Here is a 72,089-nt window from a genome sequence, read left to right on the forward strand (position 1 = left end):
ACCACCTTGAGACAGTACTCAGCACTGTAACAACGATGACCACCTTGAGACAGTACTCAGCACTGTAACAACGATGACCACCTTGAGACAGTACTCAGCACTGTAACAACGATGACCACCTTGAGGTAGTACTCAGCACTGTAACAACGATGACCACCTTGAGACAGTACTCAGCACTGTAACAACGATGACCACCTTGAGACAGTACTCAGCACTGTAACAACGATGACCACCTTGAGACAGTACTCAGCACTGTAACAACGATGACCACCTTGAGACAGTACTCAGCACTGTAACAACGATGACCACCTTGAGGTAGTACTCAGCACTGTAACAGCAATGACCACCTTGAGACAGAACTCAGCACTGTAACAACGATGACCACCTTGAGACAGAACTCAGCACTGTAACAACGATGACCACCTTGAGACAGTACTCAGCACTGTAACAACGATGACCACCTTGAGACAGTACTCAGCACTGTAACAGCTATGACCACCTTGAGGCAGTACTCAGCACTGTAACAACGATGACCACCTTGAGGCAGTACTCAGCACTGTAACAGCTATGACCACCTTGAGACAGTACTCAGCACTGTAACAGCTATGACCACCTTGAGACAGTACTCAGCACTGTAACAACGATGACCACCTTGAGGCAGTACTCAGCACTGTAACAACGATGACCACCTTGAGACAGTACTCAGCACTGTAACAACGATGACCACCTTGAGACAGTACTCAGCACTGTAACAACGATGACCACCTTGAGACAGTACTCAGCACTGTAACAACGATGACCACCTTGAGGCAGTACTCAGCACTGTAACAACGATGACCACCTTGAGACAGTACTCAGCACTGTAACAGCTATGACCACCTTGAGGCAGTACTCAGCACTGTAACAACGATGACCACCTTGAGGCAGTACTCAGCACTGTAACAACGATGACCACCTTGAGACAGTACTCAGCACTGTAACAGCTATGACCACCTTGAGACAGTACTCAGCACTGTAACAACGATGACCACCTTGAGACAGTACTCAGCACTGTAACAACGATGACCACCTTGAGGCAGTACTCAGCACTGTAACAACGATGACCACCTTGAGACAGTACTCAGCACTGTAACAACGATGACCACCTTGAGACAGTACTCAGCACTGTAACAACGATGACCACCTTGAGGCAGTACTCAGCACTGTAACAACGATGACCACCTTGAGACAGTACTCAGCACTGTAACAGCTATGACCACCTTGAGGCAGTACTCAGCACTGTAACAACGATGACCACCTTGAGGCAGTACTCAGCACTGTAACAACGATGACCACCTTGAGACAGTACTCAGCACTGTAACAACGATGACCACCTTGAGACAGTACTCAGCACTGTAACAACGATGACCACCTTGAGACAGTACTCAGCACTGTAACAGCTATGACCACCTTGAGACAGTACTCAGCACTGTAACAACGATGACCACCTTGAGACAGTACTCAGCACTGTAACAACGATGACCACCTTGAGACAGTACTCAGCACTGTAACAACGATGACCACCTTGAGACAGTACTCAGCACTGTAACAACGATGACCACCTTGAGACAGTACTCAGCACTGTAACAACGATGACCACCTTGAGACAGTACTCAGCACTGTAACAACGATGACCACCTTGAGACAGTACTCAGCACTGTAACAGCTATGACCACCTTGAGACAGTACTCAGCACTGTAACAACGATGACCACCTTGAGACAGTACTCAGCACTGTAACAACGATGACCACCTTGAGACAGTACTCAGCACTGTAACAGCTATGACCACCTTGAGACAGTACTCAGCACTGTAACAGCAATGACCACCTTGAGACAGTACTCAGCACTGTAACAGCGATGACCACCTTGAGACAGTGCTCAGCACTGTAACAACGATGACCACCTTGAGACAGTACTCAGCACTGTAACAGCTATGACCACCTTGAGGCAGTACTCAGCACTGTAACAGCTATGACCACCTTGAGACAGTACTCAGCACTGTAACAACGATGACCACCTTGACGCAGTACTCAGCACTGTAACATCTGACACAACACCAGAATTCAGCAGTCTGGTCAACGCACATCAGCAATGTCATTCTTCTCGCTCAGATTCTCACGTTATCATCAACATTTTGAATGACTCGTGAGAAATATAATAAACAATACCAGACTAATTGTTATTTTTCATTGAACTACAGTTTATTTATTTTAATTTAACTTATTTATTTTGGCATATCAATGCTTCCATTCTTGACTCGCGAAATCGTAATAAGACGACTGCGAACAAATCACGGAACAGGTGGGGTTTGAACCCACGGCAGTTAAATCACTGGCCTTTGGGTTTTAAGACCGTTGCCATGGTTCATTTCTAACCCGTTCCCTGATTTGTTGCATTCTTTGCATAAAGTGAATATTTCGTATTTTCATTAACAGGAAAAGGTATGTGTAGCAAGAGTCTGCTCGATGACTTGAAATGGAGAAAAGTCTTGGAATATATATAAGGCTAAGCTGGGAGTGTTGCCCTTCAGGCAAATTTATTGCTGCACAACTCTAGTCTCTGTAGTAGTTACTGTGCTACCGATGTTGATTACTGTAGAATGAGGGATACCTTGTTGACTGTAGTTACTGTTAGTAGTACATACCACGTTGACTGTGGTCACTGTTAGTAGTATATACCGCTTTGACTGTGGTCACTGTTAGTTGTATATACTACGTTGACTGTGGTCACTGTTAGTAGTATATACTATGCTGACTGTGGTCACTGTTAGTAGTTTATACCGCTTTGACTGTGGTCACTATTAGAAGTATATACTATGTTAACTGTGGTCACTGTTAGTGGTATATACTACGTTGACTGTGGTCACTGTTAGTAGTATATACCGCTTTGACTGTGGTCACTGTTAGTAGTATATACTATGTTGACTAGTCACTGTTAGTGGTATATACTTCCTGACAATGTTGTCCTTGGCTCTGGAGCGTATGCACCTGACTTTGGCACCATGGATGGCTGTTTAATGTCTCATATCTGTTCTGTAATCGAAAAAAACCTTCTTATGTCTGAAAACGTTGTATCAGTAAAGACCTTCACTACAATTAGTGTCTTTATTACCACTTGTCGCCATTACTCCTCCAGTTTGTATCACTTAATTCCTAATGATTAGTCGAATAATCATGTTTTCGTTATGAGATTTGTCCGTGATGATTTGAAAAATGTGAGTTCTCAACTAACATTCTGTCTAGGAGAAACCAGTGTTTTCTTCCATGTATGTGTGAGAAGCTAAGTAATGTGGAGGACTGATTATACACTGTTGTATAACCAGTAATACTCCAGCTGTTATATCCTCTAGGACTAGGTTACCCATTAAACTTTAACCTTCGGCTTGTAAGTGTATGTTTTGCTGTTGAATAGGGAAATAGCCGGGGGATATACTATGGCAAGGTCGAGATACCTTCCTGATCATACCTCCCAAATGATACCTCCCTAACGATACCTCCCCAACAATACCTTCCTAACAACTCCAAACGATACCTTCCTAACAGCTCTCAAATAATACCTTCCTAACAACTCCAAACAATACCTCCCTAACATCTGCCCAACGATACCTTCCTGACTACGCCTCCCAAATGATACCTTCCTGATTACGTCTCCCAACGATACCTTCCTGACTACGCCTCCCAAATGATACCTTCCTGACTACGCCTCCCAACGATACCTTCCTGACTACGCCTCCCAAATGATACCTTCCTGACTACGCCTCCCAACGATACCTTCCTGACTACGCCTCCCAAATGATACCTTCCTGACTACGCCTCCCAAACGATACCTTCCTGACCACATCTCCCAAACGATACCTTCCTGACTACGCCTCCCAAATGATACCTTCCTGATTACGTCTCCCAACGATACCTTCCTGACTACGCCTCCCAAATGATACCTTCCTGACTACGCCTCCCAACGATACCTTCCTGACTACGCCTCCCAAATGATACCTTCCTGACTACGCCTCCCAACGATACCTTCCTGACTACGCCTCCCAAATGATACCTTCCTGACTACGTCTCCCAACGATACCTTCCTGACTACGCCTCCCAAATGATACCTTCCTGACTACGCCTCCCAACGATACCTTCCTGACCACATCTCCCAAACGATACCTTCCTGACTACGCCTCCCAACGATACCTTCCTGACCACATCTCCCAAACGATACCTTCCTGACTACGCCTCCCAACGATACCTTCCTGGCCACGTCTCCCAAACTATACCTTCCTGACAACTTCCAAATGCCTTCCTAAGAACTCCCAAACGATACCTACCTAACGACAACTCCCAAACAATACCTCCCGCCGAGAAGCCGGAGAAAGTATTTCGGACACAGGCTTTGTGATGCCTTGTTGTTCTGTCTTAATATAGTTCATTTAAATGCATATATATATATATATATATATATATATATATATATATATATATATATATATATATATATATATATATATATATATATAATCTAAAATTTTACCCTGCATCATTTGAATGTAATAATTTGTATAACGTAATATTCGGTATAGTGTGAAGAGTATTCCGTCTTCGTTGCTATCATTAGCGTTCCTCACTCGACTGCCCAAGCGATACGTTGTTACAACGCAGTAAGTAGCGCATTAACTGGGTTATTAAAGCCGAGAGCTTCAGTAGCTCCTGGCCTTGCAGCCGCCACCATGCAATTTGCAAATATTTTCCAAATTATGTATAATGTATCCGCGAAGGTCACGAACAGGGAACGGCTAGTTGTTTTCACAGGTAGTGTGTGAAAGTTCACTTTGTAGAAATAGGAGGAAGGGTGAGAGAGAGAGAGAGAGAGAGAGAGAAAGCTTATAGCGACGTTTCGGTCCATCTTGGACCATTGACAAATGGTAATAATGTTGGAGAGCGAAACGTTGCCACAATAAAATGTCACATTAGTTGCATTTGTGTCCTTTTACCTAATATATTGTCCGTAATTCTACCATTATTGCCATTTGTCAATGGTCCAAGTCGGACCAAAATGTCGTCGTCATCTTCTATGTGCGGGTTATCTGTGTATTGTTCCAGTCACGGTATTATGCCTTGTTCTTTAAATATTTTCTGTTTACGGCACTAGAGTCGGAGAAATATTTCTCCGTCAACCTATAAATAAACCACAAGTAGTTAAAGATTTACCCGCTACGAGGCGCTGTGACCCTGTTTTTTAAACGCTCAGTTAGTGACTAAAATATATCTGAATCCTGTAAATATTATGGTTGTGAAGTTATTACAACCCAGGAGTCCCAAAGCCCTGTTATCCTGGGTGTAAAGGGAACAAAATAAACACAGCAGAAAAACTTTTGACTTATATTATCCTTCACCAAGTAAGAACAGAAGTATGTACACTATATACACTATGTACAACAATAAGTATTAGTGCACTCCACGGTAAGCAAGGCAGAATAGAAGGCACTAGAGAGCAGACCGTGCTTCAACCAGCTCTAGAATGGGAATGACAAGGGCAGACAGGTGTGTGGCACCCACAACACCTCTGCGATTGCCAGAACCATCTTCTCATTGGCTGGAACCTGGGTACTGGTTGAACGACGAGGCCCCATCGTCAACCCTTAGTCCTTGGTTCGCTGGTTGGGGGAGATAGCCTTTCAATGAGGGTGTGTACATGTGCCGAATAAAGGTTACGTACTCTTTGCATGCCACAGAAGTAAAGAAAGGAACCTTTTTTGGCGAGGCTTGGTCTCAGACCGAGCCACGGGGGCGTTGACCCCCGAAACCCTCTCCAGGTATACTCCAGGTATTCGGGGGTATTAGTAACGTTTAGTGGAGTGTGAAGCCAAGATTCATGGCGAGCACTGTAAAACCCTGAAAAAAATTCTTTCCCTCAGAATTATAACATATATTTTAGTTAAATATGTTTAATTGTATTTGTCATTCCGTTGGTTTGCTGTTTGCATTTTTGTGACTTTATTCCTGGTGTTAAAGGAATCCAGACTCTTGAAACAGGTTAGCCTGGCTGAACGGAGAGTCACAGGAAAAAAGCTGGTTAGGTTGGGCTAGATTAAGTTAGGTTATACCAAGTTGGTTAGGTTAGGTTAAGTTAGGTTAGGCTAAGTTAGGGTATCACTTTCCTTCCACTTATTGCTTTAAAACGATGTTATACTGCCAGGTTAAGTAAGGTTCGTCAGGAAACATGACAAAACATGATGCGGGTCTTAGTCATATGATGACCCACCACTGCAGCTTTAGCTCATCTGACAGAGGCCTTCCACTAGCTTACCAGCCCACCCTTTTAAAAATTAAAATTAATTTAAACTGCCAGACATGAGATAAAATTTAAATTACACCAACCAATTCATTCTTTCCCAAAATCTATTACGCAGATCTATCCGATATATTGTGAAAATTATCCTGTTGCTAGAGTTGCCCTCTCATTAACATTTCTTGTCATCAGTAACAAGAAATCTCGTTCCTAGCGATCTAGACAGTAAAAGCAGAGAGTCCTTCTGGTTATCCCTTCCTACACGGGTGTCCACCTCGTTCTTGCTACCCAGTACAGGGCGCTGTCAGAAATACTTTAGAAATAATCACGGTATGGGTTGAGTTAGAACTCATGGCAAGTGAGTCGTTAAACTCCAGGCCAGTGCGTAATTCACTGGGCCAGCTGGCTACAATAAGATTTAGCCAGGTGGTCCAGTGGCTTACGCACTGGCCTGGAGTTTAACTACTCACTTGCCGTAAGTTCTAACCTCATCAGTACCGTGGTTTGTTTGCAGTCGTGTTATTAAAATTTCGTGAGTCATAATACTGCAGAAATATGATACGAAATTTGTACCAGGTTTCCATATCCGTAAATCTGGATTTGTTAAGATTCCTAAATCTTCCACACTCTCCATTATTATTATGTGAGTTCAGGCCAGAATTTCCAGAGCTGATCTTTATTTCTTCAAGTACATGTACAAGGTATACAGTCCTAGCTGACATCAGTGATATACTACTATATAGAAAGACCCTTGTTATGCTGAGTGTTTCTGGCAAATTAGGTCAGTTTTGTCCCAGGATGCGACCCACACCAGTCGACTAACACCCAGGTACCCATTTTACTGATGGGTGAACATGGACAACTGGTGTAAGGAAACACGCACAATATTTCTACTGTTGATTGGAATCGAACCCGGAGAATCACCATGTGAAGCGAGAGCTTTCCCCACCAGGCCACGGGCCACCAGGGTCAAGAAAGATTGCAGAGCTTCGCCCTTTTCTCATCTGAAAAGTAATATTTACAAAATCTCTGGAGCAATCCAGAAGTTATTTTTTGACAACAGGACAATAATAAGATAAGATTTGTTAGGATTTTTAACTCGGAGTTGTCCACCCAGGTTAACCCAAGAAAGTCAGTGCGCCATCGAGGACTGTCTTATTCCCGCTGTGGTCCTTCAATCTTGTGTACCCAAGATGCCACCCACACCAATCGACTAACACCCAGGTACCTACTTACTCCTAGATGAACAGGGACAGCAGGTGTAAGGAGACATGGCCAACGTTTCCACCCGCACCTGGGATTGAACCACGGACCCTCAGTGTGTACTCACCTATTTGTACTCACCTATTTGTGGTTGCAGGGGTCGAGTCATAGCTCCTGGCCCCGCCTCTTCACTGATTGCTACTAGGTCCTCTCTCTCCCTGCTCCATGAGCTTTGTCATACCTCGCCTTAAAACTATGTATGGTTCCCGCCTCCACTACTTCACTTTCTAGACTATTCCACGACTTGACTACTCTATGACTGAAGAAATACTTCCTAACATCCCTTTGATTCATCTGAGTCTTCAACTTCCAATTGTGACCTCTTGTGTATGTGTCCCATCTCTGGAACATCCTGTCTTTGTCCACCGTGTCTATTCTGTGCAGTATTTTATATGTCGTTATCATGTCTCCCCTGACCCTCCTGGCCTCCAGTGTCGTCAGGCCGATTTCCCTCAACCTTTCTTCGTACGACAATCCCCGTAGCTCTGGGACTAGTCTTGTTGCAAACCTTTGCACTTTCTCTAATTTCTTGACGTGCTTGACTAGGTGTGGATTCCAAACTGGTGCTGCATACTCCAGTATGGGCCTGACGTAAATGGTATACAGTGTCTTGAACGACTCCTTATTGAGGTATCGGAACGCTATCCGTAGGTTTGCCAGGCGCCCGTATGCTGCAGCAGTTATCTGATTTATGTGCGCCTCAGGGGATATGCTCGGTGTTATACTCACCCCCAGATCTTTTTCCTTGAGTGAGGTTTGCAGTCTTTGGCCATCTAAACTATATTGTGTCTGCGGTCTTCTTTGCCCTTCCCCAATCTTCATGACTTTGCATTTGGCAGGGTTAAACTCAAGGAGCCAGTTTCTGGACCAGGCTTGTAGCCTGTCCAGGTCTCTTTGTAGTCCTGCCTGATCCTCATCCGATTTGATTCTTCTCATTAACTTCACATCATCTGCAAACAAGGACACTTCTGAGTCTATCCCTTCCGTTATGTCGTTCACATATACCAAGAACAGCACAGGTCCTAGGACTGACCCCTGTGGAACCCCGCTTGTCACAAGCGCCCACTCTGACACCTCGTCACGTACCATGACTCGTTGTTGCCTCCCTGTCAGGTATTCTCTGATCCATTGCAGTGCCTTTCCTGTTATGTGTGCCTGATCTAAGGATCTAAGGAGTCGTGTGTGAGGCGAGAGCGTTGCCAACCGAGCCATGGGACAGGAGAACACAAGTCAAGCAGTGTGTTTTATTTCTTTTGGAATCCTATTTTCAAGGCCGCTCATAAAATGCAACCACAGCCAACTAACTCATAGCTGGGTATGTGGATATTGATTTGCAATTTATAGTATCTCACGTTATACGAACGGAGGATTGAGTTTTCACACTATGAACGTTTTGGCATCCAGTTGTTTTATCAATACAGTACATGTATACAATCTGAAGACTGTAGAAATATATACAACAGACAGTAGAAGACGAGGTAATCAATCCCTCAGCCTAAAAACAAGTGATGAGAACCGTAGTCTTGAAGAATCTGAAGAACAGGGAGGAAGATTGGTGTTTATATATTGGAGTCAGATGAGGGACGTGTAGCAGACGAGAGCATTGTCACTGGTAGCACCAGACGGGAAACTAAACGAAGACTTACTCTCGGGTATCTGTGTACTGCTAGGTGAATAGGAGCACCAGGTGTTAGTGGGAGGTGTGGGTCAAGTCTACAGAGGTTGAGTGAAATCAGATGACTACCCTGACCCTTGTTCTGAAATGACGAGGTACAGTGGTCTCTGCTTTATTGCTGCCTTTATTAGTCCACTGATGATGACAACTGTTCATAATCACCAGCTGACACTATCCTTTGCAGCTAGTTAGTTAAAACGACAGTTTCAAGACTAGCTGACACTAACGTTTCCTGCTAGTTAAAACGACAGTTTCAAGATTAGCTGATACTAACGTTTCCAGCTAGTTAAAACGACAGTTTCAAGACTAGCTGACACTAACGTTTCCAGCTAGTTAAAACGACAGTTTCAAGACTAGCTGACACTAACGTTTCCTGCTAGTTAAAACGACAGTTTCAAGACTAGCTGACCCTAACGTTTCCAGCTAGTTAAAACGACAGTTTCAAGACTAGCTGACACTAACGTTTCCAGCTAGTTAAAACGACAGTTTCAAGACTAGCTGACACTAACGTTTCCTGCTAGTTAAAACGACAGTTTCGTCATTTATTTTGTATTTTGTTGAAGCAAATTCATTTATTTTGGCTGTTATTTTTGTTGCTGTTGTCACTGTTGCTGTTGTCACTGTTGTTGTTGTCACTGTTGTTGTTGCTTTATCCATCTTGGATGCTTTTGTTATACTGATGCGTGTTTCCTTACACCTGCTGCCTCTCTTCACCTTGCAATAAGTAGGTACCTGGGTAAGTAGGTACCTGGGCAAGTAGGTACCTGGGTAAGTAGGTACCTGGGTAAGTAGGTACGTGGGTAAGTAGGTACCTGGGTAAGTAGGTACGTGGGTAAGTAGGTACCTGGGCAAGTAGGTACCTGGGTAAGTAGGTACCTGGGTAAGTAGGTACCTGGGTAAGTAGGTACGTGGGTAAGTAGGTACGTGGGTAAGTAGGTACCTGGGTAAGTAGGTACGTGGGTAAGTAGGTACCTGGGTAAGTAGGTACCTGGGTAAGTAGGTACCTGGGTAAGTAGGTACCTGGGTGTTAATCGTCTGTCATGGGTCGCATCCTGGGGAACAAAATTAACGTAACTTGTCCGAAATGCTCTGTAGTGTATTATGTGCTTGTAGAAATAATAATAATAATAATAATAATAATAATAATAATAATAATAATAATAATAATTAATTTTTTTGTAGTATACATGTGACGTAGTTTACATGTATTTCAGGCAGATTAATTATGGTGTTTAAAGACTACTGAAGAATTATATATATGGGTTAATATTTAGATGTTTTTTAATGTACAAAAATATCTACTGGTGTCCAAGGAACGATAAACTTGTATGTTATTACTTGCTGCTGACTGACACAACCCCATCCCCCACTGACACTCCCACTGACACAACCCCCCACTGACACAACCCCCCACTGACACAACCCCCCCACTGACACTCCCACTGACACAACCCCCCACTGACACAACCCCCCCCCACTGACACTCCCACTGACACAACCCCCCACTGACACAACCCCCCACTGACACAACCCTCCCCCACTGACACTCCCACTGACACAACCCCATCCCCCACTGACACAACCCCATCCCCCACTGACACATACTCCCACTGACACAACCCCATCCCCACTGACACATACTCCCACTGACACAACCCCATCCCCCACTGACACATACTCCCACTGACACAACCCCATCCCCCACTGACACATACTCCCACTGACACAACCCCATCCCCCACTGACACATACTCCCACTGACACAACCCCATCCCCCACTGACACATACTCCCACTGACACAACCCCATCCCCCACTGACACAACCCCCCATTGACACAACCCCATCCCCCACTGACACATACTCCCACTGACACAACCCCATCCCCCACTGACACATACTCCCACTGACACAACCCCATCCCCCACTGACACAACCCCCCACTGACACAACCCTCCCCCACTGACACATACTCCCACTGACACAACCCCATCCCCCACTGACATACTCTCACTGACACAACCCTCCCCACTGACAACCCCACTGACACAACCCTCCCCCACTGACACTCCCACTGACACAACCCTCCCCCACTGACACTCCCACTGACACAACCCTCCCCCACTGACACTCCCACTGACACAACCCTCCCCCACTGACACTCCCACTGACACAACCCTCCCCCACTGACACTCCCACTGACACAACCCTCCCCCACTGACACTCCCACTGACACTCCCACTGACACAACCCTCCCCACTGACACTCCCACTGACACAACCCTCCCCCACTGACACTCCCACTGACACAACCCCCCACTGACACACACTCTCACTGACACAACAACCACTGACACACACTCCCACTGACACAACCCCCCCACTGACACTCCCAATGACACAACCCTCCCCACTGACACACACTCTCACTGACACAACCCTCCCCCACTGACACACACTCCCACTGACACAACCCTCCCCCACTGACACACACTCCCACTGACACAACCCTCCCCCACTGACACACACTCCCACTGACACTCCCACTGACACACTCCCACTGACACTCCCACTGACACACACACTCCCACTGACACAACCCCTCCACCACTAACACAACCCCCCCACTGACACACTCCCACTAACACAACACCTCCCCCACCGACACGCAACACTCCCCACTGACACTCCCCACTGACACCCCCCACTGACACAACCCCTTCCCCACTAACACAACCCCTCCCCCACCGACACATAACACTCCCCACTGAGACACACACCCACTGACACAACCCCTGCCTCACTGACACTACACCCCCACAGACACAACCCCTCCCCCACTGACACACAACACCCCCACTGACAACCCCTGCCCCACTGACACAACACCCCCACTGACACAACACCCCCACTGACACAACCCCTCCCTCACTGACACAACCCACCCTGACACGACTCCTCCCCCTGACACAACCCCCCACTGACACAACCCCAACTGACACAACCCCTACTGACACAACCCCCCACTGACACAGCCCCCACTTACACAACCCCCCTGACACAACCCCCCACTGACACAACCCCCCTACCGACACAACCCCCACTGACGCAAAACCCCCACTTGCTCAACAACCACCACCACCAACACCCCATGACACAACTATCACCAACACCACCACCCTCTAACACAACCACCACCACCAACACCACCCTCTGACACAACCACAACTACATCCACTACCCACTGACGCAACAACCATCACAAACAGTCACTGCCTCCTAACAACCACTACCACCAAACCTGTAACACAACCGCCGTCACACTGGTACAACCACTACCACCTCCTGACACAACCACCATCACACTCGTACAACCGCTACCACCTCCTGACACAACCACCATCAGACTGGTACAACCACCTCCCCATCTTAACACAACTACCATTACACTGGTACAACCACCATCACTCTGCTACAACCACCTCCCCCTCTTAACACAACTACCATCACTCTGGTACAACCGCCTCCCCCCTTAAGGGGGGAGGTGGTTGTACCAGAGTGATGGTAGTTGTGTTAAGATGGGGAGGTGGTTGTACCAGTGTAATGGTGCATGTCTTAAGACATGCACCATTACACTGGTACAACCACCTCCCCATCTGAACACAACTACCATCACACTGGTACAACCACCACCCCCTCCTAACACAACCACCATTACACTGGTACAACCACCACCACCACCACCTGACACAACCACCATCACACTGGTACGACCACCATCACACTGGTACAACCACCATCACACTGGTACAACCACCATCACACTGGTACAACCACCATCCCCTTCTGACACAACCACTATAACACTGGTACAACCACCACCCCCTCATGACACCACTACCATAACACTGGTACGACCACCACCCCCTCCTGACACAACCACCATCCCCTCCTGACACAACCACCATCACACTGGTACAACCACCTCCCTGTCCTGACACAACCACCCCTGACACAACCACTCCTGACACAACCACTCCTGACACAACCACTCCTGACACAACCACTCCTGACACAACCACTCCTGACACAACCACTCCTGACACAACCACTCCTGACAACCACTCCTGACACAACCACTCCTACACAACCACTCCTGACACAACCACTCCTGACACAACCACTCCTGACACAACCACTCCTGACACAACCACTCCTGACACAACCACTCCTGACACAACCACTCCTGACACAACCACTCCTGACACCACTCCTGACACAACCACTCCTGACACAACCACTCCTGACACAACCACTCCTGACACAACCACTCCTGACACAACCACTCCTGACACAACCACTCCTGACAACCACTCCTGACACAACCACTCCTGACACAACCACTCCTGACACAACCACTCCTGACACAACCACTCCTGACACAACCACCCCTGACACAACCACTCCTGACAACCACTCCTGACACAACCACTCCTGACACAACCACTCCTGACACAACCACTCCTGACACAACCACCCCTGACACAACCACTCCTGACACAACCATTCCTGACACAACCACTCCTGACACAACCACCCCTGACACAACCACTCCTGACACAACCACTCCTGACACAACCACTCCTGACACAACCACTCCTGACACAACCACTCCTGACACAACCACCCCTGACACAACCACTCCTGACACAACCACTCCTGACACAACCACCCCTGACACAACCACTCCTGACAACCACTCCTGACACAACCACTCCTGACACAACCACTCCTGACACAACCACTCCTGACACAACCACTCCTGACACAACCACTCCTGACACAACCACTCCTGACACAACCACCCCTGACACAACCACCCCTGACACAACCACTCCTGACACAACCACTCCTGACACAACCACCCCTGACAACCCACCTCGTGATCCTGGACGAGGTGTTTGCTTCATGTTCTTCCCATTATACACACTAAAGAAATAAGCGATACTTTGTGGCGGCTCAACCCTGTGACCTATTTGTGGTAAGTCCATCTCTTCTCCTCCACCTCCTTCCTCTCCTCCTCCTCCTCCTTTTCCGCCCCTCTTCCGTTATTTCCGCGGTAATGTTGATGGTTGCTAAACACACATACTCACAGCGAGCAGTGAAAAGGCGGGACCAGGAGCTATGACTCCACCCCAGCAACCACAATTAGGTGAGTACAAAAAATGCAAAAAGAAGGGCAAAGGTGTCTGGAAACAGCGTACAGGCTCGAGGGAACTGAGCCGCTGCAAACATCCCTGGAAGAGAACTTTGGGGTGAACATAATCCCAAGTATTTCTCCTCAGGCACACACATAAACTGTGAATAACTGCTGCAACAAACACGAGACTGGTTAATTTAAGGGTAGTTTTCAGAAACATCAACAACGAGGCATTCACAACCTTATACCCAACATATGTCAGGCCTGTCTTTGAGTATGCAGCGCCAATATGGAACTCACAACTGATAAAGCATGCAGTGAGACTGAAACAAAGTCCCATAGCTAAAGGGTATGAGCTATGAGAAGCTAGAAGAGCTAAAACCTGACGACACTAGACAAGAGAAGGACCAGGAGTGACATGATCAACTTAGAGAAAATAATGAGAGGAACTGGCAGGGTCTGTTAAGAGGCGCTTCACAGGTACACGAGAGAACAACTGGAAGTTCAAAACACCGATAAGGCTCTTTCTGACTACCAAGAGTGGTAAGGACATGTAATGACCTAGAGAGCAGAATCCATACATAGCTTTAAGAGTAGGTATGATAGTGTTCACACAGCCATGAGTTAACCCAGTAGTGGCAGCAGAGAAGGGGGAGCTAGGACCTGAAACTCGAAACTTGCAACCACAATTAGGTGAGTACACACACAATGTAAATAAATATATGTGAATATGAATATATATATATATATATATATATATATATATATATATATATATATATATATATATATATATATATATGTCGTGCCGAATAGGCAGAACTTGCGATCTTGGCTTAAATAGCAACGTTCATCTTGCCATATAGGACAAGTGAAAATTTGTGTATGCAATAATTTCGCCAAAATCATTCTGAACCTAACAAAAAAAATATATTTCACTGTGTTTGTTTAGTATTAAATTATTGTAAACAAATCTAAAATATATTTAGTTGGGTTAGGCTAAGATAAATTGCGCTTGTTATAATAAGGTTAGGTAAGTTTTTTAAGATTCTTTTGGAGCAAAATTAAAGTTTTTTACATTAACATTAATGAAAAAATATATCTTTAAAAGTATAAGAGAAAATTTTAGAAAGGTCTTAATTTAAATGAGTTCTTGCTAATTAACCAGTTTTACATATTCGGCACGATATATATATATATATATATATATATATATATATATATATATATATATATATATATATATATATATATATATATATATATATGCAAAACAACCACTCTGAAAGAATAGAGAAATTCCAAGCGCTTTCGTGACTACTCACATTATCAAGGAACTATGAAAGTAAAGCATCCAAGGAAGCTATATAAGGGGTCTGGCCGGCACCTCACTATCAGATCCCACAACGGTTAAACACCTGACGCGCACCGGCCCAACTGGACAGGTCCTTTGCACAACCACCAACAAACTATTCTACCCAAGAAAATTTTTAAAATTATTATTTGTCCAGTGTATTATTAAATTCTTCCCAAATTCTGTTTATTATAAATGGATCTAATTTATATAAACCAAAGGAAATATTCATATTATTGTCAAAACTGCTTTTTATGAAACAAGATTCAATTATATTCCTGTCGACCATGGACTTGCTTGATACTACTTTCTCAACTTTTTGAAAATAAATTGGATGGTTAAAATCTCTTACATGAATAAATAGAGCATTGGAATCTTGTCCAGTTCTAATGCTATATTTATGTTGTTTTAATCTTAGTTCGAGATTTTTACCAATTTGACCGTAATAAACTTTATCGCAAATTTTACAAGGAATCTTATAGACACATCCATCAGCATTTTGGGGGAATTCTTTATCAAAAGTTTTTTTTACTGTATCAAGATTTTTGAATACAACTTTAATATTAAAAGTCTTAAGAAGAGAAGGCATATCAACCAAGTTTTCATGGTAAGGGAGAATCAACATATTTTTAGTTGAATAAGGCTGGTTGTCCCTTTTTGGATTGTAAAAAGTATTTCTAGCAACTTTAAAAGATTTATCAATTACATTTCTTGGGTATTTTAAATCATTACCTATTTCATAAATTTTGGATATTTCCTCATCTATGAACTCAGGACTACAAATTCGTAAAGCTCTCAAAAACATTGATGAGAAAACAGAGTTTGACACTATTATGCGAGGAATAATAGTGGACATAGGAACAGTTATTTGTAGGTTTTTTGTAAATTTTAAATTTTATTTCATTATTACCCTTAATAATTAAAACATCTAGAAAAGGTAATGAGTTATTTTCTTCAAACTCAACAGTAAAGTTTATGGAATGGGCTAAGCTATTTAATTTGCCAAGGAAATGGTGTATATATACATTTTTGGGCATAAGACACAAAATATCATCAACATATCTGAACCATTTAGCTCTATTAGGGAGGATTGTGCTAAGCAATCTTGTTTCAAAAAATTCCATGTATAGGTTACTAAGAACAGGTGAAAGAGGATTTCCCATTGCCATACCAAAGGACCTGTCCAGTTGGGCCGGCGCGCGTCAGGTGTTTAACCGTTGTGGGATCTGATAGTGAGGTGCTGGCCAGACCCCCTTGTATACCTTCCTTGGATGCTTTACTTTCATAGTTCCTTGATAATGTGAGTAGTCACGAAAGCGCTTGGAATTTCTCTATTCTTTCAGAGTTTTTGTTTTGCATATTCTGAAATCACCTGTTTACTGTGATCTTATTGCATATATATATATAGATATATATATATATATATATATATATATATATATATATATATATATATATACTAGAGATGTCACCTGACATGTACAGACAGTGGTGTTTATTATCTCACTGAGCATGACCTGGAGGTGTACTGCGGTGCATCAATGTTCTCAATTTTTTATTCAGGTAAAGACTTTCTCAACTTTTTAGTCAGGCGAGCTAAAGCGACATATCTAGTAAAGGTGAATGTGTCACCATAACTTACATTCCTCACCAATTTATGAATTATGGATGAATCTAGTTTATACAGTCTTGGACATCTATTCAAATTGTAATCAGTTTTGTATGTAGCTTAATTCTATTTTGTTCAACCATGTTACAACTTTCTTAGTTTTAAACCAGTCAACTGGATGATTAATATCTCTCGCGTGAATAAACAAATTACTAGACTGTTTCTACTGTTATATTGATCCTCTTCTTATCTGAGTTCAAAACTTTTTTCAGTTTTTCAAAAATAAATTTTACTACATTTCGTATAAGGAATCTTGTGGAAACAGCCATCAGCATTTCGGAAAATTTTTAAACAAAAGGTTTTTATTTTATCAGGATTTTTAAATACAGCTTTGACAGGAATTCTTAAGGGGCTTCAAGCAAGTTATCATGATACTGATGAAGCAACATATTCCTGATTTAGTGCTGTTCCTTCTCCTTTTTAGGATTATAAGATGTGTATCTATAAGCCGAGAGAGTGTGAGAGTGGGTTAATTATCCGAAAATGTGCGAGAATATTTATATTATAAGAGGATGTGTAAAATTGTGTGTACTAAACGGGACAGAATACAAGCATCGGTAAAGATGGTGTGTGTGAGAGCATCTATGAGTGCGCATGGGAATGTGTTTATTAGAGGAGAATATATGTAAGAAAAAGCTTGCAATTGATGTCGATCATGATATAAATATAGAAACAAAACAGTTGAGATACCGGTAAATAATGCGTGGAAACTGAGAGCTTAATGGTGTCAAGGAACTTAGAGGTGCTGAAGACGCGGGTTATAATGGCTCCCACTGACCAAGTCTTGCTCACATGTATCATTACAAATGTAATTTGGGTTATTTAAGCATGATTTATTGCGGAGAATCACAGTTATTTACACTAGAGAAAATTAATATAACATAACTTAAAATATTATTTTCTCAAAGATAATCACAAGATATTTTCTCTAGTCTTGTATGATTTTTAGCCAGAGATTATATTGTTTTGTGTGTGCAAGATAGTTAAGTGAGGCTTCTAGGTTAGTCAGTCATCAATAATTAAACCAAGTAAGGGGATCAAGAACACCATAATTTGTGTTGTCGTTGTTATTGTTGCTGTTATCGCTGTTGCTGCTGCTCCTGTTGCTCTTCCTGTTGTTGTTGCTGTTGTTGTTGGTGCTGTTGCTGATATTGCTGTTATTGCTGTTACTGTTGTTGCTGCTGTTGCTGCTCGGCTGCTGTTGTTGTTGTTGGTACTGTTGCTGTTGTTATTGTTGTTACTGTTGCTGCTATTATGTGGCAGATGTTGTAAATGTATAGAATAAGTAGTAAGTAATATGGGATATGTTGTATATTGTATGGAATGGGCAGTATAGTGTATGATACAAGGGATGCGCTGCATAGAATTAGTAATACGATATACAGAACTTGCAACACGTTAATAAAAGCATTAAATTCTTTTATGGGGAGAATGAAATTCAATATATGGTATGAAGCTGAGAAAGGGACTATTTTCCCGTAAAAATAGACTAAAGACAGGGATGTGATGTACAGTGAGACCGTGACAGTTTATTATATTTGTAGATGAGGCTGTGTGTAAAAAGTAAATGCTAGAGTGTTGGGGTTAAAACATACAAGTAACACGAGGAGAGAGTTGTCACAGTTGGTTTTTGCTGATGACACAGTTCTTCTGGTAGATTGTGAGGGAAGGTAGAAAGGTTGGTGTGCAAGTTTGTGAACGTATGTTAAAGAAGGAAATAAATATTGAACACAGGAAAGAGCAAAGTGACGAGGGTAATAAAAATATACGCAAAGAACATGGGGATATAATATTAGAACGAGGGAGTAAGGAGAAAGTGAATTTAATTAGATATTTGGGACTGGATGTGTCGACAGACGGGTCTTTGAAAGACGAGGTGAACCAAAGAATAGATGAAGGGGTGCAAAGTAGGTGTAGTATTAAGGGGTCTATGTAAAGAAAGAAATTTCCCTATGGAGGCAAAGGAATGTACTAGACTACAATGATACCAATACTTATATGTAAGCATGGGACTTAAGAGTTACAGTCAGGAGGAGGCTGGAAAGATGTATTAATTCTACTACAACTACTACTACTACTACCACTGTCTACCACTACTTCTGCAATTACACTACTACTACTACCTCCTCTCTTTCTACCTCCCTTCCCCCGCCCCCTCTAGTATATGTTCTGGCTCCCTTCCCTCCGCGCTTCTGTGTGACTAATTAATGGTCCAAGTCAGACCATAACGTCGTCATAAGTGTCATTCTCCTATGTGCGGGTTATTTGGGCCTTTTTGACACCTGTGTGTGGAGTGAATATTATACAAAGAATTTGAAGCATGAAAGTTAAAAGATGGTGTGGGGGTTATACAAGACAGTAGAAGATGGAGTGAAGAGGGTGGAAGGAAGGAAGGAAGGAGGGGGTAAAGTTCATTCCATGAAAGACTGGAAGGAGGTTGTTTCTGGAAGCTTTAAGTGATAGTTGCTTGAGGATTCGGTAGATGTATGAGTGCGTTAATCGAGGTGAGTGGAGACAAGTGGTTTTATGGTATTTGATGTGCTGTTAGAGCGTGAGCATGGTAATATTTACGAAGGGATTCGGAAACTGGTTAGCTGGACATGACTCCTGGAGATGGGAAATGCGGTGTCTATACTTTAATTAAAGGTGGAATGAGGAAATTACATATTGTTGGGTCATTTGAACTACTGACAAGACAGCTATTGAGAGAATGATGACAAATTTTTCCTTGTGAAAAACTATTATTATTAATGTAACTATTACTACTACTATACTACTGCTGCTATTACTACTACTATTACTACTACTATTACTACTACTATTACTAATACTACTACTACCACAGCTACTGCCACCACTGCTACCAGTACTGCTACTACTATTACTACGGCTACTTATTAAACTACTGTTGTTTTTACAAGGGGAAAAGTAGGTATTGTCCTTTATTCACTCCGACGTACACACGGTTGGTACCGCCACACCAGATCCTAGTTCAAGTTTAGCCACGGTGAGGGTCGAGACAAGGGGTAAGTTATGCCTCAGGCGGACTGAGAGGAGGAAATCACAGCTTGGTATGCCTATGTCACCCCTCAGGAGGCTTACAGATGTCATTGCGGTTTACGTGTCAATAGGGCCATGACTAATGCTTGTGATGGGAGGGATGACAAAGTCTTCAGACAGGATTACATTCAGTAGGTTACCTGCATCATCGTATCCCAGTATACTTGTGTTTCTCTGGCTTAACATTGCATTTTAATTCTGGCGTGACTAATTTTATCAGTTCATATGGATTCGAACATAAAAAACGTTATGTTAAGTAAGATCAGAAGAGATCAAGGTCCCACGACCGAAACGTTTTCTAATTAATATGTCATAGTGTTTGCTCACGTGTCCTTTTCAACCAATTTGTCGGTATCAATTACCAAGGTTTATACCAAGGTTGGTCAAGAAACAGGACAAGTGTTTCCTGACACGGGTTTTAGTCATATGATGACCCACCGCTGGAGCTTTTGGTCATCTGACCGAGGCCTTCCAGGCCTTCCAGGCTTACCAGTCCACTCCTTTTAAAATTAAGGTTATAATCACCACTAAAAACTCTACTGTGGACATGGATGTTGCTGCTGCTGCCGAGGCTGGGGCAGAGAGTGGAAGGGAAGACTTATTTATTTTTCTATGTGAAGAGGCATTCTCTGAATTCTCTCCCTCATCTGTGGGCCACATCATGCTGACAGGATACCAGAGACTCTTGCCCAATTGCACATTCCCTCCTGTACAATAATAGGGATACATAATTTTCAGTTGTATAATATATGTACAGTACATACTACTACTACTACTACTACTACTACTACTAATAATAATAATAATAATAATAATAATAATAATAATATATTTGTTTACTATAAGTACGTGTACATGGTATACAGTCCTAGTTGACATCAATGACATACTACTATATACAAAGCCTCTTGTTATGCTGAGCATTTCGGGCAAATTAGGTCAGATTTCTCCCAGGATACAACCCTCACCAGTCGACTAACACCCAGGTACCCATTTTTATACTGATAGGTGAACAGGGACAGCAGGTGTCTTATGGAAACACGTCCTTAATGTTTTCAAGCCATACCGGAGGAGATTCAAACTCCAGACCTCAGTGTGTGAGCTGAGTGAGCTACGGGACTGAGATTACCACGGTCTTGAGTGTAAACTTGACATCTGCACTGATTACATCTGTACATAAGAAAAATAGATATGTATTTGAATACTTGACAACATAGCAATTATTTACACTGATTCTGAGAAGCGCAGATGATTGTATTGATAAGAAAGCTTGTAAACATTAACACTTAACTCAGCAAGCAAACAATTTGTATACTCTGCATACAAGTCAAGGGTTCCAGGAAGGAGTACACGTATCATATTCATGAACTACTACTGCACTGGAGCAAAGAATATAAGGCTGTCAGACAGGTAGACTGGTGTCTGTCACAGCATCAGAAGACGAAGTAGTAAGACTGTCATGAGCGTCTGCCATCATTAATACGGAGTCTCAGTGCTTGGTCCTCTAGGTCAGGGGTCTCCAGACTCTTCAGCTTATCGACCCCTTCATGAAATTTCAGATTGTTTATCAACCCCAAACATTTATTATATGATAGTACTTTAACTGATAGTACTGTGAACAATAATAATAAAAGATAATAATATTTATGGCTCCATAAAATTGGGTAATATTTATATTACGAAAAATATAAGATTTAACATACCCTTTTTTTACTGAAACTGTTGATATCATTAATGGAAAGGATGCATCTGATGAGTGTCAACAAGGGCGATGGAGAGATGAGAGAGACAAGGAGGAGGATGTTAGAGGATGTTAGGCCACAGATACAAACACAAAGCACGCCCCCATACATTTACTGACTCCCTTTTGACCCCAGCCATTTAATGGCCCCTTCGATAGTCCCATCGACCCTTAGGGGATGATATTGACCACTATGGGGAGCCCAGCTCTAGTTCAGCCTCTGCTTGCTCGTTGTCAAATTTCATGTTATCCAAGGTGTCTTCCTTCACAGTCCCGTTAGTAGTATCTCAGACTTGGACTTGATTCCCTCGTTACTTTCTGGGAACTTGATACAGGATTACTCTCTTGTACTGACTCATGTCAATACACCTGTCAAAGTTCGAAGACCAGCTTGTTCCTTCCTCGGCTTTACCATAACAGCAGTTGTCAGACCGAGCGTCCGTAGGTTAACATCCTAGCGAGAAATAATGTTTCATACACCTCAGAGTATTGCACTAACCAGTGGTACGGCCTGAGAGTCTCCCAGTAACTTGCATCAGAGGAGCATCATTGAGAATCATCGAGGCAATATGTGCTAGACCTGGGTTTATTTTACTCGGACTTGTCTATTGCGGCTGCATCCAAAACAAGTAACGTCATGGAGGAACTTTCCTCTGAGATTAGGCATCGTGTGTCTAGACACACGATGCCTGTCATGCAACACCGACAACCTTTACTCTAGACTCCAGAGTACCGGTTGTCTGTGTTGCATGACTTACTGGCTCCTTCATGAGTGCTCGCTTCGCAGTCTGTTGATCTGGCTGAGCAGGTTTGAGCAGAAGCTCCTTCACTGTAGTCCATCTACAATTTCACGGTGAGAGTTCTCGCGTAATGCCTGTTTCTGAGGCGCAGTAGCAAGCAAAACACGAACAAAAACATTAAAGCAAGAAGACAAACTTCTGTTTTTACTTTGGGAGATGCTGGACTTAAGAGCTGAGACTTGTAAAATTTGCATGAACCATTAAAGTCACTGTGATGGAACATCAACAATATGTTAAATGAGAAAGACTGACCAACTGAAGCTTGCCTAGTGTTGTTGTGATGACGGCTTCACTCAGACACCAGAAAATATCTGCCTGATCCGAGGTCACAGAATAAACAAAATCACGTGTAACTGTTAAAAAATTTAGAATTGTTGGATTCTATACCATAGCAGAAGAATACCTCTTTTGGTTGGCTTCAGATTTTCAACATAAGTGTGTGTTACATGGAGGAAAATTTAATTCAAATAGGCTTTGTAACATCTAATTCTCCTTTGAGTTGGTCTGCAATACTAAGAAATTAGGCTATCAACTATAAAAAAGGAATTAGGCTGTGGAAAATAATTTCCCAAAATTATGCTGTGTAAATAAACCTGATTAAAAGTATATTTTAAAGAATGGAGCCGACAGGGAGGCTCTGCGCCTGCGCTGACGAGCAGGAGGGAGTCTCCATTGTTTTTTTAATGCGTTACAGGCACTCTAATGTAATGTGCTTAATTTTCGTCGCTCTAGGGGTTATATTGGGCTTAAAACCTTTCAAATAGGAGCCGAAATTGTTGGATGTGCATTCCTGCATAACTTGAGCATTAAACAGATGTACAAGACAGCTCCAGGAACCTCAGATAAGCTAGCTAAATTATGTTTGTAATTCTGGCCAGTATTATCATCATAAATTTGGGTAGAGGGGGGTTCTGTACATGACACACAGTAATCTCCAGACTAATTGGTGAGTGTTATGATTATAAATTCCCCTTCTCTTATATAAATGTGTATATGTAATCATTTATTAATGTTAATATACAGTCCACAAATTTATATTAAATTTTACCAGAGTTCCTGGTGATGTACATTTCATTTGCAATTAATATAGGTTTAGAGCAACTTGTGGAGAGATAGATGGTAGGTATCGAAGGGGGACATTTTTTTGCGACCTAGGTGTCCTAAAAATTCCTACTTGTCTCTGTAACTTTGATAAATAATAATTATCTTCGTTATCATTTACTTGTATGTATCTAATGAGATTCATCCAGGTAAATATAATTTCCCACATAGGCCTTTAAAACATTTTAAGCCTATACCGTGTAATTTTTTAACGCAATTACATTAGGAGTTTGGGAAATATTATTTTTCCATAACATCCAACAATTTTTTTAAGATCAGCCAGAATATACAATCTAGATTTTTCACAATGTTATGATTCGCTGTGTATCCTTTCACAGGACAATAACCTTTGTGATTTTCATTAAGAAGAGTCTATTGGTTTCCCTAATATAAACGGGTAAATAACTTCCCAAAAGCAAACATTTACAACACTTGTTTATAAATTACACAACTCTGTTGTAAAGGTCATCTAACTCAGATTACCTTATCTTATTACAGTGTCTGAATCGTCTCAAATTTAGCTTATTGTTTTTTATGTTCAAATATACATATGCAGATAAATACTTTCACACATGTCCATGTAGACTTGTATACATGCGTACAACCATGTATTTATGATATTATTGATCAATACCACTCGTTCGTGGCCACAATAATATATATATATATATATATATATATATATATATATATATATATATATATATATATATATATATATATATATATATATATACATATATATATAACAACACTGCGACTAGCCGAGGATTCGAACCCATGTTGTTTTAGCCCGCCTCATGGTGAGCAAAAAGTCCACGACGCTCTAACTCACGGGACCATACAATCCTACAAGAACCATGTACCCAGCAGAGATAGGTGTTGTACCATGATCCGAGGACATACGATGGTCTGGGTGCTTTACAGCTAATTTCATTCTCCTCCCCGTTTGGTGTACTAGCCTCCATGAGCAGTATATGTATATATATATATATGTATGTATATATATGTATATATATATATATATGTATGTATATATATGTATATATATATATATATGTATATATATGTATATCTAGGTAGTAGGTTGGTAGACAGCAACCGCCCAGGGAGGTACTACCGTCCTGCCAAGTGAGTGTAAAACGAAAGCCTGTAATTGTTTTACATGATGGTAGGATTGCTGGTGTCCTTTTTTCTGTCTCATGAACATGCAAGATTTCAGGTATGTCTTGCTACTTCTACTTACACTTAGGTCACACTACACATACATGTACAAGCATATGTATACACACCCCTCTGGGTTTTCTTCTATTTTCTTACTAGCTCTTGTTCTTGTTTATTTCCTCTTATCTCCATGGGGAAGTGGAACAGAATTCTTCCTCCGTAAGCTATGCGTGTTGTAAGAGGCGACTAAAATGCCAGGAGCAAGGGGCTAGTAACCCCTTCTCCTGTATATATTACTAAATGTGAAAGGAGAAGCTTTTGTTTTTCCTTTTGGGCCACCCCACCTCGGTGGGATGCGGCTGGTGTGTTGAAAGAAAGAAAGAATATATATATATATCATTGTAACCACGAGCAAGCAGTTTTTTATCCATAACAACACTGCGACTAGCCGAGGATTCGAACCAGTGTTGTTTTAGCCCGCCTCATGTCATGGTGAGCTCGTGGAAGCTAGTACACCAAACGGGGAAGAGGATGAAATTAGCTCTGAAGCACCCACACCATCGTACGCCCTCGGATCACGGTACAACACCTATCTCTGCTGGGCGCGTGATTCTTGTAGGATTGTATGGTTCCGTGGATTAGAGCGTCGTGGAATTTTCTCTCACTATGAGGCGGGTTAGATTACGTAAGGTTTATCAGGAAACAGGTCAAGTGTTTCCTGACGCAGGTTTTAGTTATGTGATGACCCGCACGTGGAGCTTTTGGTTATTTGAGTGAGACTTTCCACTGGCTTACCCGTCAACCACTTTAAAAATTATAGTAATGATTATAATCATTAGATATTCCAGTGGCGTGCATTGAGGCACAGAGGACGAAGATTTTGCTATACTAACATACCCTCTGATCGCACAGTGTATTTGAAGAAGCTTATTTTGGGGGCGAAACGTTTTTGGAATAGATACCAAATATAGTCGATAGGCTTTAAACCCCATTAACCAAACAAACAACCACATTTTTGTTTTGTGCTGGTAGTTAGACTGATATCAGATGACTCGGAATACCTACGTAAACTGCAGTTTTCTTGAAACAGTAGCCTGGCTCTGCCTCACATCATGATGTTGGAATGTGTCGAGCTGAAGGGAGTTCGGGGGGTCAGCACCCCCATGGCCTGGTCCATGACCAGCCTCGCTGTGGATCAGAATCTGCTCAACCAGGCTCTTACTGCTGGCCGCAGGCAAACCAACGTATGAACCACAGACCGGTTGGTCAGGTACACAATGTGCACAAACAAGCATTGTTGCTATCTACAGGTATTTTTATGTATTCCAGTAAGCTACGAGTAAATTCTGAGTAATTTCACCCATGTAAACTTGTTTACAACCACTACACAGGATGCTGTAGACTCCTACATCAGTTTATCTTGTGTAGAACGTCGAGATAATGTCTCGGGGTGTTGGTGGTCACCACAACGATCTTAATATTGGATTTACTTAGTAAATCCAACATTAGCTGTGGTGGATTATTGTTATTATAATCAAGGGAGAAGCGCTAAACCCGGAGGATTATACAGCGCCTGGGGGGGGGATGTGGAAGGCATTCAGGCTTAATTCGGGGAACTGGAGCAGATCCAATTCCCTAAATCAAGAGCCCCTCACCAACATCAAGGAACCTTCCTTGAGGGGTTTAATTAAGATAATTTTTTTTTTTTTTTTTTTTTTTTTTTTTTTTTTTTTTTTTTTTTTTTTTTTTTTTTTTTTTTTTTTTTTTTTTTTTTTTTTTTGTTTAAGACCATATTTATATCATTAATTGTATAAAATATCTTGTTAAGACTAGGATAATGTAAATATTGTCCGAATCCATTCATTCTGCTCTATCATCAATTTATCTCCCATTGTGCTCTCATTGCTAATAAATTTACTAGTAGATATGTTCTATTTGGTTTAAATATTATTTTCTTAATGGAAATTAGATAGATCACTTAGGAGCTGAAAGTTTTGTAATTAAATTAAATTAATCAAAGCCTTGAGCAAGGCTTGGGACGCAGTTTCATACACTCGAGGAGGGAACGTGGCGGGTTGAGATATTTTTTAACTCTCGTGTCTATTCTGATTCTTTATTGGGATTTTAATTGTCCCGACAACGCTTCCCGCATTGTTTAGTGTTTAAATGTTATGTGGATAAATATCAGGACCCGAAGGAAAGCTGAAAAGACTGGTACTGGAGTTTCACAATATTTTCCACCACAACCACTGGGATTCAGTATTTGGAACTACAGAAAAGTATATTTTATTCTCCCAGGGAAGTACCAAACTCGTTTCCATTATATTGTACTGAAGCTGCAAGACCTTGCTAGGGTTTGTGTAAGTGAGAGGGGAACCTAGGAGTCTTACCTAAGCCGGACATCGCCTGGATATAAGGTACACCTAGTGAAGTGTTTATGTTCCTGTCTTAACCGTTTTAATCTATAAATCTTTAACCTCTAATTTAGCATTGTTATTCTATATTTATTGTATAATAGAACATTAAATTATGTATGAACTGATCTCCAGTGGATGCTATTGAAATGATCTTTCATATTTCTACGGATATTATTCCTGCTCACTGAGTACTGAGGTGTTTTTAATACACTAGAGGATTGACAATCCTCATATTAATTATCAGTCCATTGATGATGTGGGGAAGTGTCCACATCATGGCAGCGAGGGTTATAGCTGAGATCCCCTCAAGGAAGGTTCCTTGATGTTGGTGAGGGGCTCTTGATTTAAGGAATTGGATCTGTGCTCCAGTTCCCCGAATTAAGCCTGAATGCCTTCCACATCCCCCCCCCCAGGCGCTGTATAATCCTCCGGGTTTAGTGCTTCCCCCTTGATTATAATAATAATATAGCTGGGATGACCAACTATAAGTTAGACCTTACAGGACAGGGTATAACCAGTGCTTGTACTCTCCTATAAATGCTCAGTGTTCCTTCGCCCCTCAGGGAAGGTTCCTTGATGTTGGTGAGGTGCTCTTGATTTAGAGAATTGGATCTGTGCTCCACTTCCCCGAATTAAGCCTGAATGCCTTCCACATCCCCCCCCCCCGGGCGCTGTATAATCCTACGGGTTTAGCGCTTCCCCTTGATTATAATAATAATAATAATAATCCGTGTTCCTTCAGTGTTCCTGTTCCTGCCGCTCGTGTGTATCGTGCTTAAACGTTTCCACTAAGTGATCATGTGGAGAGAGAATATGATGTTTAGGAAAGTGTTTTCTGTGTGATCTTGTTCACACCTAACCCCCCCCCCCCAGATACTCTATATATATAGACTTATATTCGATGCAACCATTTGTGGGTGAAACGTGCCGGTGAAGACTTCGCTGCGGTATCTGCTTACCTGTGAATAAAGTATATGTACTGGGTTATACTTATACCTTAAGATTTGATTGTGGTCCGATCTATCTTCTGTTTTCACTCACAATATCATTAATATGGTGCCATTATCTCGCCTCTTTCTAATAGTTTCTCAGCACTCAAATTATTATTATAGTCAAGGGGAAGCGTTAAACCCGTAGGATTATACAGCGCCTGGGGGGGATATGGAAGGCATTCAGGCTTAATTCGGGGAACTGGAGCACAGATCCAATTCCCTAAATCAAGAGCCCCTCACCAACATCAAGGAACCTTCCCTGAGGGGCCAGCACTCAGTGTCTTGAAATTTAATTGGCAACCTGCTGCTTCTAGCAGCATGGTAGGTCTACAGGGCATCAATAAGTAAAGCATATGCTTCGATTCTTATCCTTTTGGCTCTTGCTGAGAGCTGGACACCTCAGCTTCGGCTCGAAAGTTTCTTGCAAACTGATGCAACGGGACCAATCCATCGCAGAAATGGGATCTAAACAAGACATTTGAAGTACCCAAAAGGCAACAATCAAATAAAAGAACATGGATAAGATAATCATCCAAAGAAACATTTTAGCCCGGGAGACTTCCATTGTTCCTTGGACGCCCCCCTTACCGCCCTTTTTAATCTGGAAGGGAGATATCAGTGAAACGTCACGTGGGACCATAACCAAGGGCGGAATAAAAACTTGTTTCAGCATTTTTTTATACAACTTCATTTATAACCATAGATAAGCGGTCAATTACTGAAAACCAAAAATGGGGAAAATGAGGTGTATCTCAGGATGGCCGCCCTACACCAAAAATTGTTATACATAATATTCAGTCCTTTTTCATTTTGACTCCATATCCATGGAAGTTTTCATCACGGAAATCAAGCAAGTTACAAAGAAGATATGACTTTATTCATCTTTCAACCCCCAGAGGAGGGATGTGAGATGAGCGTCACTTCCATCACCCTCTTAGATCGATGTTGTGGGTCACGAAGAACAACAGAAACACCTTAGTTAAACTTTTACAAGTGTAAATGTTACTAGTAATAAATATATACATTTCCGTTCTAATTTCTCATGAATTCATAAAGTTGAAGAAACAATCGAGTTATTATTTGCGCTTTGATTCACTGGGGTACATTTACCCTCGACTTGTGTTTACCATCAAATACTCTTGCTCTCTGGAACAGAAGAAACAATGTAGCAGCATATATGCAAAGTAAAATAATGCATTTTTTTAGAAAGTAGACAGTAGAGGATTGTCATTAGAACGCCCGCAAAGTCTGGATAATTAGTCCTGAGTTAGCCACGACACTTTCACCGTGGTTAACAAGTGTTTAACGAGTTGGTTAGCATACCTGTGAAGGTGAAGGATTCTGTAGGTGAGCTTCGTTTGCTTGCATTTTATCATTCTCTCATATTTTCTCTCTCGTAATAATTTTTCATGGTGCCTTTACACTATGCTCTTTACTACTCGAAATTCGTGTTGCATATCAATTTACATCCAACAAAGTGCACTGGATGTTTTAATTAAAAATTCAGGTTCACTTCATGATAGATGAATGGAAGCTTCAAGACAAACTAATAGTGAATTAAGACAGATGTACTGCAGTCTCATCACAAATTGAGGGAACTTAATGGGCAGACTGAGCATGATATTATCACTAAGGATTTGAGTTTCAAAATACAAGGTGTTGTAAGGAGTGTATTGAGAATGATTTCTCGACAGATTATGTGACTGTTTCATGATAGACTTCATTTGTTTTTTTAATACATGAAATCTAGTTTCAGGACAGCCTATGGGTGTTTTCAGAACACATGCATAGCAGTTCGAAACAAAGTTTCCCACATATTTACATGTACGTTATTTTGGCCATGAGCTGTTTCTGTCTCTGGGATTTTTCCTGCTGCACATCACTGCTTCCTCAGCTTATTCCAAGATGTTCAGAAAGGCTAATACAATTCAGATATATCATATTTTAGTCTGTCTCTCTTTCAAAAATAATATATTCTTACGAATATCAACTTTTTCTTTTACATTTCAATCTCCTTCACACAACCGGTGGTTTCTTCATAAAGTCTGGCACTGAGAAGGATGTGGTTGAGTTGCATCAGCCTTCTGAGGCAACCACACGGCCGGCACAAAGCAAGATGGTAAAGAGGCCGAGGTCTGTAATGATACTTGGGAAAATGAAAGAGGAACCAGCAGATATATAATGGGTGTAGCTCAAGCCAGCAGTACAGTCCATAACTGACATCACTGCAGCATGTTCTCGGTAAGGCCTCCTCATGGTCTTAGTCATATAATGCCTAAACATAATCTATGAAGTGTTTCAGTCAGATTCAGGTGATTTTTTTAAATATATTTGTGGAACAGGTGGTTGAAGGGAAAGTTTATACATCTTCTGGAAGGGAGTTCCAAGTTTTAGATCCTTTTATTTGCATGGAGTTTCTATATAGATTGAATCTAACACAGAGTATTGTGTCTGTGTTGTGTTGCAGCTCTCCAGGAAGAGTCGGAGCCGTGAGTCCAAGTTCTAAGTGTCCTGTATACATATAAGTGGGGATGTGTTTGTGTATTTAGTAAGCTGAAATTTTTTATTATGGCTATTATATTTTACTTGTTTTAAGGGGGATCGAAGTCACGACCGAGCGATGAAACCAGCGCCAGGAAATACTTACCCTTGTGGGGGGGGGGGAAATACCATCAATATTACCACCTCCTCCACCACCAGTAATAATAACCGCCACCACCACCAACACAAACCCACCACTAACAATAACAAAACCACCACCACCACCAACAACAAAATCACCACCACCACCAACAAAATCACCACCGCCACCAACAAAACCACCACCACCAACAAAACCACCACCACCACCACCAAGACCAGCAACAGCAATACCAACGACAACACCAACAGCAACACCAACGACAACACCACCAACAACAACACCACCACCACCACCACCGCCAATAAGAACAACAAAAGCACCACCACTATCAACAACAACAACAACAAGAAAACCACCACCACTAACAACAAGAAAACCACCACCAACACCACCACCACCTCCTCCATTACCACCATCACCGCTAACACGACAAGCACTGACCACATTATGCAAATTACGTTAACTGTTCATATGAGACGCAGCATTCACTGTGAATATTATTAATACGTAATAAACATTTACATTCTCTTTGATGTTCCCATCATTTATACTTTATTCTTAAAGATAAATTAGAGTTACATGAATCACTTCTACACCAGTAATAAAGTCGTTGCTCACTTGTTTCGTTCGGCGTGCCATCAGATAAACACAAGATTCCAGGATGAGACAAGAACGAAACGAGACTGATCCCAGGGTGAGCCACGAAGTTTGGAGAACTCGCCTTTGCTACCTATGTTCACTGTGTGTTAAATGGGTAGCCATTTGTTAGTCATCGGTTGTGGGTCATCACCTCCTTCAGGAAATGTGTCAAATTACTTAAGTTTTGTAGATTACCTTGAGTTAATAATCCTCTCTGGTTTGTAGTTATATGAAACTCATCATCTTTATCTTCCTCTTCTTCTTCTGCCTCCTCCTCCTCCTTTTATCATCATCTTCATCTTTCCTCTTTTCATTATCAACACAAGATACGTGTGCAGTAATAAATATTACTGTAAGATAAGATAAGATTTCGTTCGGATTTTTAACCCCGGAGGGTTAGCCACCCAGGATAACCCAAGAAAGTCAGTGCGTCATCGAGGACTGTCTAACTTATTTCCATTGGGATCCTCAATCTTGTTCCCCAGGATGCGACCCACACCAGTCGAGTAACACCCAGGTACCTATTTTCTGCTAGGTGAACAGGACAATAGTGTAAGGAAACGTCGAAATGTTTCCACCCGCCGGGAATCAAACCCGGGCCCTCCGTGTGTGAAGCGGGAGCTTTAGCCACCAGGCCACCGGGCCACTATATACTATATTCATTCTTCAAGGTGGCAGCATCAGACATCCTTCAAACTCTTACTCAGTCTACTCCTTTTAATACAATGTTACTCATAAGTGGATATAACTTTTCTGTTGCTCGACCGTCGTGACGCCTGTGATTATATCTTGGAATTGGTGGCAGGATGAATACAGTTATAGAGAGCACTGCTGTGTGGTGTGGTAGTTAAGGGCTATGGTTGGAGGGTCGCCACGTAAAGAATAACAATGTGAGTGGTTCTATTTTTGTGTAACGAATTCTTTTATATTTCTATCACGGTGGTTTACATGTGAATTTTCAGACGTTGGTCCTGTGTGCCATAATGAGCGTAGTGGCTGGGGTACCCCAAGGGTACGGGTCGTCGCCTCCCCCGTCTTACGGCACCACTTCAGGTCCTGTAGTTCCCATCCTGAAGGATGAACGTCAGGGACCTGACCAGGCCGGCAACTATAACTTCAACTTCGAAACAGGTGACGGCATCAGTCGTCAGGAGCAGGGCGCCCCCCAGGGCCCAGCTGGTGCCGTGGCAGCGCAGGGAGGATGGTCGTGAGTGTCCGTGTTTGCATTAATAACGCCAACTGTTGAGTTAGGAGAGTGTGTTCTACTTTAGCATATCTGACAACAGTCAAACCAATATGATTGAAGGGCAAACAACAGTCAAACCAGTATTCACTGAATGGGTAACTGTTCTGATACCCATCTGTCACTACTGATACAGAAGGTCCTGACGACTAAGGTATTTTCCAGGTTCACCTTCCCCGACGGTACTCCTGGGGAGTTAAAATTCGTGGCTGATAATGAAGGCTACCGCCCGGAGTCTCCCTTGCTGCCCACGCCCCATCCTCTCCCAGCCCACGCCGTCGCCCAGATCGAGTTTGCCCGTCAGCAAGAAGGTGCCGGTCCCAGACCCACGTACGGTACTCCTATTAAACCAGGATACAACTAAACGATGGCCATCTCAACACTTCCCTATCCAACCCGCTATCAAGCTCTCTGCACATAAGTTTTCTGCTAGCTGTCGCTTTTAACTGTTACGTTGAAATCTGTACAGTATATCAACCATGATCAGTGACGACCTCCTGGTCTCTACACACTACACTGCAACACATCTACCATACGACCCTGTATTGTAGATAATTATTTCACAATTACGCTAACGTAATAAATTATTTAAATAATGCATTGAAGTCGAACATGGTTTAGCTTTCTGGCGTTCCATATCCGGCCCTCTGAATCACGCTTTTTCTCCAAATTATTCCTTGGCTATTTTAACACGCATGAGACAAGCAAGGTGTCTGGTGGATACTTCTGTCCTCCCTCAGGTAAAACTACACGAGAAGACTGGAAGGTTAGGACTGGAAAGGTGGAAGCCTGAAAGGGGAATAAAGCTGAGTAACTTAATACTCTTGACCAAGATCAATACCTGAACAAATATTTATCCTTTGAGAGGATCCACTGATGTTGGTAATCCTGGGCATCTTTGGGCATCTATTCATTCTTGGTGGGTAACTGTTCTTCCTCCGTGAGCAACTTTTTTTTTCCATGGTCACCACCTCTTTCTTTGTGGGCATCTCTTCCTCCGTGCTCACTTTCTCTTCCTCAGCAAATGCTTCCTCTTCCTCAGTTGGCATCTCATCTTCATGCGTGGACATCTCTTCCTTCGCGTTCATGTCCTCTTCCTCCTTGGGCTCCTTTTCATCTGTGTGCACCTCATCTTCCTCTACCCCTGACCAGCATAACTGAAGGCTCACTATCTTCATCATCTCCAGTCTTCCCTGTCACCGCAGCTTCCAGTATATCTTAATTTGTGTATATTGTTTGTTCCTTTAAACATGTTCATTAAATAAAACTTTTGTGTTCTTACAATTTCTAATTCTTCCTCTGAGGATCTCGACCAGGGTTTAAGGCGGTAGTGTAACTCTTTTTTTTTTAACACATTGACCGCTTCCCACCGAGGCAGGGTGACCCGAAAAAGAAGAAACACTTTCATCATCACTCACTACATCACTGTCTTGCCAGAGTCGTGCCGATACTACAGTTCAAAAACTGCAACATTCTCCCCCCTTCCTTCAGAGCACAAGCACTGTACTACCCACCTGGTGTAACTGTTGACACTAAATATGTGTGATCCTATCAAATCTTAGTATCTTGTATATCGTGATCAAGTTATCTTTGGATGAATAAGTAACGTGTACAACACTTCGGTATCTTTATTGCCGAAAATTGTCACCTGAGCATTTGGATTCTTTAGTCGAATACTGGAAATGTAACAGTGGAGACTGTAGATGTGTTGAGGTGGTCAGTCCCTCAGCCTCTGCTTCATACTAAGGGACTGGGCCACCTCCAGTGTTATAGTCACCTGTATTTGACTCGAGAGGTCTGCTGCGCATGCGATACGTTTCGGCAATAAACATACCCAAGTGTTGCACATGTGTCTTATTTATCAACTGGTCGTTATAGTAGACCATCCGTAATATATGTTTTCCTTTGCTATTCATTCGTCTAGAGGAGTTAGGATTAGCTCTTCCTCTCATTATCTTGCTCTACTCTCATTATCCTACTCTACTCTCATTATCCTGCTCTCCACTCTGCTGAGCTTCTGAACGTACTACATCTGTGAGCACCATCACACCTGCTGATGTGCACCATCACACCTCTTCTGTGAGGCACCATCTCACCTGCTGTTGTGCACCATCACACCTCTTCTGTGAGGCACCATCTCACCTGCTGTTGTGCACCATCACACCTCTTCTGTGAGGCACCATCTCACCTGCTGTTGTGCACCATCACACCTCTTCTGTGAGGCACCATCTCACCTGCTGTTGTGCACCATCACACCTCTTCTGTGAGGTACCATCTCACCTGCTGTTGTACACCATCACACCTCTTCTGTGAGGTACCATCTCACCTGCTGTTGTGCACCATCACACCTCTTCTGTGAGGCACCATCTCACCTGCTGTTGTGCACCATCACACCTCTTCTGTGAGGTACCATCTCACCTGCTGTTGTGCACCATCACACCTCTTCTGTGAGGTACCATCTCACCTGCTGTTGTGCACCATCACACCTCTTCTGTGAGGTACCATCTCACCTGCTGTTGTGTACCATCTCACCTGCTGTCGAGCACTATCACAGCTGTAATCACCGTCTGCGAGAAACTATTAAGCAAGACCAGCAGGTTAAGAGATATGACAGGAAGATAATTTAATAACTAGTAATCTAACACAGGCAGAACGTTGATTTATTTTTCTCCTGCAGACTGTTGATATATTTTGGGTTGGGGAAATATTTTTTGGGTTGGGCAAATGTTTTTTTGGGTTGGGCAAATATTTTGTTAGTGGGAAGGATTGTAAAGGACATAAGAACATAAGAACATAAGAAATGAGGAACACTGCAGGAAGCCTGTTGGCCCATACTAGGCAGGTCCTTTACAATTCATCCCACTAACAAAACATTTGCCCAACCCAATTTTCAATGCCACCCAAGAAATAAGCTCTGATGTGAAAGTCCCACTCAAATCCAACCTCTCCCACTCATGTACTTATCCAACCTAAATTTGAAACTACCCAAAGTCCCAGCCTCAATAACCCAACTAGGTCTATAGACTGTTCCACTCATCAACTACCCTATTTCCAAACCAATACTTTCCTATGTCCTTCCTAAATCTAAACTTATCTAATTTAAATCCATTACTGCGGGTTCTCTCTTGGAGAGACATCCTCAAGACCTTATTAATATCCCCTTTATTAATACCTATCTTCCACTTATACACTTCGATCAGGTCTCCCCTCATTTTTCGTCTAACAAGTGAATGTAACTTAAGATCAAGAAGACGAATGGAAAGCCAGAAACGATGAAGAAGAAAGAGACTGCTGTGGAAACTCCCGTGGAAACCTCCAACGCATTCTCGGTGCTACCCGACGAATGTGAGTCTACTACTGGGATCGTCACGACGAACGACAACAAGGAAGGTAAGAATATTGTTGTTGTTGGGGATAGCCAGGTTAGATACATGGATAGGGCATTCTGCTTGAAGGACAGGAGTAGGAGACAAAGGATATGCTTTCCTGGGGCTGGGATGGAGGACATTGTTAGCCGGCTTGACAACATCATGAACGGTAATGGGATCAATCCTATTATTTGCCTCAGTGCTGGAGGCAATGATGTTGGCAAGCGTAGAAGTGAGGATTTAGTTAGAAAGTTCAGGACAGCTATAGACATGATTAGGAAGAAGGGGGGGCGCCCTGTTATATGTGGCATTTTGCCAAGAAGAGGTGTTGGTAATGAATGGTTGTCCAGAGCAATTGGTATTAATTGTTGGCTGGATAAATACTGTAAGGATAATGCAGTACCATTCATTGACAACTGGGACAACTTCTATGGCCGAAATGACATGTATGCCAGGGATGGGGTTCACTTATCCAGGGCAGGTGTGGGTTTTCTAGCTAACTCAGTTGAGGGGGTTGTTAGGACTTTAAACTAGGATTAGTTAGAGGTATGGGTTTTTGCAGGAAAACTGTGAAGTCGCAGGGTAGTAATATGAGTACTAGGAGAACTAGTAATAGGCAAAATGAGGTGGATATTGGAAAGCCAGTGGCACTAATTGACAAGGACAGTAATAGGTTTAGTGGAATAATGGAAAAAAGCAGGAAGGGTAAAGAGAGAGGAGGGTCATTAAAAGTTTATTACACAAATAGTCGCAGTGCTAGGAATAAGATGGGCGAGTTGAGACTAGTTGCTAGTGCAGGTAACATAGATGTATTTGCCATTACTGAGACGTGGTTTAATTCAAAAAGTCGGGACATGCCTGCAGAATGTCACATTCAGGGTTTTAAATTGTTCCAAGTAGATAGAAGTATCGGGAAGGGGGGTGGGGTGGCATTGTATGTCCGAGATCGCTTGAACTGTTGCATAAAAACGGGTATTAAGTCTGAAGTAACACATACAGAGTCTGTTTGGATAGAATTTTCAGAGGGGCATGAAAAATTAATTTTAGGTGTGATATACCGTCCCCCAAATTTAGATAGGGACCAAGGGAGACTACTATGGGAGGAAATTGTAAGGGCCACAAGGCACGATAATGTAGTAATTCTAGGAGACTTTAACTTTAGTCATATTGATTGGAATTTCTTGACTGGGAATTTAGAATCATACGATTTCTTAGAAGTAGTTCAGGATTGTTTTTTGAAGCAGTTTGTGACAGAACCTACAAGGGGAAATAACCTGCTTGACTTAGTTCTGGCAAACAATGAATCCCTTGTTAATAATTTAGAAGTTTCAGAGGAACTGGGTGCTAGCGACCACAAATCAATTACATTTAGAATTGAATGGAAGTATGATAGTAGGGATAACTCAGTAACAGTCCCAGATTTTCGCTTAGCAGATTACGATGGGCTTAGAGAACACTTATCATCTGTTGACTGGGGTAACGAAGAGAGCTATCAATATGACAGTTTTCTGAACACAATACATGCTGCTCAAAGAACGTTTATCCCTTATAAGGAAATTAGATCAAATAGAAATGACCCTAAATGGATGAATAATAGGCTGAAATATCTACTAGGGCATAAGAAAGGAATTTATAGGCGTATCAAAAGAGGCGAGGGTCATCTTATGAATCAGTATATTGACATTAAGAGGGACATTAAAAAGGGGATAAGAAAAGCTAAAAGGGACTATGAAATTAAAGTTGCTAGGGATTCTAAAACTAATCCAAAAAGTTTTTTCCAGGTATATAGAACAAAAGTCAGAGATAAGATAGGTCCCCTTAAAAATAACTATGGGCATCTTACTGACAAAGAGAATGAAATGTGCTCGATTTTAAATAATTATTTTCTCTCGGTTTTTACACAGGAAGACACTAATAATATTCCGGTAATTAATTTTTATAGTGGATCAGAAGAAGATAAATTATGTAACATCACAGTCACTAGTGAAATGGTTGTGAAGCAGATAGACCGACTGAAGCAAAACAAGTCACCGGGTCCTGATGAGGTTTTTTCAAGGGTTCTTAAGGAATGCAAAATGGAAGTCTGTGAACCATTAACTAATATTTTTAATTTATCTCTTCAAACAGGTGTAGTGTCTGATATGTGGAAGATGGCTAATGTAATTCCTATTTTTAAAACAGGGGACAAGTCGTTACCGTCAAATTACCGCCCAATAAGCCTGACGTCAATTGTAGGCAAATTACTAGAGTCAATTATAGCTGAGATTATAAGAAGCCATCTCGATAAGCATAGCTTGATTAATGATACTCAGCATGGATTCACAAGAGGCCGGTCTTGTCTAACTAATTTATTGACTTTCTTCAGTAAAGCTTTTGAGGCTGTTGACCACGATAAAGAATTTGATATTATTTACTTAGATTTTAGTAAGGCATTTGATAGAGTTCCGCACCAAAGACTGTTGAAGAAAGTAGCAGCTCATGGCATTGGGGGAAGGGTGCTCTCGTGGATCGAATCATGGCTCACAGACAGGAAGCAAAGAGTGTCCATAAATGGGGTTAAATCCGAGTGGGGATCAGTAACAAGTGGCGTTCCACAGGGATCAGTCTTGGGCCCGTTGTTGTTTATAATATATATCAATGATCTTGATGAAGGAATTACTAGTGATATGAGCAAATTCGCCGATGACACGAAGATAGGTAGGATAATTGATTCAAACGTAGATGTTAGGGAACTTCAGGAGGATTTAGACAAACTCTACTCTTGGTCAGAAAAGTGGCAGATGCAGTTCAATGTAGATAAATGCAAGGTTCTGAAGCTCGGGAGTGTCCATAACCCTAGCACTTATAAGTTAAATAATGTAGAACTTAACCATACAGATTGCGAAAAGGACTTGGGGGTTATGGTAAGCAGCAACCTTAAACCAAGACAGCAATGCCTAAGCGTACGTAATAAGGCAAATAGATTACTGGGATTTATATCAAGAAGTGTAAGCAACAGAAGTCCAGAGGTCATACTGCAGCTTTATACATCATTAGTAAGGCCTCACCTAGATTATGCAGCTCAATTCTGGTCGCCATATTACAGAATGGACATAAATTCGTTAGAAAACATTCAGCGTAGGATGACTAAATTAATACATAGCATTAGAAATCTTCCTTATGAAGAAAGATTGAAGACTCTTAAGTTACATTCACTTGTTAGACGAAGAATGAGGGGAGACCTGATCGAAGTGTATAAGTGGAAGATAGGTATTAATAAAGGGGATATTAACAAGGTCTTGAGGATATCTCTCCAAGAGAGAACCCGCAGTAATGGATTTAAATTAGATAAGTTTAGATTTAGAAAGGACATAGGAAAGTATTGGTTTGGAAATAGGGTAGTAGATGAGTGGAACAGTCTACCTAGTTGGGTTATTGAGGCTAGGACTTTGGGTAGTTTCAAATTTAGGTTGGATAAATACATGAGTGGGATGGGTTGGATTTGAGTGGGACTTGCACATCAGAGCTTATTTCTTGGGTAGCATTGAAAATTGGGTAGGTCAAATGTTTGTTAGTGGGATGAATTGTAAAGGACCTGCCTAGTATGGGCCAACAGGCCTGCTGCAGTGTTCCTCCTTTCTTATGTTCTTATGTTCTTAAGAGTCTTCAATCTTTCTTCATAAGGAAGATTTCTAATGCTATGTATTAATTTAGTCATCCTACGCTGAATGTTTTCTAACGAATTTATGTCCATTCTGTAATACGGAGACCAGAACTGAGCTGCATAATTTAGGTGAGGCCTTACTAATGATGTATAAAGCTGCAGTATGACCTCTGGACTTCTGTTGCTTACACTTCTTGATATAAATCCCAGTAATCTATTTGCCTTATTACGTACGCTTAGGCATTGCTGTCTTGGTTTAAGGTTGCTGTTCACCATAACCCCCAAGTCCTTTTCGCAATAAGAACATAAGAACATAAGAAAGGAGGAACACTGCAGCAGGCCAGTTGGCCCATACTAGGCAGGTCCTTTACAATTCATCCCACTAACAAACATTTGACCTACCCAATTTTCAATGCTACCCAAGAAATAAGCTCTGATGTGCAAGTCCCACTCAAATCCAACCCATCCCACTCATGAATTTATCCAACCTAAATTTGAAACTACCCAAAGTCCTAGCCTCAATAACCCAACTAGGTAGACTGTTCCACTCATCTACTACCCTATTTCCAAACCAATACTTTCCTATGTCCTTTCTAAATGGTTGCGAAGCAGATAGACCGACTGAAGCAAAATAAGTCACCGGGTCCTGATGAGGTTTTTTTCAAGGGTTCTTAAGGAATGCAAAATGGAAGTCTGTGAACCATTAACTAATATTTTTAATTTATCTCTTCAAACAGGTGTAGTGTCTGATATGTGGAAGATGGCTAATGTAATTCCTATTTTTAAAACAGGGGACAAGTCGTTACCGTCAAATTTCCGCCCAATAAGCCTGACCTCAATTGTAGGCAAGTTGCTAGAGTCAATTATAGCTGAGATTATAAGAAGCCATCTCGATAAGCATAGCTTGATTAATGATACTCAGCATGGATTCACAAGAGGCCGGTCTTGTCTAACTAATTTATTAACTTTCTTCAGTAAAGCTTTTGAGGCTGTTGACCACGATAAAGAATTTGATATTGTTTACTTAGATTTTAGTAAGGCATTTGATAGAGTTCCGCACCAAAGACTGTTGAAGAAAGTAGCAGCTCATGGCATTGGGGGGAGGGTGCTCTCGTGGATCGAGTCATGGCTCACAGACAGGAAGCAGAGAGTGTCCATAAATGGGGTTAAATCCGAGTGGGGATCAGTAACAAGTGGCGTTCCACAGGGATCAGTCTTGGGCCCGTTGTTGTTTATAATATATATCAATGATCTTGATGAAGGAATTGCTAGTGATATGAGCAAATTCGCCGATGACACGAAGATAGGTAGGATAATTGATTCAAACGTAGATGTTAGGGAACTTCAGGAGGATTTAGACAAACTCTACTCTTGGTCAGAAAAGTGGCAGATGCAGTTCAATGTGGATAAATGCAAGGTTCTGAAGCTCGGGAGTGTCTATAACCCTAGCACTTATAAGTTAAATAATGTAGAACTTAGCCATACAGATTGCGAAAAGGACTTAGGGGTTATGGTAAGCAGCAACCTTAAACCAAGACAGCAATGCCTAAGCGTACGTAATAAGGCAAATAGATTACTGGGATTTATATCAAGAAGTGTAAGCAACAGAAGTCCAGAGGTCATACTGCAGCTTTATACATCATTAGTAAGGCCTCACCTAGATTATGCAGCTCAATTCTGGTCTCCATATTACAGAATGGACATAAATTCGTTAGAAAACATTCAGCGTAGGATGACTAAACTAATACATAGCATTAGAAATCTTCCTTATGAAGAAAGATTGAAGACTCTTAAGTTACATTCACTTGTTAGACGAAGAATGAGGGGAGACCTGATCGAAGTGTATAAGTGGAAGATAGGTATTAATAAAGGGGATATTAACAAGGTCTTGAGGATATCTCTCCAAGAGAGAACCCGCAGTAATGGATTTAAATTAGATAAGTTTAGATTTAGAAAGGACATAGGAAAGTATTGGTTTGGAAATAGGGTAGTTGATGAGTGGAACAGTCTACCTAGTTGGGTTATTGAGGCTAGGACTTTGTGTAGTTTCAAATTTAGGTTGGATAAATACATGAGTGGGAAGGGTTGGATTTGAGAGGGACTTGCACATCAGAGCTTATTTCTTGGGTAGCATTGAAAATTGGGTTGGTCAAATGTTTGTTAGTGGGATGAATTCTAAAGGACCTGCCTAGTATGGGCCAACAGGCCTGCTGCAGTGTTCCTCCTTTCTTATGTTCTTATGTTCTTATCTAATTTAAATCCATTACTGCGGGTTCTCTCTTGGAGAGATATCCTCAAGACCTTGTTAATATTCCCTTTATTAATACCTATCTTCCACTTATACACTTCGATCAGGTCTCCCCTCATTCTTCGTCTAACAAGTGAATGTAACTTAAGAGTCTTCAATCTTTCTTCATAAGGAAGATTTCTAATGCTATGTATTAATTTAGTCATCCTACGCTGAATGTTTTCTAACGAATTTATGTCCATTCTGTAATATGGAGACCAGAATTGAGCTGCATAATCTAGGTGAGGCCTTACTAATGATGTATAAAGCTGCAGTATGACCTCTGGACTTCTGTTGCTTACACTTCTTGATATAAATCCCAGTAATCTATTTGCCTTATTACGTACGCTTAGGCATTGCTGTCTTGGTTTAAGGTTGCTGCTTACCATAACCCCCAAGTCCTTTTCGCAATCTGTATGGTTAAGTTCTACATCATTTAACTTATAAGTACTAGGGTTATGGGCACTCCCAAGCTTCAGAACCTTGCATTTATCTACGTTGAACTGCATCTGCCACTTTTCTGACCAAGAATAGAGTTTGTTTAAATCCTCCTGAAGTTCCATAACATCTACGTTTGAATCAATTATCCTACCTATCTTTGTGTCATCGGCGAATTTGCTCATATCACTAGTAATTCCCTCATCAAGATCATTGATATATACTATAAACAACAACGGGCCCAAGACTGATCCCTGTGGAACGCCACTTGTTACAGATCCCCACTCGGATTTAACCCCATTTATGGACACTCTCTGCTTCCTGTCAGTGAGCCATGACTCGATCCACGAGAGCACTTTTCCCCCAATGCCATGAGCTGCCACTTTCTTTAACAGTATGGTGCGGAACTCTATCAAAAGCCTTACTAAAATCTAAGTAAATAATATCAAATTCTTTATCGTGGTCAACAGCCTCAAAAGCTTTACTGAAGAAAGTTAATAAATTAGTTAGACAAGACCGGCCTCTTGTGAGTCCATGCTGAGTATCATTAATCAAGCTATGCTTATCGAGATGGCTTCTTATAATCTCAGCTATAATTGACTCTAGTAATTTGCCTACAATTGAGGTCAGGCTTATTGGGCGGTAATTTGACGGTAACGACTTGTCCCCTGTTTTAAAAATAGGAATTACATTAGCCATCTTCCACATATCAGACACTACACCTGTTTGAAGAGATAAATTAAAAATATTAGTTAATGGTTCACAGAGTTCCATTTTGCATTCCTTAAGAACCCTTGAAAAAACCTCATCAGGACCCGGCGACTTATTTTGCTTCAGTCTGTCTATCTGCTTCACAACCATTTCACTAGTGACTGTGATGTTACATAATTTATCTTCTTCTAGCCCACTATAAAAATTAATTACTGGAATATTGTTAGTGTCTTCCTGTGTAAAAACTGAGAGAAAATAATTATTAAAAATCGAGCACATTTCATTCTCTTTGTCAGTAAGGTGCCCATAGTTATTTTTAAGGGGACCTATCTTATCTCTAACTTTTGTTCTATAGACCTGGAAAAAAATTTGGGTTAGTTTTAGAATCCCTAGCAACTTTAATTGCATAGTCCCTTTTAGCTTTTCTTATCCCCTTTTTAATGTCCCTCTTAATGTCAATATACTGATTCATAAGATGACCCTCACCTCTTTTGATACGCCTATAAATTCCTTTCTTATGCCCTAGTAGATATTTGAGCCTATTATTCATCCATTTTGGGTCATTGCTATTTGATCTAATTTCTTTATATGGGATAAACGTTCTTCGAGCAGCATGTATAGTGTTCAGAAAACTGTCATATTGATAGCTCACTTCGTTACCCCAGTCAACAGATAAGTGTTCTCTAAGCCCATCGTAATCTGCTAAGCAAAAATCTGGGACTGTTACTGAGTTATCGCTACTATCGTACTTCCATTCAATGCTAAATGTAATTGATTTGTGGTCGCTAGCACCCAGTTCCTCTGAAATTTCTAAATTATTAACAAGTGATTCATTGTTTGCCATAACTAAGTCAAGCAGGTTATTTCCCCTTGTAGGTTCTGTCACAAACTGCTTCAAAAAACAATCCTGAACTACTTCTAAGAAGTCGTATGATTCTAAATTCCCAGTCAAAAAATTCCAATCAATATGACTAAAGTTAAAGTCTCCTAGAATTACTACATTATCGTTCCTTGTGGCCTTAACAATTTCCTCATAGTAGTCTCCCTTGGTCCCTATCTAAGTTTGGGGGACGGTATATCACTCCTAAAATCAGTTTTTCGTGCCCCTCTGAAAATTCTATCCAAACAGACTCTAATACCCGTTTTTATGCAACAGTTCAAGCGATCTCGGACATACAATGCCACCCCACCCCCCTTCCCGATACTTCTATGTACTTGGAACAATTTAAAACCCTGAATATGACATTCCGCAGGCATGTCCCGACTTTTTGAATTAAACCACGTCTCAGTTAAGGCAAATACATCAATGTTACCTGCACTAGCAACTAATCTCAACTCGTCCATCTTATTCCTAGCACTACGGCAATTAGCATAATAAACATTGAAAGACTCTCCTTTCTCTTTACCCTTCGTGCTCATTTCTGTTTTTCTACTAAACCTATTACTGTCCTTAGCACCCGAAGTCCCTGGCTTTTCAATATGTACCTCGTTCTGCTTATTACTAGTTCCCCTAGAACTCGTAATATTACTACACTGGGACTTCACTGTTTTCCTGCCAAAACCCATACCACTAACTATTCCTAGTTTAAAGTCCTAACTGCTCCCTCCACTGCAGTTGCCAGTGCTACCACCCCAGACCTAGATAAGTGAACCCCATCCCTGGCATACATGTCATTTCTGCCATAGAAGAGGTCCCAGTTGTCAATGAATGTTACCGCATTTTCCTTACAGTATTTGTCCAGCCAGCAATTGACAATATTGTTTCAGACAACGGAACAATGCTCTTATCCAGACTGAGGGACTGACCACCTCAAAACTTTAAGGGTGATGGACTGATTACATCGTCTTCAAGTATCTTCTGCTTCTATCAACTTTTCTGTACTCGACTGAAGAAGCCTACTGTGTAGGCGAAACGTTTCGAAATAAAGATACCTAACTGTTGCATATGTGTCTTACCTAACAATCTGTCGGTATTTTATACCATTTCAATGTTCAAATTTATTATCGTTCTTAACTAGGGAGGTGGCAACAAGAGCAGATGCAGCCCTGCCAGAAGACACCTGTTTAGATCTATCAGTGTTTATAACTTGTGATAACTCATTACTGCCAGCTAGGCGAGAAATTTCTTCTTGAGCAGTTGCTTTAACATGTGATTTAAGGAAGGGATTACTAGCAATGAGTTTCTTGGGAGGGACTTGCAGGTATGTGATATTAAATGAACACGTCTTCCATGGAGGGGTGAAATGCTCTTGTTGTCTACAGTGATACAGTTCATGCAGGTTATAAAACTTAATATAACTGCATGTTTTCACAATCCATTTAGATCTGTGTGTATTTACTTATAGAAATTTAGTGAGTCATAGTGACAGTGTCTGGTTCATTTCTTAACATTCTAATACCGAGTACAGTGTTAATTTCAATAATCCTATCACTGATACTAGAAATACCCAGCTCCTTTCTCATATTAAGAACCTTTGTAGATTTGGGACAGCCAAGAATAATTCTGAGAGCTTCATTTTACATTAACTCCAAGGATCGGAGAGAAGTTTTTCTAGCTAATGTCAACATGGGAGCAGCATAATCAATTAAGGACCTAACACAGGCTATGTACATCATTCTCAGGATTCTCACATTAGCACCATAGCTGGGGTTGTAGCCAGCAACATTAGCACCATAGTTGGGGTTGTAGCCAGCAACATTAGCACCATAGCTGGGGTTGTAGCCAGCAACATTAGCACCATAGTTGGGGTTGTAGCCAGCAACATTAGCACCATAGCTGGGGTTGTAGCCAGCAACATTAGCACCATAGTTGGGGTTGTAGCCAGCAACATTAGCACCATAGTAGGGGTTGTAGCCAGCAACATTAGCACCATAGTTGGGGTTGTAGCCAGCAACATTAGCACCATAGTTGGGGTTGTAGCCAGCAACATTAGCACCATAGTTGGGGTTGTAGCCAGCAACATTAGCACCATAGTTGGGGTTGTAGCCAGCAACATTAGCACCATAGTAGGGGTTGTAGCCAGCAACATTAGCACCATAGTAGGGGTTGTAGCCAGCTACATTAGCACCATAGTAGGGGTTGTAGCCAGCAACATTAGCACCATAGCTGGGGTTGTAGCCAGCAACATTAGCACCATAGCTGTGGTTGTAGCCAGCAACATTAGCACCATAGTTGGGGTTCTAGCCAGCAACATTAGCACCATAGCTGGGGTTGTAGCCATCAACATTAGCACCATAGTTGGGGTTGTAGCCAGCAACATTAGCACCATAGTTGGGGTTGTAGCCAGCAACATTAGCACCATAGTAGGGATTGTAGCCAGCAACATTAGCACCATAGCTGGGGTTGTAGCCAGCAACATTAGCACCATAGTTGGGGGTGTAGCCAGCAACATTAACACCATAGTTGGGGTTGTAGCCAGTAACATTAGCACCATAGTTGGGGTTGTAGCCACAAACATTAGCACCATAGTTGGGGTTGTAGCCAGTAACATTAGCACCATAGTTGGGGTTGTAGCCAGTAACATTAGCACCATAGTTGGGGTTGTAGCCAGTAACATTAGCACCATAGTTGGGGTTGTAGCCAGTAACATTAGCACCATAGTAGAGGTTGTAGCCAGTAACATTAGCACCATAGTAGGGGTTGTAGCCAGTAACATTAGCACCATAGTTGGGGTTGTAGCCAGCAACATTAACACCATAGTTGGGGTTGTAGCCAGTAACATTAGCACCATAGTTGGGGTTGTAGCCAGTAACATCAGCACCATAGTAGGGGTTGTAGCCAGTAACATCAGCACCATAGTTGGGGTTGTAGCCAGTAACATTAGCACCATAGTTGGGGTTGTAGCCAGTAACATCAGCACCATAGTAGGGGTTGTAGCCAGTAACATCAGCACCATAGTAGGGGTTGTAGCCAGTAACATTAGCACCATAGTTGGGGTTGTAGCCAGTAACATTAGCACCATAGTAGAGGTTGTAGCCAGTAACATTAGCACCATAGTAGGGGTTATAGCCAGTAACATTAGCACCATAGTAGAGGTTGTAGCCAGTAACATTAGCACCATAGTAGAGGTTGTAGCCAGTAACATTAGCACCATAGTAGGGGTTGTAGCCAGCTACAACTTTGAGAGCATTTAGCCTATCTTTGCATTTCTTATTTAGTTGTGGTATGGTGGATAAAGTAACGTGAAGAGTTAAAAAAAAGAATTCTGATAATTGCATTATATATAAAAAAAACTGAACGAAGAAAAATTATGCAGATAAGTGGTAATTTATTACTCGATTTTGCGCGCGGAAAAACAGGAAAATAAGGAGGCATTTGTTATGCAGATCAGAGACGGAGGAAGAGGGTGTCCACGGAGGAAGAGGGTGCCACGGAGGAAGAGGGTGTCCACGGAGGAAGAGGGTGCCACGGAGGAAGAGGGTGTCCACGGAGGAAGAGGGTGTCCACGGAGGAAGAGGGTGCCACGGAGGAAGAGGGTGTCCACGGAGGAAGAGGGTGTCCACGGAGGAAGAGGGTGCCACGGAGGAAGAGGGTGTCCACGGAGGAAGAGGGTGTCCACGGAGGAAGAGGGTGTCCACGGAGGAAGAGGGTGCCACGGAGGAAGAGGGTGCCACGGAGGAAGAGGGTGTCCACGGAGGAAGAGGGTGCCACGGAGGAAGAGGGTGCCACGGAGGAAGAGGGTGTCCACGGAGGAAGAGGGTGTCCACGGAGGAAGAGGGTGTCCACGGAGGAAGAGGGTGCCACGGAGGAAGAGGGTGTCCACGGAGGAAGAGGGTGCCACGGAGGAAGAGGGTGTCCACGGAGGAAGAGGGTGTCCACGGAGGAAGAGGGTGCCACGGAGGAAGAGGGTGTCCACGGAGGAAGAGGGTGTCCACGGAGGAAGAGGGTGCCACGGAGGAAGAGGGTGTCCACGGAGGAAGAGGGTGTCCACGGAGGAAGAGGGTGTCCACGGAGGAAGAGGGTGTCCACGGAGGAAGAGGGTGTCCACGGAGGAAGAGGGTGCCACGGAGGAAGAGGGTGCCACGGAGGAAGAGGGTGTCCACGGAGGAAGAGGGTGCCACGGAGGAAGAGGGTGCCACGGAGGAAGAGGGTGTCCACGGAGGAAGAGGGTGTCCACGGAGGAAGAGGGTGTCCACGGAGGAAGAGGGTGCCACGGAGGAAGAGGGTGCCACGGAGGAAGAGGGTGTCCACGGAGGAAGAGGGTGTCCACGGAGGAAGAGGGTGTCCACGGAGGAAGAGGGTGCCACGGAGGAAGAGGGTGCCACGGAGGAAGAGGGTGTCCACGGAGGAAGAGGGTGTCCACGGAGGAAGAGGGTGTCCACGGAGGAAGAGGGTGTCCACGGAGGAAGAGGGTGTCCACGGAGGAAGAGGGTGTCCACGGAGGAAGAGGGTGTCCACGGAGGAAGAGGGTGCCACGGAGGAAGAGGGTGCCACGGAGGAAGAGGGTGCCACGGAGGAAGAGGGTGCCACGGAGGAAGAGGGTGCCACGGAGGAAGAGGGTTCCACGGAGGAAGAGGGTGCCACGGAGGAAGAGGAGCTACCCACAGAAAGAGATGTATTAGAGATAAGTTATGTTAAAGTGGACAGTAACTAACGAGCCCATGCTCACAGGTGATATACAGTACTGTACACAGGGCAAAGAAACTGAAATCAGGGCCGGCGTTAAAAGTTGAAAGCGACAACTAAGAACGTATATGTAGGTTAGATAGTGGATACGGAAAGGGAGTGGAGATCGGTCGTTGTTTGTATCCTGGCGTCGTAGGAGGAGCACCCTACGTGGGGCCAAGACCAGAGGTTTTCTCCCGATAGACGAACTCGATCTGAGCGATAGGGCCGGTGGAGGCGATAGGGGTATGGGCAGCAAAGCTGACTTCGAGTAATTGGCTTCATTTTTCGGCCACGAAGTACTGAACTCTCCGGTTACTACCGTCACGAAAGTTGAACAGGGAAAAATGTGTGAGTGTAGTGTTATGATTACCTTCAGGGAAAGACACGGTGTCTTGAGGTTGGTGAAGGGCTCTTGATCCAAGGAATTAGAGCTGTGATTTTCTTCCTTGGATTAAATATCGCTGTAAGGCCTTTTCCCTTAGTGTTTCCCATGTATATACTACTACTACTAATAATAATAATAATTGTATTACTACTACTGCTGCTGCTACTATTACTGCTGCTACCACTATTACTAACAGTAATAATAATTATAATGTTACTACTACTACTACTACTACTTTTACTACTATTACTACTACCACAATTAATAACAACAGCAAGGAGTTACTGGATCTATGGTAAGAGATGTGTTGGGTGTCAAGAAGTTAATCCTACATTGAACGCGGGTTTGGCTGTTGACAGTTGCATTAAATTAGATCTTATCTTTCCCACTTCATAATATAATAACCATTACTGACTACAGTTGAAGTTATTAATGTAAGCACTGAAAATCACAACCATCCTTCCTGTCCTGCCACGGCACCAGCTGGGCCCTGGGGGGCGCCCTGCTCCTGACGTAGTTTTAGTTGCGTGCCTGGTCAGATCCCTGACGATCATCCTCTGGAATAGGGACTACAGGACTTACGACTGTGTTGGTGACGATCCGTACCTCCTGGGACGCCGCGGTCCAGAGATACGTAAATGCCTCAATACTTAAATATCATAATTTCCGGCATATAAGTCGCGCCTTTTTCCCATAAAAAGAATGGAGAATTACCCCGCGTCTTATATGCTCAAAGTCAGGGTTACGCTTTAGCAGTTTATTAACGTTACATGACAACTGCTTAGAGACGTCGTCTTGTATGTCTTATATGCTCGTGCGCCTTACATGCCGGAAAATACGGTACATAAACTATAATAATAAAGTAATGGAAATCAATTGGTCGTATAAAACTAATTAATCAGATCTACTTATTAGCATTTAAGACACACCCTTGTAAACTAATTAGCAATAGCTGTAGAGTTTGCTGCCAGATAATTTGTTACTTGCTAGCACTGCATTCGTGCTTTTGGTAATTATTATAACCATAATTTTTAAAAGGGTGGACTGTTAAGCCAGCGGAAGGCCTCGGTCAGATGGCCAAAAGCTCCGGCTGTGGGTCATCATATGACCAAGACCCGCTTCAGGAAACACTTACATTGTTTCCTGACAAGCCTTACCTACCCTAACTGCACCCGTGCAAGATCCCGCTCATTATCGTCTGGTAAAACAAGTTATTTTAATCAGAAGTAAGCAACGAAGTGGTTACTTAAAAACGGCCTTTTTGTCCGCATATAAGCGCCATTCTGAGAGACGCTTGATGCTGGAGGCACAAGCAAGAATTAATGTAAAGTCAGAGCAATATTTCTTGGTACACTGCACGTCCTTTGCATTCATGTCATCTAGCATTGAAAGTCAAATGACTCATGTCAAATATGGCAACATTACTGTATCTAGGAATATGTAAGTGACGTGGGACGTTGAAGATGATGCAGCGCTTCATTATCTCCAGATATTATTCATGGTAATGGAAGCGTCTCATTTAAATAACATTAATTTACATAATGTGTTCAGCGTGTGATGTGTAAGTAATGAGGGGGATACTCACTCATCTGTGAGTTTGTTTCCTGACGTGAAGTTGTAAACGTTATAAGTCCTCAGGTGTTCACATCTAAATACCTAAAACTTACAATTATTTTTATTATAATCAACTGAGTTCTTCATAAAAATATTCCAGTGCTTTTTGCGCTGTTCAACTAAAACAAATAAAAAATAGCATCACGAGAGGAAGAGGGATTAAGAGAGACAGAGAGAGAGAGAGAGAGAGAAAGAGAGAGAGAGACAGAGAGAGAGAGAGAATGTGTGTTAGAGTGCGTTAGTTATTCTATCAACTCTTGTATTAACTTTTTACATAGTTCATTTTCTTATCGTCCAGCTAGGAATCTTATTATTCCAGCGTGGACTCTAGTTCTTAAGTCTGGCTTCTTGTTAGGTACAGTTCTCATTCATTCAGTTTTACAGTTCCACAGCTAAAATTTTTCACTGTGTGATCCTTAATTCCTAAACAAACTTCGTAATTTATTTCTCCACTAATAGAATAATTCAAGGGAGACTATCAAGTGAAGCGTAGCTGGTTCATTTCACTTTTTGTAAACTTGCGAATAAAATACAACTAAATAGCTGGAACTGTACTGTTCAGATTAGGCTTCATCCTATCAACGTAAAGTGACTTAGAAATGGCGACAAGGTCCAGTCTCTTCTTTGCTGCTGCCAGAACTGTGAAATAATCGGATGTGAGATGATGACTCACGAAATCGTAATAACGAGATTGCTATGTTGAAGGTTGACATAGCATCTCATATTTGAATAGAGTATTACGCAATATTGGTGGCCTGAATCCCCTCTAAGAAGGTTCAATAATAATAATAATAATAATAATGGTGGCCTGAATCTTCTTGAGCTGCAGTAAGTCATAAGACACGGTACTGCATGGAAGACTGGTCCAAAAACTGGAAACGTTCAAAAGACTGTGATGATACGAGAGAAAGTACGAGGATGAAAACGTGTGTTTAGTAGGACTCCCTAAAGGCCAACATTTCGACCAGTACTTTTTCTGGTACTAGTAAGCGAAATGCTAGAAAAAAAAAATGCCAGGGATCCCTATTCGAAGATAATATGAAATTAAAGTAGATGCTAAAGCTGTAAGTGACTGGAAAAGGTTTCAATGTGACCTAGACAATTTGTAAGGACGGTCTGAGAAATAACTATCAAGGGGGAGGCCTGGTCAAGGACTGGGTCGCGGGGGCGTTGACCTTTGGAATACCCTGCAGTTAGACTCCAGGTAGGGAACCCAAGCAGTCACACGTATTGAGCACTGGACGGCCTTCTCGGGTTTTGCACCTCTTTTCTTGATTATAATGACAATACTTTTATGAAAATGAGAAAAGGTACAGTGAAGGCTGTAAACATCACTCGTGGACAAGATCAAGGGTTGAGTGCAGAGGATCGTAATAAGCAAAGAGAAAGGATTAAAGGGAGACTGAATGCGATAAATGTGATGGCAATTGGGGGATTATAAGATCAAGGGAGACAGGATTATGACGTAAAAATGCATAGAAATATGAACAAGGAGGCACAGATGAAGGCTATATGTATAAACTCCACGACGACCAATGCCATAAATGGTAATATTTAAGATTTTGTATAGATATACCCATATATCTTGAGTGAACACCTCTGGGGACCGGGAGTGGACGCCTCTTGAAATATCTCAGGCTAATTTACAAACACGAAATATTAGGCATTTTTATGGAGAAAATTCATCACTGTTAACAATAGATAATAAATAAGCATATATATTTCTACTGCGGTCTGCTATTTGTGGTTCTCGCAATTGTCCTGGGGAGAAAATTTTATTCATAGAACACAATGGATGCAGCTCCTCAAGAACGTAATGGATTAAGTTCATGAAGAACGCAATGAAAGTAGCTCTTCAAGGACGTAATGGCTACTGCTCTTTTAAGACATGAAGAGTAAAAATTCATCCAAAACACATTAGAAAACGTAGTTCATGTTGAGATGTCATGGGCGGTCATGAAGTGTTTGTCAAAATCAAATGCATAAACTCAGTGTGTCAAAATCAAATGCATAAACTCAATGCATCCGATATTATCGTCACTCACAAGTTACTTAAGGCAGTATTCGTTTAGTTGTATCCTGGTCTGGCAGGAGCGCCGTACGTGGGTCTAGGACCAGCAGCTTCTTGCTGACGGGCAAACTCGATCTGGGCGATGGCGTGGGGTGGGAGAGGATGGGGCGTAGGCAGCAGTGGAGACTCGACGCGGTAACCTGCACCGTCAGCAACGAACTTGAAGACTCCTGGACTACCGTCGGGGAAGGTGAACCTGCAAGAACATGGACGTACAGAGTCTGTTGTCAACAGCACTCAGTGATGGCGTAATAATTTGATATCAGCTATCCATAATGGCAAAAGTTTTATTTAAATTTGTTACTGGCCTATATATTATTGACAAAATGATAATCATCTAGATATTTTATACAATCTCGATGGTTTATGTAGCAGCAATATTAGCCAGATACTCACGACCATCCTCCCTGGGCTGCCACGGCACCAGCTGGGCCATGGGGGGCGCCCTGTTCCTGACGACTGATGCCATCACCAGTCTCGAAGTTGAAGTTATAGTTGCCGGCCTGGTCAGGTCCCTGACGATCATCCTTCAGGATGGGAACTACAGGACCTGAGGGGGCGCTGTAGGAGGGACGTGCAGGTGGACCGTATCCCTGTGGCGCCGCGGCCACTACTGCCACCATGACACACAGGACCAACTTCTGAAAGATATATTTTATAGTAATGGCTAATAAGGGACTTATTACCTCACCTTTTGTATACAGCTCTACAGTCTTCACATGTTCTTGTATGTTACTGATAAAGCAACTGGATGGCGAAATGTCTACAAGTAAAGATATTCAGAAGTTGCACATTATATAATCCTTCATCTTACCTATAATGTATAACATTCATTACAGCTCCTAACTAACCTAATATTTCCCAAGAACCAGCTAAAATGTACATGTGATATATATATATATATATATATATATATATATATATATATATATATATATATATATATATATATATATATATATATATATGTCGTGCCGAATAGGCAGAACTTGCGATCTTGGCTTAAATAGCAACGTTCATCTTGCCATATAAGACAAGTGAAAATTTGTTTATGCAATAATTTCGCCAAAATCATTCTGAACCAAACGAAAAAAATATATTTCACTGTGTTTGTTTAGTATTAAATTATTGTAAACAAATCTAAAATATATTTAGTTGGGTTAGGCTGAAATAAATTGTGCTTGTTATAATAAGGCTAGGTAAGTTTTCTAAGTTCCTTTCGGTGCAAAATTATAAATTTTTACATCAACATTAATGAAAAAAATATATCTTTAAACGTATAAGAGAAAATTTTAGAAAGGACTTAATTTTAAATGAGTTCTTGCTAATTGACCAGTTTTACATATTCGGCACGACATATATATATATATATATATATATATATATATATATATATATATATATATATATATATATATATATATATATATATATATATATATATATATATCACTATAGATCAGTCAGTTCTCCTGCACACCAGCCGCCACGTAGTTTAGGAATGTAAGAAAGTTCCAAATTTTGTCGACAGTTTACAAGTCACAAGTGTAACAGTATACAGATAATTCCTAAACATCTCAGTAAATTATATCTGAGAAATGTTAGGAAATATTTATGACTTGTTGAAAGTAAATGTTAATAAATAATATTCTTGGGGTGTCCTCATAGACATTTGTTGTTCGTAAGTTCCTAATCCTTCGAACTGAAGTTCTCTCTGTCTTCCTTGGATCAAACTGTTATAACACATTACCATACACATTGCCAGATTGTTTGTTACCCCTGCGGCTTTAGTGCTTCCCAATTAATATTTTAATTTGCCTGTAGATGAAATAGTCAATATTGACTAAGTAACCAAACTTTACAAAAATGTATACTTGCGTTACGTATTTAAAAAGATTTTATGCATTATGATCGTTTTATGATCATACAGAAATACTGGCGATTATTTACACTACTAATGTGATTTATCAGTTACTTACTTGAGTTTAATTAGAATGAAAAATGTAAATATATGGAGTATGTGGTATTTTATTAGCGTACGTTGTTTAATTTGTATTAACACATCGGCCGTTTCCTACCTTTGGAAATATAAACACAAATGCAGTATAATGTGATCCTTTATTGACAACGTTTCACCCACACAGTGGGCTTTTTCAAGTCACACACGGATCTACCTGGGGTTGGAAGGTACGAGAGTATTTATAGTCATGTTGAGGTCAGGTGGAGAATGCTGCAGCTGATGATCTACCGGGTGGGGTGATAGAGTCTTGGGTAGCTTGGCAGGGGTATTGGACAAGTTGTGAGTAGACCTTCTGCAGTGTTCTATGTTCTTATGTGGGATAGCGATGAAGAAGTTTCTTGGCGAGTGGTTCAGCTATGTTATAGAAGCCATAGTTCTGGTTGAAATTGTTGGTTATAGAGATAAACGATGATTCCAGGATTCTTCTGTATTGAGTGTTGTCTTCTGTGGCTATAAGTCTTGAGTTTCTGTAGTTAATTAAATGGTTGTGTGAATTGCGATGTTGTACACAGGCATTCCTTGTATCGTCAGTCCTGCTTGCATATTGGTGTTCTGAAATACGTGTTTGGAGGTCTCTTGATGTTTCGCCCACATATAATTTGTTGCAGTCATTACAAGGGATTATGTATACCCCTGCAGAGGATGGAGGCTTGTCCTGTCTACTACTGGTGATGTCCTTGATGGTCGTGGTTGTGGAGGTAGATACTTGGTAGATATTCCAAGTATCTACCTCCACAACCACGACCATCAAGGACATCACCAGTAGTAGACAGGACAAGCCTCCATCCTCTGCAGGGGTATACATAATCCCTTGTAATGACTGCAACAAATTATATGTGGGCGAAACATCAAGAGACCTCCAAACACGTATTTCAGAACACCAATATGCAAGCAGGACTGACGATACAAGGAATGCCTGTGTACAACATCGCAATTCACACAACCATTTAATTAACTACAGAAACTCAAGACTTATAGCCACAGAAGACAACACTCAATACAGAAGAATCCTGGAATCATCGTTTATCTCTATAACCAACAATTTCAACCAGAACTATGGCTTCTATAACATAGCTGAACCACTCGCCAAGAAACTTCTTCATCGCTATCCCACATAAGAACATAGAACACTGCAGAAGGTCTACTCACAACTTGTCCAATACCCCTGCCAAGCTACCCAAGACTCTATCACCCCACCCGGTAGATCATCAGCTGCAGCATTCTCCACCTGACCTCAACATGACTATAAATACTCTCGTACCTTCCAACCCCAGGTAGATCCGTGTGTGACTTGAAAAAGCCCACTGTGTGGGTGAAACGTTGTCAATAAAGGATCACATTATACTGCATTTGTGTTTATATTTCCATTGTGTCGGTATTTTATACCATTTATTTCCATCCTACCTTTGGCAAGACAGTGACGCAGTGAATGATGATGAAAGTGATTATTATTTTTCGGGTCACGTTATTACTGTTATTATTATTATTATTATTATTATTGCTGCCATCTAGAAGCAAATGCTAAGCTTGTATGGTTGATATTGCTGCGGTGTACACGTGAACTGTGCACCTCAGAGTGACCAACCCAGGACCGTCCAGAACAGTAGTTCTTATTGATGGTTGGGTTAGATAAGATTCGTCAGGAAACAGGACAAGTGTTTCCTGACTCGGATCTTTTGGTCATCTGTCAGTTCCGCTGGCTTACCCCTCCACCCTTTTAAAAATTAAGGCTATAATTATAAACGAGATATTCTTACCGAGAACATGTTGCTTGTGATGTCTGGCATTGAGTGTCGTGGTGATGCAGCTGCACCCGTTATATACCTGCTGGCTCCTCCCCTTCCCTCCCTGGCATCATCTAGTTCTCGTCCTCTTCAACTTCTCGTTGCCTTTGACCGTGGAGCGGCAGAGAAGTCGACCATGCTCAGTGTCGCAACACTTCTCTCAGTGTATTAAGGTCACCAGCCAAACTCGTGAAAACAGCAGTGCTCATGCGTACTCTGCAATGTCAATGCTTATTTCCTCTCAATGGTGTTCTTTGTATATATATATTATTGTAACCACGAACGAGTGGTATTGATCAGTAACAACACTGCGCTAGCCAAGGATTCGAACCCATGTTGTACTGGCCTGCCTCATGGTAAGCGAGAACCATATGACGCTTTTATCATGTGGGAGTTCGATACGTGGATTAGGGAAGAAATACTCACGTAGGCTGTTATTAAGTATAATTGCTGTTATGTGGAGGGAGCCCTTGCCAGCCGTACCTATCTCCTTGGCTACACTCGTAATACTGACTAGCCGGCTGCAGTACCCTATGTGAGGGGGCCTTATACTGCTGAGGTCAGCACAATATGAATTCAGATAGTGACTCAGGCAGAGACGGTTGGTCGTTGAGTCAACGGACGGTTACTGGTAACTGGTTACTACTACTGAGAGCTCGGCGACGCTAACGTATGTCGTCCCGACATACAACTAATACAAACTAGAGATGGCAGGTACGGCTAGGGCTGATTCTATACAATGTCAAAGTACACAACATTAAACATTATAGATACATAAGTAGAACATTGGAATGAAAGCTTACGTAACTGAAACTGTAATGCAATACAAGGTATACTATAGTACAACTTAAAACTCAACAAATGAACAACGAACTCTACGTTGAGATTACAAGTGATAAAAAACAAAAATTTTGATCGATCGATCTGTATTCATGTGATCTACGGATTCTGAGGAAGGAATATATACAAAGAAAGAGTGTTTAACAGAAAGGCAGATTCGGTGCACGCAAATCTAGACTGTTAACTCTCAGAATGCGGAGAGAACATGAACACAAAAAAAAAAATTCTTGAATACTGATAAGTTGATACTGTAATTATTCATCTATACAGGGTATTTACATTTAACCCCAACTCTGCTAGGGTGTGATTGACATATGCAGAATGGGTGTCATCTCTGGGAGGATCAAACTCTGTAGCATTGGCTAACTCATGCTGTATTTGAGGCAAATCTGAATTGGAAGTTACAAATGATACTTGAGGATTTCTCAATACCTGTCGTGTACGTAGGGAATAACGACATTCAGGTTGATCGTCTGACTGAGTATCAGAGGAAGAGAGTACAGGATCAGGAGGATTGTCAGAGTCTGTCACATTAGTCTGGGTTGGAACATCATTATCATCACATACTAACTTCATATGATCCAAATGCGATTCTTTATACTGACCAGTACTAACCTCTCTAACCTTATACTTATTACCAGTGATATGTTCAACTACTCGATAAGGACCAACAAACTTTTGATCAAGCTTTGGCATTGCCGACGTTTTGTTAAAGTTAATCAGCATAACTCTCGAACCTACTTTGATTTTGGATGGCTTTGATCGAGTGTTTGCGACTCTTGTGAATTCAGCTGTTGATTTATGAAGTGTTTCACGGATTCTTCTAAAAACACTTTGAGCTAAGCTGGTACGAGTTGCTATGAAATCATCAGGGTTGTAATTTGGTTTCGGATTAGAATATAACAACTCATAAGGCAAACATTTATCTACACCATACAATGCATAATGTGGAGTGTCACCTATAGAAACATTGTAAGCAGAATTTATAGCACACTGCACATCAGGTATAACTTCATCCCAAGTTTCACTGTTGGGATTGATAGTGGCTCTCAAGACATCAAGTACTTTCTTATTGGTTCGTTCCGCTAACCCATTGCTGGCAGGATGATGAGGAACAATGGTGGATTTAGAGATCTTGTACAAGGTACACAAATTTTCAAGAATTTCATTACAGAATTCACCTCCATTATCTGTTACTAGGGACTTAGGGGTGGTATGCCTGCAGATAATGCGTTCTTTAAACGCTTTAGCTACTGTCTCGGCAGTCTTATCTGCAATAGGAACTAACTCACAATATCTGGTGAAAAGGTCTACCATAACACACAAATGTTTGTTACCTTGGAGGAAACATTGGAAATTAGTTAACAAATCTAGCGCAACTCTTTCCCAAGGTTCGCTAGTAGTTGGATATACTTGGATTGGATTAGGACCACTAGCATTGCCTTTATGTTGCATGCAGACACTACATTTCTTAACATACTCAGAAATATCAGTTGCCATTCGAGGCCAAAAGTATTTCAATCTGGCTTGTTTTACGGAACGATCCATACCAGGGTGTGCAACACCTGGTACATCGTGAACTAGCTGTAAGGCTATATTCACTAGTGACTGTGGAATTACTAACTGGTATACTCTTCTGCTAGGAGTACCCAACTCGGCTGTTCGATACAGTAATTCTTGGTTCATGACAAAGTCACTGATGGGAGCTGGTGGCTTCACAGTCAGAATAAGATCTTCCTGGAGCAGGAATCGAATCACACCAGACCACATGGGATCTGTTCGTTGAGCATTCTTTACATCTTCAGCACTAAATGGAGGGTCTGCAGTTACTATACTAACATGTCGCGATAAGGCATCTGCGACTACATTTGACTTGCCAGGTAAATGCTCAAAGGTGGGATTGAACTCTTGGATAGTCAAGGTCCATCTAGCTAACCTTCCAGTAGGTTGTTTGTTCTGGAATAAGGGTATCAGTGGAGCATGATCTGTCAAGACATGAACAGAGTACTGATAAATAATGTCTCGGAAGTGCTTTAAAGACCATACTATTGCTAAAGCTTCTTGCTCAGTTACTGTATAATTACGTTCAGCCTTCGTAAGGACTCGGCTAGCAAATGCAACTGCGTTGTACTTGCCATCGGTCTTCTGAGCTAGTACGGCACCTATGCCAATTGAACTAGCATCAGTTGTCAGATAGAAGGGCTTAGAAAAATCTGGAAATTTCAAAATTGGAGCAGATGTTAGCTTTTCTTTTAGAGTTTGGAATGCTCTTTCTTGACGGAAGGTCCAAACAAAAGGAGCATCTTTCTTAAGCAGCTCAGTTAGAGGAGCAGCTATGGAAGAAAAATTGGCAATGAAAGATCTATAAAAACCTGCTAAGCCCACAAAGGATCTTACGGCATCAGCAGTTTTGGGAGTTGGAAAATTTAGTACTGCAGTTACTTTACTTTGGTCAGTCGTAACCCCTCTAGGAGTGACTACGTGACCAAGAAACTTAATTTCTGATCTGAAAAATTGACATTTAGACAGTTTGATCTTTAAATTGGCTTCTTCAAGCTTACCAAGTACTACATCAAGTCTTTTCAAGTGTGTATCCACATCTTTAGACATGACGATTACGTCATCTAAGTACACCATAAGTGCATTACCTATGAGACCTCTAAAGATATTAGTCATGAGCCTCGAGAACGTGATAGGGGAAGATCGTAATCCAAATGCCATACGGAGGAAGTGATAATGACCTGTAGGAGTGGAGAATGCAGTTAGCTCTTGGCTGTCCTCGTGAAGAGGGACTTGCCAAAACCCTTGTAACAAATCTAGGGTTGAAAAGACTTTGTTATCTCCGATATTACGTAAAAGATCACCGAGTACAGGGAGTGGAAAGCGATCTGGAATGGTTTTCGCGTTTAACTTCCTAAAGTCAATTACTGGACGCCAAGTACCATCCTTCTTAGGTACTAGTATCAAGGGTGCATTCCAAGGGGAATTGCTAGGTGCAATAACTCCATCATCAAGCATTTGATTGATCAATTCTTCTGCGACAGCAACTTGTGAATGAGGCATTCTGTACGCAGGTATGTAGATAGGTCTAGTACCAGGTTCAAGTGGAATACGATGGGACAATAAGTTCGTTATACCCATCTCACCTGGTAAAGCAATGGCTTTACGACGTTTGTTCAACAGAGTCAACAAACGCTTGACTTCATCTGGGAAGTCAGTGGGAGCTAAGTCTTTCTCCTCAACTGGTGGAACAGATTGATCCAGTGCAGTGGATGAGGTCTCCCCGGCAGAAATAGCACCGACCCACTGGTCAGGTGACAACTCATCCTCTACCTGAACAGGGTAAGGATAGTGAACAAGGTCAACAAGATTGGTATTTGCCCTGAGGCGAACACTGTGACCAGAAGTGTTGGCCAGGTAGAAATGGATCTTACTATCTCTTACAACATGTAAGGATGGTTCAACAAATAGACCCTTTACTTTGCAGGAATCACTGTCAACTAGGACGTTATCACCATCTGGAACACTAGGAACAACTACAGACACTCTAATGAGAGCACTAGCCACAACAGAAACGTCTTTCTGCAGACGGCATGTGACATCAACAAGAGATGGCATTACTAGTTGCAAGTAATTGTTTTCCGACAAGGCGTCCCCTGTGGAGAAACTACTACTCGAACTAGCAGGCATTGCAGGGATAGGTTGTGCACTCAAGGCAATCTGAGCGTCCTCGGACACTTGAGGCATCGGACTATCCTGCAAATCTGAAGGTATAGGTGGAACACTGATGGGAGTGACAGAATTACCAGTGCCTGACCGCTTGGGTACGCTACTGGAGAAAGCATTAGCTTGTAAGGACTTAATCCGTACATCATACTCTGCAGCAGTATAACAGATTTCTGATCCAAGCTGGTAACCCCAGAATGGAACGATCAAGTCGTCAATTTGTGCATGCCATCGATAAGGGTCGAGCACAATGCGTAAGTCTCGCATGGAAGCAAATCCCAGTAGAAGGTCACCAGGGAAAGTAATCTGGTCGACAACAAAGAAGGAAACAGTGAAGTCTCTACCTTGGATAGAAAAGGTTAGGGAAGTCCGACCTCGGACACGCAGGTGAGAACCAGATACTCCACTAAGGGAGGACACAGGAGTCGGTTCTACGAGAAGGACATGTCGTAACTTCTTATCCTTAAACAAACTAGACCTAATAATATTGATTTGCGCACCAGAGTCCATGAACAATTGAACGGGCGCATTATAAACAGATGCCTGCACTATAGGGCCTATGGTTGCATTTGAAGTTATGTGCAAACAAAAAGGTGGATTGTCATCAGAAAAGACTTGTTCTACTCCATCCCCAAAATCATCTATGTCAGAAACATGTGAAGCAACATCATCAGCAGGGTTGTCATTCTCGAGACTGCTTAAGGCTTCAAAGGAATTGTGAACGGGGATGGTGTACTCATTATCACCTACTGTCACCATGGGACGGTTTGACTGGGGCGCTCGAATTCCCCCGAATTGGAAGAACGAGCCTGGTTCTGGTGAGTTTGAGAATTGAATGAATGAGGCTGGTTCTGGTTATTTTGAGAACCACGAGATCTGTTTCCTCTACGGGTTCTGCGGTTGGAACGGCCACGGAAAGACCTAGAGTACTGAAGGTTATAGAGAGCATTACACTCAGATGTGTCATGTCCATGTATTCTATGATAAGTACAGTAGGGAAGATCTGAGTACTCATCATCAGTACGACGTCTCTTAGGGTAACTATCAGGACAATTAATTGCAATATGTCCACGGAAACCACAGTTGTAACAATTCCGCCGACTATGGTTACTGAATGTACTATGAATACTACGAGGTGTATAACGACTCTGTACACTGGTTCTTGGTGATCTCTGAGATGGTTGACGACCACGATTTGTCTCTGTGGCGCAAACAAGAGGTGGTGCAGACTGAGGCATATGTGTGACATTACTTTTAATACAAGGGAAAGTACCCTGGGGGCACAAGGAACGTACATGATTTAAAGCTGTAAGTGGTTCCATCGTTACAGTTGGAGGATGAGCCTCATAAGCACACACAGAAGCAGGCGGCATTAGTTCTTTAATTGCTCCAAAAGCTGCTATTTTAGCAAGTGATTCTGTAAATGGTTTAGCCTCTTCAGGGAGAAAAGATGATGATTGGACAGCATTGATAAATGATGATAAAAGTTTGTCTAATCTAACAGCAAATGCACTCAACGATTCAGTACTCATGGGTGTAGCATTCACTAGTTCCCTAAGAACAACATATGGATCAGCTGTTTTTACTGGGACAAGGAAAGAACGAATCAGTTCCTCATATTGTGACCACTTAGTAAGATTCCTGAAGTCTCGCATATCAAGGAGATCAACAACGTGAACAGCAGCAGGAGATCGATAAAGAGCTTCTTTAGCAATTCTGATAAGGCTTTCCTCTGAAGGAGGACCTTCACCTAGAGCACTAGCACGAGAACGAATGGCTGCAAACCATGCTTCAAGACTATGTACATGGCCATTGAATAAAGATAACGCATCAAGGGAATCACGAGTATAACTATAATATCTCGGTGTCTGGGTCGGTCTGTCAGTCGGTAAGGAACTGTGAGGACTGATGACAGGACCAGCAGTAGCCTGAGAGGTCTGAGTATCGACATTCACTAAAGTATCACTTGACGGTATGTGAGACATAATGGCAAAATAGCACGAGAACAAACAAAGCAAAAATAATGAACAATAAAAATGATATAAAATTCTAGAATTGAAATGAAAAGATATACAACTAATTTTGCAGAAATAATGTCTAAACATGGTAAGCGAGAACCATATGACGCTTTAAATCACAGGACCACCCAACCCTAGGGTTGGGTGGTCCTGAATATATATATATATATATATATATATATATATATATATATATATATATATATATATATATATATATATATATATATATATATATATATATATATATTTCTATTGAGTAATATCTCCATATGTGTGCACTGAAAGCTGAGGGAGGCATTTATCTCACTATACATTCACTTAAGAATTTAATTTCAATACGCCCATTTTTTGGGTCTAAAATATTCATGACTAGTGATCAGGTGACATGCAGCCTTGACGACCCTCGTGTGTCGATCAGGTGACATGCAGCCTTGACGACCCTCGTGTGTCGATCAGGTGGCATGCAGCCTTGACGACCCTCGTATGTCGATCAGGTGGCCTGCAACCTTGACGACCCTCGTGTGTCGATCAGCTTGGATACTAATTATCCAAGCGAGCAAACCTGTGTCGTAACATCACCTGGCTGCAGGTAACATCACCTGGCTGCAGGTAACATCACCTGGCTGCAGGTAACATCACCTGGCTGCAGGTAACATCACCTGGCTGTAGGTAACATCACCTGGCTGCAGGTAACATCACCTGGCTGCAGGTAACATCACCTGACTGCAGGTAACATCACCTGGCTGCAGGTAACATCACCTGGCTGCAGGTAACATCACCTGGCTGCAGGTAACATCACCTGACTGCAGGTAACATCACCTGACTGCAGGTAACATCACCTGGCTGCAGGTAACATTGTCCCCTGGTATGACTGGGGAACATTAGGACGTGTTTGCATAAGACACCTGCTGTCCCTGCTCACCTATCAGAAAAATAGGTACCTGGGTGTTATTCGACTGGTGTGGGTCAAAACTGACCTAATTTGCCCGAAATGCTCAGCATAACAAGCGACTTTCTATATAGTAGTATGTCATTGATGTCAGCTAGGCCTGTATACCTTGTACATGTATTTGTAGTAAATAAAGATATTATTATTATTATTATTTGAGTCATTTGACCGAGGCCTTCCACTGGGTTACCAGTCCACCCCTTTAAAAATTAATATTAGCTCTCGTATATCAAAGGACACTTCGCTGAAGTTACCGCTGAGATTGCTTCGCTACACAGTACTTACACTATATTCTCTTGGTATTTTCCTGCCAACTAGGACCTGTATACAATTGTAGTTTGCACTCATGTTGTTTACATAGCGCAAGAATATTCAAAGCCCGAAATACTCTCTTGTGGAACTCCAATGTTATCGGCAAGGGTTCTGATTCTGTATTATTGACCTTAAACTGTTTTCTGTTGTTCAGGTAAGGCTAGATCCTATGCTCTTTTTAGGTCTAAAGTCACCATTCCTGTGAGTTTTCCCTTAACGTAGGTTAACCCAATGAAGTCACTGTAACCTATTTCCATTGGGCCCTAGTAATTTGCATAGATATATTGAGAATGGAGGCAGCCTCTGAGTAAACCAGTTAAACTTTTGACGCCCTAAACCACTACATCACCATGCCACAAGACATTAGGTGTCCACTGACAACACTAGACACTGATTTCCAAAGCAAGGAACAATACCACGAGGATCATTATTAAGGCTGCATTCACATGTTTAAGAATAATTTAGTCCCTAAAATAGGAATTAAACTCTCAGTGCAAATGCAGTAAGACAGACACCTCTCGGTTTATATGTCCTCTAACTGCTAGACAGTACTAAGCGTGTGGGTAGAGCAGTGGTGTCGACTTAGTTAAGTGAACCAGCTTTGGAGCTTTGAAGCAAAGATTTTCAGGTCTAGCCTCAGTGTGCACCGTCCGTCCACTGTGCGAGGGTAATCAGGCCATATTATTGTACAATAACAAGTAAGACTATGTACAGCGAGAGGTGTGCGTGTATATAAGTGCCAAGATGTACGTATCTCTGTGTACAAACAGCCTGAGTTAACATTAATTCCCATTTTAATATCAAAGTAACCTTGACACGGTGGTAAACAAGCGATATTAAACCTCGTTGACCCTGGTGTAGTTTACAGACTTCTAACATAATAAACCAACCAGCCAATAAGCAAAACTATTTAAAACACACGAATATTAAATAAAGTTAAGTGTATACATACTTAATACACACCAAGGTGTATATTTAACCTGCCACTTATGGCTAGATAAATACGTGCACTTCAGGTGTTGGTGAGACAAGCTTGTGGCCAGCGCGAGAATAATCTTTGTTTATAACGAGTGTATTTGTGAATTATTTTTTATCCGTGCTCTAACAACAGTGAACATAAATTCTTAATGTTCATGAGAGTTGTTAGAAAAAAATGTTTATAGGTATGAGTTTGTTAATAGCGTTTAACTGTATTAACAGCTGAACAGAATTGTTGAACAAAGGCTTAACAGTGTCTGACAAGTGTTTTAATAATTTTGCCAAAAAATTTTCTCTAACAAGTTTGTCTAACAGTGTTAGCAAGTATATGGGATCATAATAAGAGTTGAATCTTGATAGAAGTATTGAATGAGGCCAAACACCTGGGGTTACCAAGCAACCATCTGGGGTTACCAAGCAACCATCTGGGGTTACCCAGCAACCATCTGGGGTTACCCAGCAACCATCTGGGGTTACCCAGCAACCATCTGAGGTTACCCAGCAACCATCTGGGGCTACCCAGCAATCACCTGGGGTCCCCCAGCAACCACATGGGGTCCCCCAGCAACCACATGGGCTCCCCCAGCAACTACCTGGGGTCCCCAGCAACTACATGGGGTCCCCCAACAGCCACCTGGGGTTCCCCCCAGCAACCATCTGGGGTCCCCTGCAACCATCTGAGGTCCCCAACAACCACCTGAGAGTGACTCATCTACGATTAGCGGAAGGTCAGTTTTATATATATATATATAATGTATGTCGTGCCGAATATGTAAAACTGGTCAGTTAGCAAGAACTCATTTAAAATTAAGTCCTTTCTAAAAATTTCTCTTATACGTTTAAAGATATATATTTTTTTTCATTTATGTTAATGTAAAAATTTATAATTTTGCACCAAAAGAATCTTAGAAAACTTACCTAACCTTATTATAACAAGCGCAATTTATTTTAGCCTAATCCAACTAAATATATTTTAAAAACGTTTACAGTAATTTAATACTAAACAAACGCAGTGAAATATATTTTTTTTCGTTAGGTTTAGAATGAGTTTGGCGAAATTATTGCATACACAAATTTTCGCTCGTCCTATATGGCAAGATGAGCGTTGCTATTTAAGCCAACATCGCAAGTTCTGCCTATTCGGCACGATATATATATATATATATATATATATATATATATATATATATATATATATATATATATATATATATATATATATAGATTATGTTTGGGTGTATGTATATGTCTTGTCGGATACGTAAAACTTGAGATTTTGGCTTGAATAGCAGCGCTCTTATTGCCGAACAAGGAAAACGAAAATTTGTGTATGCATTAATTTTGCTAAAATGATTCTGAACCAAACGAAGAAAAAAAAAATATATTTCATTGTGTTTGTATATTATTAGATTATTGTGAACTTATCTAAATATATTTAGTTGAATTATGCTAAATTTAATTGCACTTGTTAATTGTATACTGTGTCCTTAAATAAAAATAAAAAAAAAAAAAAAAAAAAATTGCACTTGTTATAGTAGATAAGTTTTATAATGGACCTTTGGTGTAATTATTACTTTTTACATTAACATAGTCCTTGATGTTGGTGAGGGGCTCTTGATTTAGGGAATTAGATCTGTGCTCCATTTCCCCGAATTAAGCCTGAATGCCTTCCACATCCCCCCCCAGGCGCTGTATCATCGTCCGGGTTTAGCGCTTTCCCCTTGATTATAATAATAATAATAATACATTAACATAAATGAAAAATATATATCTTAAAACGTATAAGAGAAAATTTGTTCTTGCTAATTGACCAATTTTACCTATTCGGCACGACATACATATACATATATATATATATATATATATATATATATATATATATATATATATATATATAATTATTATTATTATTATTATTATTATTATCACACTGGCTGATTCCCACCAAGGCAGGGTGGCCCGAAAAAGAAAAACTTTCACCATCATTCACTCCATCACTGTCTTGCCAGAAGGGTGCTTTACACTACAGTTTTTAAACTGCAACATTAACACCCCTCCTTCAGAGTGCAGGCACTGTACTTCCCATCTCCAGGACTCAAGTCCGGCCTGCCGGTTTCCCTGAACCCCTTCATAAATGTTACTTTGCTCACACTCCAACAGAACGTCAAGTATTAAAAACCATTTGTCTCCATTCACTCCTATCAAACACGCTCATGCATGCCTGCTGGAAGTCCAAGCCCCTCGCACACAAAACCTCCTTTACCCCCTCCCTCCAACCTTTCCTAGGCCGACCCCTACCCCGCCTTCCTTCCACTACAGACTGATACACTCTTGAAGTCATTCTGTTTCGCTCCATTCTCTCTACATGTCCGAACCACCTCAACAACCCTTCCTCAGCCCTCTTAACAACAGTTTTGGTAATCCCGCACCTCCTCCTAACTTCCAAACTACGAATTCTCTGCATTATATTCACACCACACATTGCCCTCAGACATGACATCTCCACTGCCTCCAGCCTTCTCCTCGCTGCAACATTCATCACCCATGCTTCACACCCATATAAGAGCGTTGGTAAAACTATACTCTCATACATTCCCCTCTTTGCCTCCAAGGACAAAGTTCTTTGTCTCCACAGACTCCTAAGTGCACCACTCACTTTTTTTCCCTCATCAATTCTATGATTCACCTCATCTTTCATAGACCCATCCGCTGACACGTCCACTCCCAAATATCTGAATACGTTCACCTCCTCCATACTCTCTCCCTCCAATCTGATATCCAATCTTTCATCACCTAATCTTTTTATCCTCATAACCTTACTCTTTCCTGTATTCACCTTTAATTTTCTTCTTTTGCACACCCTACCAAATTCATCCACCAATCTCTGCAACTTCTCTTCAGAATCTCCCAAGAGCACAGTGTCATCAGGAAAGAGCAGCTGTGACAACTCCCACTTTGTGTGTGATTCTTTATCTTTTAACTCCACGCCTCTTGCCAAGACCCTCGCATTTACTTCTCTTACAACCCCATCTATAAATATATTAAACAACCACGGTGACATCACACATCCTTGTCTAAGGCCTACTTTTACTGGGAAAAAATTTCCCTCTTTCCTACATACTCTAACTTGAGCCTCACTATCCTCGTAAAAACTCTTCACTGCTTTCAGTAACCTACCTCCTACACCATACACTTGCAACATCTGCCACATTGCCCCCCTATCCACCCTGTCATACGCCTTTTCCAAATCCATAAATGCCACAAAGACCTCTTTAGCCTTATCTAAATACTGTTCACTTATATGTTTCACTGTAAACACCTGGTCCACACACCCCCTACCTTTCCTAAAGCCTCCTTGTTCATCTTCTATCCTATTCTCCGTCTTACTCTTAATTCTTTCAATTATAACTCTACCATACACTTTACCAGGTATACTCAACAGACTTATCCCCCTATAATTTTTGCACTCTCTTTTATCCCCTTTGCCTTTATACAAAGGAACTATGCATGCTCTCTGCCAATCCCTAGGTACCTTACCCTCTTCCATACATTTATTAAATAATTGCACCAACCACTCCAAAACTATATCCCCACCTGCTTTTAACATTTCTATCTTTATCCCATCAATCCCGGCTGCCTTACCCCCTTTCATTTTACCTACTGCCTCACGAACTTCCCCCACACTCACAACTGGCTCTTCCTCACTCCTACAAGATGTTATTCCTCCTTGCCCTATACACGAAATCACAGCTTCCCTATCTTCATCAACATTTAACAATTCCTCAAAATATTCCCTCCATCTTCCCAATACCTCTAACTCTCCATTTAATAACTCTCCTATTTTTAACTGACAAATCCATTTGTTCTCTAGGCTTTCTTAACTTGTTAATCTCACTCCAAAACTTTTTCTTATTTTCAACAAAATTTGTTAATAACATCTCACCCACTCTCTCATTTGCTCTCTTTTTACATTGCTTCACCACTCTCTTAACCTCTCTCTTTTTCTCCATATACTCTTCCCTCCTTGCATCACTTCTACTTTGTAAAAACTTCTCATATGCTAACTTTTTCTCCCTTACTACTCTCTTTACATCATTATTCCACCAATCGCTCCTCTTTCCTCCCGCACCCACTTTCCTGAAACCACAAATTTCTGCTGAACACTCTAACACTACATTTTTAATCCTACCCCATATCTCTTCGACCCCATTGCCTATGCTCTCATTAGCCCATCTATCCTCCAATAGCTGTTTATATCTTACCCTAACTGCCTCCTCTTTTAGTTTATAAACCTTCACCTCTCTCTTCCCTGATGCTACTATTCTCCTTGTATCCCATCTACCTTTTACTCTCAGTGTAGCTACAACTAGAAAGTGATCTGATATATCTGTGGGCCCTCTATAAACATGTACATCCTGAAGTCTACTCAACAGTCTTTTATCTACCAATACATAATCCAACAAACTACTGTCATTTCGCCCTACATCATATCTTGTATACTTATTTATCCTCTTTTTCTTAAAATATGTATTACCTATAACTAAACCCCTTTCTATACAAAGTTCAATCAAAGGGCTCCCATTATCATTTACACCTGGCACCCCAAACTTCCCTACCACACCCTCTCTAAAAGTTTCTCCTACTTTAGCATTCAGGTCCCCTACCACAATTACTCTCTCACTTGGTTCAAAGGCTCCTATACATTCACTTAACATCTCCCAAAATCTCTCTCTCTCCTCTGCATTCCTCTCTTCTCCAGGTGCATACACGCTTATTATGACCCACTTCTCGCATCCAACCTTTACTTTAATCCACATAATTCTTGCATTAACACATTCATATTCTCTTTTCTCCTTCCATAACTGATCATTCAACATTACTGCTACCCTGATCATTCAACATTACTGCTACCCCTTCCTTTGCTCTAACTGTCTCAGATACTCCAGATTTAATCCCATTTATTTCCCCCCACTGAAACTCTCCTACCCCCTTCAGCTTTGTTTCGCTTAGGGCCAGGACATCCAACTTCTTTTCATTCATAACATCAGCAATCATCTGTTTCTTGTCATCCACACTACATCCACGCACATTTAAGCATCCCAGTTTTATAAAGTTTTTCTTTTTCTCTTTTTTAGTAAGTGTCTACAGGAGAAGGGGTTACTAGCCCATTGCTCCCGGCATTTTAGTCGCCTCATACGACACGCATGGCTTACGGAGGAAAGATTCTTTTCCACTTCCCCATGGACAATAGAAGAAATAAAGAAGAACAAGAGCTATTTAGAAAAAGGAGAAAAACCTAGATGTATGTATATATATATGCATGTGCGTGTCTGTGAAGTGTGACCAAAGTGTAAGTAGGAGTAGCAAGATATCCCTGTTATCTAGCGTGTTTATGAGACAGAAAAAGAAACCAGCAATCCTACCATCATGCAAAACAGTTACAGGTTTTTGTTTCACAGTCATCTGGCAGGACGGTAGTACTTCCCTGGGTGGTTGCTGTCTACCAACCTACTACCTTATGCAATATATATATATATATATATATATATATATATATATATATATATATATATATATATATATATATATATATAATATGCCATGGTGCAGATAAAGGGAATAAGATAATTTCTGAATTTGTATGTTGAGAAATATTACTGGGATACTTTCTTAAGGTGTGGGTTTAAGTGTGTACCTAGGGATACTTCCTGAAGGTGCGGGGTGAAAGGAATAAGGGATACTTGTGGCGTGATTGGTAGCCTCCTCAGATCATGCACGGAGGTAACGGGATCGATTTCCGGCACGGGTGAAAATTTGGGCATGTTTCTTTACACCTGCTGTCCCTGTTTACCTACCTGCTACTACTTATTGTACGTACAGACCTACTTACTGTTGCGAGTCTCATCCTGGGGGCCAAGATTATTTTGAGTTTCCAGAAATGCTCTTTATAGTGTGTAAGTGATGTCAGCAATGTCTGTGTAACTTGAATTATATACTTATATAAATAAAATTATTATTATTATTATTGTTATAGAAGGTGTTGATTGACAGTGGA

General features: G+C 41.6%; 2 protein-coding genes across 3 annotated transcripts; one reads left to right on the forward strand and one right to left on the reverse strand.

Annotated features, from left to right (window-relative positions):
- The first annotated feature begins 27,412 nt into the window (after positions 1-27,412).
- Positions 27,413-34,637, forward strand: LOC128702780 (cuticle protein AM1199-like). Of its 2 annotated transcripts, none has more exons than XM_053797207.2 (3): positions 27,413-27,761; positions 32,999-33,243; positions 33,445-34,637. In XM_053797207.2, exons 2-3 carry the CDS (start codon positions 33,020-33,022, stop codon positions 33,641-33,643), a joined length of 423 nt encoding a protein of 140 aa, XP_053653182.2. In that variant the 5' UTR covers positions 27,413-27,761; positions 32,999-33,019; the 3' UTR covers positions 33,644-34,637. The 2 variants fall into 2 exon arrangements, with proteins under 2 accessions (XP_053653182.2, XP_069957885.1); XM_070101784.1 differs by lacking the exon at positions 27,413-27,761 and adding an exon at positions 30,816-30,994.
- An 18,353-nt stretch (positions 34,638-52,990) lies between these two features.
- On the reverse strand, positions 52,991-57,322 carry LOC128702781 (cuticle protein AM1199-like). The gene is made up of 3 exons (XM_053797208.2): positions 57,182-57,322; positions 53,801-54,045; positions 52,991-53,600 (listed from the first exon to the last, which is right to left on the reverse strand). The coding sequence occupies exons 1-3, from the start codon at positions 57,209-57,211 to the stop codon at positions 53,402-53,404; spliced, it is 474 nt and encodes a 157-aa protein (XP_053653183.2). The 5' UTR covers positions 57,212-57,322; the 3' UTR covers positions 52,991-53,401.
- Positions 57,323-72,089: the final 14,767 nt, after the last annotated feature.

The sequence above is a fragment of the Cherax quadricarinatus genome, chromosome 79 (genome assembly GCF_038502225.1).
Source record: "Cherax quadricarinatus isolate ZL_2023a chromosome 79, ASM3850222v1, whole genome shotgun sequence".
Classification (NCBI taxonomy): domain Eukaryota; kingdom Metazoa; phylum Arthropoda; class Malacostraca; order Decapoda; family Parastacidae; genus Cherax; species Cherax quadricarinatus.

Excerpts from the sequence above, each read along its gene's own strand:
- LOC128702781 (XM_053797208.2), bottom strand. The coding sequence starts at position 57,211 with ATGCCAGACATCACAAGCAACATGTTCTCG. Across the intron at positions 54,046-57,181 it reads TCACAAGCAACATGTTCTCG|AAGTTGGTCCTGTGTGTCAT; the intron begins GTAAGAATATCT and ends TATATCTTTCAG. Across the intron at positions 53,601-53,800 it reads GCAGCCCAGGGAGGATGGTC|GTTCACCTTCCCCGACGGTA; the intron begins GTGAGTATCTGG and ends ATGTTCTTGCAG.
- LOC128702780 (XM_070101784.1), top strand. Across the intron at positions 33,244-33,444 it reads GCAGCGCAGGGAGGATGGTC|GTTCACCTTCCCCGACGGTA; the intron begins GTGAGTGTCCGT and ends GGTATTTTCCAG.